Source organism: Chinchilla lanigera, unplaced genomic scaffold (assembly GCF_000276665.1).
Source record: "Chinchilla lanigera isolate Chin_1 unplaced genomic scaffold, ChiLan1.0 scaffold00009, whole genome shotgun sequence".
NCBI classification, from domain to species: Eukaryota; Metazoa; Chordata; class Mammalia; order Rodentia; family Chinchillidae; genus Chinchilla; species Chinchilla lanigera.
The window spans coordinates 16,874,828-16,946,916 of NW_004955410.1; the positions used below are offsets into that span (position 1 = coordinate 16,874,828).

General features: G+C 35.4%; 1 long non-coding RNA gene across 2 annotated transcripts; it reads right to left on the minus strand.

The window, feature by feature from the left end:
- Nucleotides 1-2,701: 2,701 nt before the first annotated feature.
- On the minus strand, nt 2,702-29,020 carry LOC102017639. Of its 2 annotated transcripts, XR_259842.1 has the most exons (4): nt 28,795-29,020; nt 9,415-9,556; nt 7,593-7,864; nt 2,702-2,952 (listed from the first exon to the last, which is right to left on the minus strand). It is a non-coding gene; the product is annotated as an uncharacterized LOC102017639 (long non-coding RNA). The 2 variants fall into 2 exon arrangements; XR_001232696.1 differs by lacking the exon at nt 7,593-7,864.
- Nucleotides 29,021-72,089: the final 43,069 nt, after the last annotated feature.

Consider the following 72,089-nt stretch of genomic DNA (forward strand, 5'->3'; position numbering starts at 1 on the left):
ATTTCCAGGTGAGACAAGTGTAGAAAGAAATAGGTTGGGTTTGAGTGACTGGATACCAAGGGTCAGAATGCTGGGTGAACTTGTTTAAATTCCTTTGTTTGAGGATGGGATAGTTCATTGTCCAGGGCTGTTTCAGCTGGCAAGAAGCAATCCAGTATTTTTCAAATTGAGCTATAATCAGGACCTTCTAATGAAAGTTTGTACACGAGAATAAGAAAGGAGATTGATGAGTTAGAAAATCCCCTAACATTATCATTAGAAAATGTTACTTTTTGAGAAGGAATGACTATATTCTTAGGAAAGTCCAGTATTGGCAACATGTATCTTAGCTAGCTTTTAGTCTTATAACATTCAATCACTTAAATACATACATCTTTAAATAAATCCAATGATTCATTTACCAGTGCTATTAAATGACAAAAGCACAAGACCAAACTTTAAATACGGAACAATACATTACATGATAATGAAAAAAGAACACTTGGTACATAGTGGGCACAGCTGGCTTTCAGTTCTGAGCTTTGATTCCAGCTCTGAGTCGCAGCATTCATCCCTAGAGCAGTGCAATTATGCCTACCTAGCCATTTGGCCTCCCTAGTATTCAGGGGAAAGGGTAATCACAATGCTTTTAAAACAGTGACCCAGGATATCAATTACTACTAAAGACATTAGCTATGTGAGGCTTACATAGACTGTATCACAAGCTTGGTTGGAAGACAGTGCTTTGAGAAAAACAATGGTGGTCACTATAGTACTATCCCAGTTACACAAAGCAATTTTAATCCCATGACACCAAAAAAAAAAAAAAATGCTCTTAGGAATGATTATTACATCCTATGTCAGTGAGGTCTGTCAGCTAAATGAACAGTACAGTTAAAAGTAACTGTGACAAAGAAGCTGTGGGTTTTGGAATTATTCTCCATGATTGTCTGCCAGTTCTTCTGACAGGGCCTTTACTTCACAATGTCTGTTGCCTAGAACAACACAGGAGGAAGTGAAATGCTGATTGATTTTCCGCTTACAGCTCAAGTCTGATTTGATTATAATGGGCCCCGTCTGTTGTTGCAGAATTTTATTTAATCTGGAATGGTTTGGAACAAGTGGGTTAAACACCGTGAACTTTGTTTATGTATGAGTTTTCATTTCAGGTATCCTAGTACAAATGAGACCTGTCTTTTATCATTTTTATTTGCCCTTTTATTTGCTCAAAATATTTGGCTGTGTCTATAGTAACCAGCTAACTTGTGTTAGGAAAAATAGTTGAAAATGTATAAAAACAGCTATATCCACATTTCAGACTAAAGCGCCTTGTAATGAGGCTAAACTAAATTAATGGTGGGCTTCATATGGGAAAGTAGTGAAAAAACAAATTCTAAAAATTTATTGTAAACATATTTGAAATTCTCATATCAAAATATTTTCAAGCTTATTTAAAAGAGCTCACACTGTTGTGAAATAATATCTATTAGTATATTTTGTATAATTTCTTAAAATATTAATTCATATTACTGACAATAATACTGAACTAAGATAATAATGTTTGTTAAAACAATAGCAGCCTTTAAGTAATATGAACTCTATTATTCAGCTTTCCTTTTCCTGGTGCATGATTCCCAAAAACCACAATTTAAAGAAGGAGAGGTTTAATGAGGTTCATAGTTTCAGGAAATTTAGTCCTTGGTTGGCTGGCTCCAAGGCAGAAACATCATGGCAGATGTACGTAGGAGAGCACTGATGCTTAGTTAACAGTACCTGGACAGTAGTGGAGGGAAAGAGCATCAGAGAAGATGTTGGAACTTAACTATAGTTCCCAAAGTCGCATCTCTAAGACCCTCCCAGACTCACCCAAGAGTGCCTTACTAATCCCATATGCAGCTCCCAAACCAACTAAGTTGACAAATAAGTTTAGACCATCACATGAACCAAGACATTGAACCTGAACTATGGCAGAGAGCAATCCCACTGCAATTGCTCAATTTACAGAAACCTCCAGGTAATCCAAGATAGTGTTTAGATTAACAGTATTCAGACAGAAAATTCAGATTAAACTAAAGCAAATGCCAGATACATGTAGAATGGTAGGATTATGAGCTAGCAATCATTTTCAATTTGAGATTCACTTATATTTGCCTGAAAAACTTTACAAAGACATGGATTAGTTAGGTTCCACCAAACAAGATAAGTGAGCATCTTTTCCATAGAGTCTTAGCTTGTTTTGTTTCTTTGTTTTAACTTTTTATTTTGAGACAATGGTAGATTAATATGCAAGTATTAGATATAATACCAAAGGGATCACATATGCTTTTCACCCAATATCTACCAATTGTAACATCTTCTCGATCTATGGCTGATAGCTGAATGCCTTCACCAAGAAACTGACTTTGATATAATTCATGTGTCTCAACATTTACACTTCACCAATTTTTCATACACTTATTTGCACTTGTGTGTATTCATGCTGTAAATTATTTCTTCTGTAGATTTCTGTGGCAGTCACCAGAGCCCACCTACTGAACTGTTCCATCACAAGGATCCCTAATGCTACCATTTTATAATCATATTCTCCTCTTTTCCTTTCCCAGTAAGATCTGTCAAGTATTCCCAAACTCTATAATTATGCCATTGAGAATGTTATATAATTAGAATTAAAGAGTATGTAATTAGGGTTACCTAGAGGAACAGAATAAATATAAAATATATGTAGAATTTCACAAAGGGATTTATTAGATAGGCTTATAGAATCTGACACAGAAAAGTCATGATGGCAGCCTGCAGAATCAGGAGCAGAGGAATCCAAAATGGCCGTCTATGTACTGGAGAGCTAGAGGATCCAGTGCTGGTCAAAGGTTGAAGGCCTCGAAAGTCACTGTAGAATCACTGGTGTGAGTGTGTTGGATGGCTGAAGAGACTGGAGATCAGTGTTCAAATGTAGTGGTGAAGATTGCAGCTCTTCTGAAAAGGAAACACTTTCTTCTTTCCCTTTTGATTTCACCCGGGCTACAAGCTTGTTGGCTGGTGCCACCCCCATTTGAGGTGAGTTTCCCCACTTGGTTTTTAGGACCGCGGTCAATCATCCACAGATATGCTCAGAAGTTTACTAATTTGCTAGGCAGTGCTTACTGAAGTCAACTTGACATAGCAGAATGAGTGATCACAGTCATGTCTTGGGCTTTATGCCAATTGTGGTGTGAACTGATAGTTTATTCATAGTGCATTATGTTTAACAGCATGTTTAATTATTCACCCATTGAAGAACATTGGATTGTTTTCAGTGTTTTAATCCCACAAGTAAAATTGCTATAACCATTTTGCTACAATTACACAAAAACTGCTTTTTGTGTGCTTAGGTTTTCATTTTAAGGGATAAACAATTGTGTAATCGCTGGATTACATTGTCTTTGATTCTTAGGTGTGTAAGAAACTTTTGAATTGTTTTCAAAGCATTGTACCATATTATATCACCATCAGCAACGTATGAGTGATCGAATATTTTCATGTGCTTATTTATAACTCCCCATGGAACTATATTTGTTCACATTTTTTAATTAGACTTTGTCCTATGTGTACTGGTAAGCACACAGAATTCTTTGTTTTTTTCTAGAATAATTTCTTTTTCATGTGTAGTTCACAAATATTTTCTCCACATTGATGCATTCTCTTTTCTACCTTTACAGAATTTTATACATAGTGAAAGCTTTTAATTTGGTGAAATTTGGCTTGTCATAGTTTCCTTTTGTGGATCATGCTTTTGATATCAAATCCACATACTGTTTTCTCATTCCTAAACTCTAGAATATCTCTGACTTCCTCCTAACAGTTTTATTTTCTCATGATTCCTTTGATGATAAGGTTAGTATAAAATGTGAGGTTTAGGCCAGCTTTCATGGTTTTGCCTCTTTATATCCAGTTGCTCCATCATCAGTTGCTGAAATGTCTATCCTTCAGGAATTTTAGTGCCTTTGTTGAAAATGTACAAAACTTGTTGGGCTGTTTGTGTGATTCTATTTCTGGACTACACTGTCTTCATAAAATGAGTTTGGAAGTGTTCCTTCTTGTACTTCATGAAAGAGTTTAAGAAAGACTATACTTTTCTAAATATTTGGTAAAATTTGTCTGTGAGCCCACCTGGTCCTGGGTTTTGTTAAAAAGACCTTGATTACTAATTCAATTTCATTTCTTATTGATCTGTACATACTTTTTATTTCCTCTTGAGTCAGTTTTAGTAGGTTGCGTGTTTCTAATAATTTATTCATTTTTTGTTTTCCAATTTGTCAATGTATTATGGGTCATAATAATACCATATGATCTTTTTATTTTTCAGGCATCTATTTTAATGTCTTCTCTTTCATCTTTGGCTTTGTTTATTTCAATCTTCTCTCTTTTGCTTAGTCTGTATATGTAGGGTTTGTAATTTTTTATCTTAATAAAAAGAACTCTAACCAGTAAGGTGCTACACACTTATAATTCCAGCTACTTGGGAGGCTGAGGCAGAAGCATAAATTCGAGGCCGGCATGGGCAACTTAGCAATGCCCAGTCTCAAAGTTTAAAGAAGAAAGGAAAGGCTGGACCTGAAGTTCAGGGCAGAGTGCCCTGTGTTCAGGACCCAGGACTGCAAAAATAAAAACAAATAAACCTCCCCAAACAAAAACCAAACAGAAGGAAAAACAAAAATCCTAGCTCGTAGGTTGGTTGAGTTTTTTAATGATTTATTCCTGTTGAAATTTTTAACAATTTCTTTCTTCTTTTGTGCTTACTCTCACTAAGTTTCTTGAAGTATACAGGTAGTTTGTTCATTGAAATTATTTCTTTTTAAAATACAGGTGATTATTGCTGTAAGCCTCCCACTTACTATTATTGCCTTGTTTTATCCATATATCTTGTTAAATTATGTTTTCAGTTTAGTTTCAACATTTAAAAAAAATTCCATTTTGATATCTGTTCATTCCAGTAGTTTATCAGTAGTGTTTTTAATATGAATATGTTTTCAAATTGCCCCATTCATTTACTCTTATTGATTTTTGACTTCCTATGATTGTGTTTGAAAAGTTACTTGAAATGATTTCAGTTTCATTAAATATGGTAAGATTTGTTTTGTGACCTAAAATGTTATCTTTTCTGGAGAATGTTCCGTGTTTGCTTGACAATGATGTGACTGCTGCTGTCAAGCGGAAAGTTTTGTGCATGTCTGTTGGGTGCATTGTATCTCTACCATTGTTCAGCTCTGTTACTTATTGACTCTAGCATTAGATGATGTACATTTCTACTATCAAGGTATTGATATGTGCTTCTACTTTTAGACCTGTCTATATTTGCTTTATTCTTGCACAAGTTTTAACATTTGATGTGTGTATAATTGTTGTATCTTTGTTGAACCAGCACTTTTACCCTTATACAATGAGCTCCATCTTTTGTGGCTGTTTTTCACTAAGATCTATCATATCTGATACGTACAAAGTCACTAATGATGTCATTTGGTTACCATTTACATGCAATTTCTCCCTCCACCTTTTCATTTACAGCTTATGTGTATCCTTAAATGTATAACAGGTCTCTTGCACACACCATAGATAGTTGGGTCTTGTTATAAATCCGTTTAACCTATCTATGTCCTCTGATCAAAGAGTTTATGCCATTTATCTCTAAAGTTGTTATTAATAATTAAGTGTCTATAATTGCCAATTTGTTAATATTTTTCATCTCTAGTTTTCTTATTCTTTTCTCCTCTTGTTATCTTTATGACTGGATGATTTTTTTGGTAGTGGTCTGCTTTGGTTCTTCTTTATCTTTTGTTTATACAACATACTTTTTCTGTTTTTGATTATTAAGGGACTCACGTTGAACACATCTGAGTTACAGAAGTGTGTTTTAAACTGATAGCTCTTTTAGTTCAATCAAATATGCAAAGACTGTACCTTACCCTCTCTATATTTTATGTAATTGGTGTCAGATTGTGTTTCTTTCTGTATTATTTTCCACTAACAAATTTCCGTAGTTATAGCTATTTCTCACCTTTTATATTTTAATTTATATATGATGAAAAATATGTATTTAAAAATACAGTAAATGACACATTGCTACTAATCTTCTTCAAAATATTCCCCCTCCCTTCGAACACGTAGAGCTCATCAATCTTGCCACTTTCTGGAGTGGCACTAGAAGTCTTTTCTTGTGTCTATAGTTGTACAGTCATGGCTGCCTTTCTATTCTGAGTCCATTTGAAATATTTACCTTTCATGCACATTTTGATTTTGGGGAAGAGTCAGAAGTTGTATGGTAATAGATTCTATAAATGAGAATGGAGAGACCTTAGAATGTCTTTATGAGCCTGTCTTTCCATCGGCTGGGATTTAGCAGCAATATTTATCATATTTTTGCTCATACTTCATAATGATGTCAGCTCACAAAAAAGGACTTCTAGAACTACTTCAGAAAGAATGGTGGGATAAGTGTGCATGAACCGAGGAAGAGTATTATGATTTGTCTTTTAATATAACAAAACACTTTTAAACATTTACTGTAGTTTTCAGTCATGCCTTACACATTATTGTTAAATGTGATTTATGTGCTAACATTATAATAGTATGCTATTCTGTGTTTATCTTTAGCAGTGAGATTTATACTTTGATACACTTTCATACTGTTTAATGTATTTTTATTTACACTTGAACTCGAACTGCTTACAAGGTAGGTCTGCTGGTAATGAACTCTTTCAGGTTTTGTTTGTTTGAAAAGTTTTTATCTGTTTCTTGATTCTTTTTTATGGAAAAAAGTAAAGCAAAATTTCATAACAAAATAATGGTAGAATAACAGTAGTTAATGCACTTGTATTGTTATTTTTAAAGTAGTTACTCAGAGTACAAGAGATGGGCATAAAATTGTTTCATCCGATATTAGCAAAATTCATCCTTTTCTAAGAGACACTAGTAGTATAACAAATTTGCATTGTTTTCTTCATTCTTAAGTGACAGTTTTTCTGTTTAAGCATTCTTGGCTGTCAGTTTTGCTTTTGATACTTTGTATATATCATTTCACTCTGTCCTGGCTGGTAAGTTTTCTGATGAAAAAATCAATTGCTAGTCTTATATAGCTTCCCTTGTAAATGACAAGTTGTTTTAGTTTTTGCAAACTTATCTCTCCAGCTTTTGATATTTTAATTCTATCTCACTATAGATGCTTCTGGGTACAATCTGTTTGGAGACTTGTGACTTTCACAAATCAAAGCATTCATTACTCCCCATGGAGTGGGAGAGTTCTAAGCTATTATTCTTTTTTTTTTACTCTTTTCTCTTTTTCATAGTGCATGTATCATTTTATTAGGTGATGCTTTATAAGTCTTTTGTTCTCTTTTCACTTATTATTTCTCTAATGGAATATTTCAAATACATTGTTTTAGGGCTCACTGATACTTCTGCATAATTAAGTCTACATTTAGTGATCTGTACTGAAAATTTCACTGTAGTCTCCAGCTCCAGGATTTCTCTAGTTCTTTTTTTCCATGTTCCTTTTTTTTTTTTTTTTGTTCTATTTCTTAAATTAACTGTCTAATTTTGATCATGGAGGTTTTGCTGACTGCAGATTATAGGTTTCTTACCTGGGTCTAGGACGAGCACTGGTTTCTTTTGTGTTCTTGAGGGTGTGATGCTGGTGGTAGAACCACAGACAGCAAGGCTAGAGCTGAGTACACAGTAGAAGGGACTGTATCTGAGTCTGCACCTGGGACTGTGATTGGTGAGCCTGCCACATGGGCATGGGCTTGCCTTCCCAAAGAAGCTTTCCTTGGTTTTAGCCTCCACTGGGATTTCTCAGCCTCCTACCTAAAACCCAAAGGCACTTTTGTCCACTGATGGTTGCAAAATCATGTCCCTGTGGGGGAAACAAAAGGGCTGAGTACCTCCTGTTCTATGTTCTTGCTGACATCACTTGCAACACTGATATTCTGTAAATCTTTTATGATTATTTTAGTGTACAACCAGTCTAAACTGGAGATTCCTTTTGTGAGTTAAAGTATCATCAGATCAGTAGTTTCTCAAAGATTATGTTAGCTAAGACATTCATAAGAATGATGTAAAAATATTCAGTTTTCTGAAATAGTGGCAGAAGTGCCAGATCTACTTCCCTGAAAGACTGGAATTGTTAAGTAGTTGATGTTATAGGGGATTAGTCAATCAGGTGTGTGCATATGTAGAGTAACCTAAGTCTTAGAGGAGACTGAAACACATACATGTATAGAAGAATGAACACATATTATTTTCCACCACGTTCTTTATACTGGAGAATTGTTCATGGGCATTTTTACATTTAAGTGACACAAATCTATTTCATTCTATTAGAATATACAAAATAGTACATAGTGTATTCAAGTTTCATTCTTGCTATTTCTGGATGCACATAAGGGTTTCATATTCTAAACATGTTACTATACATGTATGAATGTTATTGTTTAGGGTTAAGAAATTCAGATGACTTGTGCAAGTTTTCAATGGCTATCAGAGATCTTAACAGATTATTTATGTGTTCAAGATTATAAGATTAGTACAGGTCACACCAAATATCATATTCCATTAGAGTAAGGAATATAGAATATAGAAAAGGAAGCCCAGTTTTCTAGGAAGAAATTTAGGTATTTTCCTTCACTGAGAGTTACAACACCCAAGGACACCCAGATTATGGTTTTTCACTATCTATTTACTACCAATCTAGAGGGGTGTACTCACAATTTAGCCTTGTAACACTGCTGGCATTTTATCTTTATCACATTTCCTGTGAAAGACAGCTATTTTGTTAATTTAAAGTTTACCCTCATGTAGAAGGGGATAGGTTTTGCTAATTTTATACTAAAATGCTATACTGTCATAAATCACACCAAACTTTACTACAAAAAAGTTTGAATCAATTTACTTTCAATTAAGATTAATAATAGTGTTATTTTCCTAATATCACTAATATATAGTATGGTCAAATATGCCAAGCTTTCCTTTATGATTTTGGGAATTTGTATAAAGATGATGATTTTTCTCATCCAAGTTTCTAAACATATTTAAATAGCTTCTACTGTCATTTTTATCTTTTATGTAAAGACTAATGTTTCAATAATCTCTCTGAGGGAACTTTGTGTCTACTTTGTATCTGCAAGTTGACTGGGGCATTGCCCTACTTCTCTCCCTGGCACCAAGCTCACCCTGGGAGTTCCCCAAGGCAGGCTTCCCGTTTAATTTAGAGCTCCTCAGCTTGCTCCTGAGAATTGTATCCCTGCACAGTAGGCTTAGAGCTCTTTAATTAATTACCTTGCCAATTGCCCCAGGGGCTACCCTGGTTCCCAAGCTAGACTTTCTCTGATCCTGGGAGGTTTGGGGTGTTCTATTTGGAAAACTTTCCTTTTTTCAGACGTTCCTATTGAGTTGTCAATTGCTTACCTCTGTGGGGTTTCCTTTCCAATTAAATCCCATCTGCTTTATGTGTTTAAGAAATTCTCCTTGTCCTCGGGATGGAATCCTTCTAGTTTTTCTAGGTAGCATTGGTTCAGAGGTAGCATTGGTTCTTTTGTAATATCAAAAACTTTTTGGCAAGAAAATAAATGAAAACTTATGTAAGTCATCTTGACCTAGAAATGAATGGTAGATTTTTTTAAAAATATTCAATTTTCGAGCTCAGTATCAGTGCTGAAGTCCTAATGGGATTAGCATTCAAAAGATATATTTAATATATACAATGTAGATTAGATGTGCAAGAGTAATTCCTGTCACACATTTAAAATAACATTTTACATGTTCAAACATGCAGTTGAGTCAAAAGAATTAATTCTTTTAATACTGGATTTGAAGAAAAAGTTCAGTCCCTAATATGATTACCCAATAAAGGTAAAAGAGTTTAAATTATTAATAGTAATATTTTAAAAGATTGCCAGAGGCATGACTAGATAAAATTATTATTTAAAACTACAGATTTTGAATGAAAGCATAATTTAATGTGTCTTGGAATAACAATTTGAGACCTATCTTGAGAAAAACTCAATTACGAACTATTAATCTGTGTCTCATAACTGCAGTGATGGCGCTGATGCCATCATGGCACAGATAACGAGCACCAAGCAATGGAAGCTCATATATAGAAGGTATGTGGAGTCTTGGAGTAAATTTTCTGGGAACGGTTATGGTTTGGATCTAAAGTATACCCCCAGTCTCAAGTTCAGAGGTAGCGATGGGTCCCTGGAGGCTGATTTGGAGGAGTGTATACTCAATCCTAGCTCCTCGCTTCTTTTGCTGCCTGGCAGCCATACAGTGAATAGCTTTCCTCCACCTTCTTGTTCTGCCATTCCCCATGGTACCTGGAACCAACCAAGCATAGACGGAACCCACTGAAACTGTGAACTCAAATTAACCTCTTCTCTCTTAAGTTGTGTGTATTGGGTATTTTATTCCAGTGACAGGAAAGTGACTAATATGTAAACCAATGTCACAGCACCAAGGAGATTGTCATGAGTCCATTGGGAAGTACTGGAAGATGTGGCCCTCTGCTCAATAATAGTAACTGCATCGTATGAAATTTAATTCCATCAAAGCTAGAAATATTCACTGGTGTGTAAGTAATTACATCATGAAACTGAAGATAGGAAAAGCCAGAGACCAGGGACACTACACTTATAACAATGCCTATTATGTTTGAAATTACAAATTTTATATTTATAATATACAAACATTAATTGCTATGCCAGAGAAATGTAAGAACTCCTTAAAAATACCATATCGATTTTTAGTCTATAAGTTTTGGATGTAATATTTTGGCACATATCTCAAATTACACGGACTCAGATACACCTGTAACAAATCTTGCTTTCTTTCATTCTCTTGGGATAGATATTCCCAGAGCCATGTACAGATACTGAATTGAATCAATTTAAGCTAATAAATATGTACCATGCTCCCAGGAGGAATAAATTGTGTGCTTGGTTTGAGTTTTAGGGATTACAACTTTCAATCACAAAATCTCCATTGAAAGATTTACAACATAAGTGGAGAGGAAAAACATATACTGGATAAACCACAAAAACAAAAGAAACGTGGTGAGCACAAGTAAACAGTAGGGAGAAACGAAGGCTACTTTGAGCATTTGTACGAAAGAGCTGATATTTTCCTCAGTTCTTCAAAGAGGAAAATGCTTTCAACAGGTCAGTCCAGTGAGATAAGAGAGAAGGGAAAGTAAAGAGACCACGACTCAGAGAGACTTTCCCATGAGAAAGGACTCCAGGCAGTGCGGCCCAGTAAGTGTGAGCTGAATGTGCTTGGGAGTGGGTGATGTAAAGGAGCTAGTTTATGCAAATGTTGCCCAGTGGTGTGTAAGTTTCAAACTGGTCATGACTGCCCTTTAAGGAATTAAGATAAAACATTTTCAAAAATAAATTCCAAAACATTATTTGTTATGTAAATATCAAGCATTTTCTTGCAAATGAGGCTAAAGTGGAACATTTACATCTTCAACTTATAAGCAACGCTGTACTGTGTAATTTTCCTGTATCTAACCTGAATTAATAACTCAAAGATGTTTGTAAGGAGGTTTTACTGGGATAACATTGTTCCGCTTTTCTATATTAATATTTATATTTAAATGCGAATTATAATGCAGTATTTTCCTATTATGAAACACAGCAAATATTTTCATGTATGCATCTTTATTTCACTTAATTATATGATATTCCTTTGAAGTTAATAAATGAATTTAAAAGTATAAATATTTCATCAACAAATATATGCTTTAAGTTTTTCTAAGGAAAAGGTACCAATTTTCATTAAATAGCAATTTTTTTACCATTTTACTACCAACATGTTCCGGATTGACATTTTATTTTATTTATTTATTTATTTTTTTTGGTTTCTTTGGTTTTTCTCGGGTACCGGGAACCGAACTCACGACCTTGCGCTTGCCAGGCAGGCACTTTTTGCCGCTGAGCTAAATCCCCAGCCCGTGGATTGACATTTTAAATGTGTGTATGTGTGTGTGCTGTATGCCTGTGTAGAAAAAGTATTTGTAAATATGCCGGGTATGAAATGATATCAGGAATCTAATTTATTGGGTTCACTGAGGAATCTGCTCCGTTACTGGTACTACTGTAGCTACACAATAAACATGTGTTGAACAAATACAGTAAGAATGCTTGTCTTTTGTAGAACATTAAAATAACATAATATGTTTTAAAGGAAACTGAGGAGCTATGTCTCAGCGACAGAGCTATCACTTTGTAGTAACAAGGCCCTGGGTTCCATCCCTGGTGCCACAAGAAAAAAAAAAGGAAAGTGAAATCCCTTATAATTCTGTTATATGTGAACACACAAAACACTTTTTTGAGTATCATTCATGTTATATTTCCACCTAAACTTACAAAATGCTATTCATAACTTGATTTAAGCCTAAGACTCTAATAGGTGAAATGCTGTTTTGTGACTTTTGATGGCTTCATAAGTATTCCAATGTAAGAAAACTTTGTGTTGATTTTATTATGGTAAATGTTATGATTTTAAAAACTATTTTGTATAATGGAAATTTGGCCTCGGAAGTGTACATTGTGATTGTTTATTTTCTGATGAAGAATTTCAACTGACTATAAATGTGTGTATTTTTATTAATGTGTTGGATAAGGGTGTATTTATTCATAAATATTATTGAAGGATTATTGTAGGTGCCAAACATTCTAAGATGAATACTTAATAGGAAGCAGAAGTTATATTACACTGACATACTGGAAGAATTTTATTTTTCCTTTTTCTCTGTTGGGACAATCTATAGCCAAAATACAAAGGGTAAATAAAGTTCAAATATTTTCCTTAAAATTTATTATTTGTGAAGGAAACTATTTGTACTCACTGAGGGACTTGGTGTGGAATATTTTCCTTTCTTTCTATATGCCTCAGTGTAACAGTAAAAGTAGAATAGCAAAACTCATAAAATACTTTCAAAAGACAATTGTTTTAGTTCCATCTGTAACTTCATTACTTCTCTCCTCCCTGGGAATACCCAATACCCTGACTTAAAGTGTTGTAGAGTTTCAGTCCATGGTCCTCTGGCTCCAGGCAGGATGGCATGGCAGAGGACTATGGCAGAGAAGGAGTGCTCATGGCATGTGAGAAACAGGGAAAGGAAGAGAGAGAAAGCAGAGTCTGAAGAAAGGATCTGGGAAGAGAGATAAACCCTTCCAGGTCACACTCCCAGTGACCTGACACTTCTGACCAGGCTTCAGTCCCCAGTATCACATTTAAAGCTAAACTTATCAGTGGACTAATCCATAATGATCCATGATCCAGCCCTGATGATCCAATCACCTCTCGAAAGCCCCACCTATGGGTGCATGATGGGATATCCAGATGTAAACCATAGCAGATTGTATTATGGTCTGATTGCTTTTGGATTATTAATAGAAAACTTTAAAAAAGTTTATAAAATATGCATTAAATTACTTAGTAAAGAAGAGTTCTAAAGTGCATCTTCCAAAAGTATTTTTCCAATAAATAGGATTGCCCCAATTAAGAAAAAATGCATTTAAAATAATGCATACTGTGTTCTCAATAATTTGATTGGAAATTTGATTAGAAATTATAATTTAAAATGTTGTAAAAGGATAGAAGATTTCTAATGAAATAGTGATTTATTCATCTTTTTTCTCCTGCAAGTAAAAACAGAGACTAAAAAGTACTATTTTTTAAAAAACTAAAACCAACTTCCATGTATCATCTGTGTCCTACATCATAGGTAGCCTTGTGAGCTAATTAGTATAAAGTACATAGGCCTAGGTCTGCAGAAATTCTCTTTTCCTCTATGCATCTGCAATACATGGTGAGTCAGTCACATACATTGCCTACTTTATTCCTCCCAAATTTCCTGGAAGGTGAATGTGGAAGGAAAATTGGAAGCGTAGGTGCCTTATTGAATGTCACATGGCTAGCAAATAGCAGGAGCTGAGATAGGACCCCGCCCTTATTGGATTTTAAAACCTGGAATTATTCTTCCATTCACAGCAGCTGTATCTTAGTAAAGCATGATTTTCATCATTAATAGTAACATTTGCGGAAGATTTTGACTGCCAGATGATTTTAACTCTGCAGAGTGATGGTGTAAGACGCTGAGGAAACACAGTAAGGAGAGGCGCAGAGGCAGGGCTCAGGTTTCAGGAGGCCATCTGTACCCCTTGTCTGTCTCACGTCTTTAGCAAGTAGCTAAGCAATAATGAATGGCTTGGAAATGTTCAAATTCCTGTCAGCCCGGCATGGCTGAGGGTACCTCTCATTCTCATTTTCTGACTTTGCAGTCTTCTAATAGAAATTTTAAAATAATTACCTTTGATTTCACTCCTCCACTCCCTTTTCTCCTTAGCTATAAACCTTATTTTTAAAAGTATCTTTTCATTCTGTCCCCTTTTCATCATTACTGCTGGTGCTTAGAGCCAAAATCTTTTTATATCTTAGACTCACTCTCCTGTCTTCTCTTGACTTTGCTAAGCTTATTTTCCCATTTTAGACCATGACTTTGCTAAGTCACAGTTCTGACTCTACTCATCTCTTTAAAAATCACTACTGAAACTGAATATAACACGAAGGTAGTGGGTAATGCCATTTAGGCACAAACACAATACACAATTCTTCCTCTGGGGCCACTGATACAAATTCTCCCCCACTATTTATGCAATTATTTGTTGTTCTTTCATTTCCCTGCAGAGCCATTTCTCTGAGTTCCGTTCATTCTCTGCTTTCCCTTGGAATGCTCAGTTCATTTTGTGCACCTGGAAAAGGCTTTTGAATCTCTCAATTGCAAGCCTAAGTATCTATGTGTCTTTACTGGGCCCTGTCCGCTCCTTACAGCCTGTTAAAGTAATCATTTCCTACTTGCTGTTAATGGACTATTGAATATTTATCACCCCTAGAACATCCAGTGCATATCATCTCATTCTGTCTCATTCCCACTTGCCTGAGTTCCTTGTGAGCAGTGACTGAATTTAAATAATTAATACTACTGTAAAAATTTTAGTTCATGACACAATACCTTGTACATCATATATTCTCAAGAAATAGCTGCTGTTTAAGAATATTTTCTATTTTATGGAGAGAAAAGAATAAAATTTATTATACGGAAATGAAAAGGAACAATTTTAAGTCCTGACCTCTAGTATAATGAAATAAATCAAACAAAGTTTAATTTTAAGATCCTTTCCCTGGGAGTTACTTTGCTTTCCCAAAATAACTTTCTTTGCAGAAGTTTGAAGGCAAGGTGTGTAAGTTCCAAAATCTGAATGTTTCTGTCTTCTAACACCTCACTGCTATCTGTGAGACAGTGCTTTGCCCTGAGTGCTTTTTTATTAAAGTTTTAATGTGTACAGAATATTTTTTTACTTATGTATCTAGTACCTCTCACCTTCTGTTTATACTATTTTTTGAACTACACTAGTTTAAGTAAACACTATTTAAAGTCAATCTGGGTGGACTGGATTCAACGAAACATAAAAACTTAATCCAGGAGCAAAAGCAAAGCTTTATTATTCCAACAGTTGCCATAACAGAATACTGCTTTTTATAGAGGAGTATGATAACTGAAACTTTACAAGTTAAGGGATAACCACCACCAAAAATGAAATAGCAGCAAAAACCAAAGCACTGGATATAGATAACTACATATAAGCAAACATTTTAAAAACCATATTTTAACATAAACTCCCAATGGTCACCTTTAAAATCGCAAAACTAATTTGTTATAAAATATTTTTCACCTTTGTCAACCAATGACATTGAGTCTTGCTTGAAATCACAGTTACACTTTAGAGTTTGATTTTCAGAAGAAAAAAGAAAAGAATTCTGAGAACCTTCCTGTCTTACAGTCAAATCATAGATGTTAATAAATATTAAACATATTATCAGGCGCTGTGCAAAACACAAGTATAAAGTAGTACATAACAGACGTCATTCAGTGGGAAGAAATGTAAATAAATGACCTCAGTGCTACACAATAAAAGCTCCATAAAGTTAGATCCAATGCCACTGAGCAGGTATCGTCAAATCACACAACTTCTGAAGGCAGTGCAAGCCATGGAGAATATCATGCAAAGAGTGAAGTCATATTGTTTGAGGACATACCCCAGGCTTATCTTTAGTTTACTTCCTACATTACGTTTGAAGATTATTTGAAAGTGTTGGTACCAAACTCTGAGCTTTACACACACACACACACACACACACACACAGGCACACACACACTCTTTCAGAATCTTTAGAATTGCATAAATGAGTATATTAATTACATGGATGTTAGACTATTGAACAAAGTAGTAAAATATATTGTAAGAAGCATTAACATTTTTTCTAGGGTGTGAATTCAATTCAGATCCAACCTAAGAGGCCAAGGAACTTCCCAGAGTGTAGGGTAAAGTGGATCCATATATCACTCTTGCAAAGGTTTTTGGAGGCAGCACATACTGGGTCTGAGAGCTGGGTCTGCAGCATTTTTCAAAATACCATATTTGAGGACCACATGTCAGTAACCCTGAACTGGCCACAGTGGCAGTCAACAAATGCTACAAATCTCTCTCTCTCTCCCTCTATCCTCCTCCTCTCTTTCTTTGTCATTCTGTTCCTCCCAAGAGCTGGTCTGCTGCACAGCACTGCGTAGGTATGATGCCGGGCTATCAGTATGATAGTTGAATAGCTTATCTCAATAAACTTTTCCACTGCTATCTGATTAGAAATGTCCCTTTGTCTGTTCAATTGGGTGTCTTGGTCCTTTATGACAATGTTTCATTCCTCCCACACAAAGGTTGATTTCACTGAATCGAGTTTCACCCTTGAGACACGTGTGAGTGAAGCGTCATCATCCACCTCCTATTTACCACTATCCCATTAGTGCTCGAAGTTGGAATGTAACACTGCTGAACCTAATATTGAGCTTTCTTTCTTGTAAAGCTTTATAAAAAGTCATCAATTATTCTGGTAAGGGAGCCTTGCCGGTGTGGCTGTTGTCACATTGTACTATTTTTACTTTTATTAGCTTAAAAAAAAAAATCCTAAACCAGATTGTCCCATGAACTCTGGGCTAGTTCCAATAATCCTTCTCACTATGAGTGTCTAATTACATGGAGTCAGTGATTGCTAAGTAAACCATTGATAACTCATGTCAAACAGAATAATTGGGCTTTATTTTTGTAGATTCCCAAATTTTAAACAATCTAACCAAACATAGACACTAAATAAACACACTTGACACTTTCTTCAGTTGGTCCATTCACCAACTGATGGATACCAAAGTGTCTGTATAATTTCCCCATAGTACTGAACACATAAAGACAGGACTCCAGCAAACCTTTAAGTTTGCTATGGATACAGAGAATATTCTTGGCAAAAGAGTTTCTGAACAAGGAAATGATTAGAGGTCTTTTGAGAATGGCACACTGGTCTACATTTCAGTTTTTATGAAAATTCAAACACAAAATGATGCAAATATCTTTTTGAGTAACTACTGTGCTGTTGTCTAGGAATCACATTTTTCATTCTGCTTGGTGAAATGATACCTTGCCAAAAGCAAAAGTAATTTGTAAAGTAGGATTCTGTTCCATCCCCTGTGGTTTCCTAAAAATCATCTCTACTATACTGAGAAATTTAAACAGTAAAGTAGTGGCATATATATATATATATATATATATATATATACACACACATATATATATACATATATCTGTGAAATGTTCAGAGACATTGTATTTGTACTATTATCAGAAAAAAAAAAATCTGAAAATCTGCCAGACAGGGAAGCTCATTTAAATATCCCCAAGTTGATATTTAAGCAATGATATGAGTTCTTTGAGAACAGTTCTCTAGTCTACTGAAAATCTGAGAGTAATATAACGTAAAACTGTGTTCCCCTAGGTTTAAGAAAGCCTGTGCTGTATATAGGCCATATGTTTCCATGTCAAGAATGATTACCATAGCCCTTATCATGTCTATAATGGAAACTTGTACAAATGCTTGAAATGGGTTATTTTTCTTACTATACTGATTTAACGCTGAGCTTCCAAATTATACTTTATTCATACCCTTCCATTGTTAGAAATCACTAAGCATTATTACTTAGCTCTTACATATCCATTTGTAATGTAAGTTACCCAGTTCCATGATTCCCAAATCATCGCAGATCATAGGGAACATATCGGACACCTTTCAAAAAAAATCACAGGCTGTCAATCCCCTGTAAGTAGATTCTGATTCAAGATTCCTCTAAGCAGACTATGAGCCATATGGGAAAGGGGAGTGGAGAAGGGATTGTTATGTCAGGGGTGTGGTTAGATGTCTTTGGGTTTATGTGTGTGTCTGCATGTTACACAATACTTCTCAGATGGTTTGGGAAAATAGGAATCTAAGTTGCTTTTAGTAACTAGACATGCATAAATTTGAAAATAGAATGTTCTTATGAAGTTTTGCTGGCAAAAAATTAGGAAAAAGACAAGAATAGAGTTTCTTTTTTTTCTCAGTTGGGAATGATGTCTGTATCTTATAAAATAAGAAGATAAAAATCAAGTACTAAAATAATAAAAACAGCATTACCTAGCTTTCTAAGGGCCTTCTGGGAAGACATAAAGAAGGAAAAATTAGAAGTTTCTGGGACTACGTTCTGCACAATACTCTATGACTTATTCTTGGGAGAGATCTATGCTTAAGGCATGCTCTTTCTGCATTATTTACTGTACCACCACTCACTGTGATATGTCACACTGACTGCATAAGAAATACCCAGCAGATTAGCAAACCATGCTTTGAAATGAAACACTAATAATTTCAAAATTCCAAAGTTAATATAAAAAAAAGACTTCAAGACAAAAAACCCCATTTAAAACCAACGTCCACTTTTATTCATGCTCTCTCATGGAGATCTAACCCACCTACCCACAATTCCAACACAAAATTTGTTAGCCCTGTACACAGAATATTAAAACACATCCAAAGCCTACCAACCTTTCAGGAAACCCAGGTTTACTGTACGAATGTAGATTCCCTAAGCCTTCCCCTTGCCTGCTGACTTCCCTGGGGCAGACGGCAAGGGCAGGGAGGAGGAGCTCCGCAGTCATCTACCATCACCCGCGTCCATCCTCAGGCGGTTTGCAGTTTTCAGCTTGACCCCGCCTTCATTCCTTCAGTTCAGTTCACATCCATCCCCAAACCTTCTATGTTCTGCTGTGTGCTCGCTGAGCTAGTTCTCTTCCTAAACTTTGTATCCACTTTCTCATTTCTTTTTTTGTAACTTCCTCCAATCAGACTTACTGCTAGCTAAGCTGTAGGACCTGTGGCTTGGGTACTGTTTCTTTAGTGAGGTTTCCTGTTTTTTTTTTTTTTTTTTTTTTGCTGTAGTAAAGAGCCTTAAGGCATCTTTCCGTCCCCTACACTCTCGGTTCTAATGAATGTTTCATCAGAAGGGCTGGCACTGGTGCATCGGTTGTGATCATATCGAGTTATTGCATAGTTATGCTGCTACTGCTGCTATGTAGTTCTTAAGGGCAGCTGCTTAAATTCACCTTCAGGTAACCACTTTCCTGCAGGTCAGAGGGCTCGTTAGGAGGAATTGTGTCATTAGCTATAGCTAAATTGAACTTCTCTGTGAAGGGCTAGACCCTGAGTGTTGAGATAGTGCTCCAGCTCAGTTATTCCCTTCCTTTTGTCGGGTAAGGGCGCTCCCACTCCCACTGCTTGCCATTATAATCTGTTTTGGATGGTAACCACCTACTCATCAGAAGTATAGTTACTGCTCATCCCCATCGTGTTTGTGGCTTTGAACTTCAAAGTCTGATGTCCCAAACTCCCCCAGCCCAGTCCCTCTACCCTGAAGTAAATTTAAAGGTTCAGGTAAATACCTCAACTCTCTCCAGTCCCTTCCACTTACACCTTGACAATCCAGATGTATTGTTTTACACACCAGCTTAAAAAAGTAGGGGATCCATTCAATTAGTTCTATGTAGAACAAATTATAATGTGGATTAAATTCTGTTTTTCATCCTAAAAGGAAAGAAAGGGTGCTTGTACCTTGTAAAAATGGCAATTTTTGAAACTTCAAAATTTTAATGTGGGTTTTAATTAGTGATCTAGTACTGTATTTGGATGAAAAGTATTCATGCATAAAAATCAAACTAAGGCTCGACATGTAATCCAGTACTCTGGGAGGATGAAGCAGGAGGACTGCAAACTTGAGCTCAAACTGGGCAAATTAGTGAAACCCTGTCTCAAAATAAGAAATGAAAAGGGGTTAGGGATATAGCTCAGTGACAAGGCACTGGGTGCAAACCTCAGTATGGAGAAAAAAAAAACTAAAACTAATGTGTTTATAATTTGAAGTTCATTTCAAGATTTATATGTTTGCAAGAATAGTGTTAGATGAGCTAAATCTGATTCACTTTTAAGTTCAAGTCTAGATTTCTTAGCAACTCTTTCAGGAATGTATTATATTCCCTCAAGGGAATGAATAAAGGTTATGTGGGCCATTCAGGGGTGTTAGACCTTCCACTGTATTGGACTGTGTTCCTTTGTGGCATCTTTTCATATATATCCATTCTTTCCTATCTTCTTTCTCTCATTTCCTTCCTTCTCTGTTTTCTTCTACTGGTTCCCCAATCCCCTTTCTCTCTTCCACCTCTCTTCTCTGCCCCTTCCCTCCTCCAGTCTCCCGTGTTTCCTCTTTCCTTCTGCATTATCCTCTTTACTGACATTCTTTCTACTTCTCTGTCTCCTCCTATTTCACTCTCTCTTATTTCTTACTTTTTAACCTCTTTATTTGACTCTTTCTCCTGTATTCTACACCCCTTTCTGATGTCTTTTCAGTGTCAGCTTTTCAATCTTTTAAATACTAGAATTTATCTTTTGCATGCCTATTTTTGAAAAGTAGCCAAAACACAGTACACTTAAGAGTAAAACTAAATGAATTTGCATCATATTGAACTATGTAAAAAGAGCCTCAATATTAGTCATGTTTCCACAAAAATATTTCTTATTTTTATCTGTGTATTCTTAAAAATTCATTGCCTGCATCTTTTAGTTATATAAGTGATTTTCTGCTTGGAGGGAATATTTTCTTTTTTTGAAGATTCTGCTTAAAATACCATAGAAATATAAAGCATAAAATGAACAAAATAGTAGCTATAGTCCTTTAATGAAGACATTTATCATCTAGTGAAGAAATATTTTCATAGGGGCTGGGGATTTAGCTCAGCGGCAAAAGCGCCTGCCTGGCAAGCGCAAGGTTGTGAGTTCGGTTCCCAGTACCGGAGAAAAACCAAAAAAAAAAAAAAAAAAAAGAAATATTTTCATAAATATGTGCAGAGGATTCTAAAAACATTATGTCCAGACTCTCAATGTATTTTACTTTTGTATATACATATTCTCTACTTTGATCCAGGAATTATGGTTTATGTACATACTCATCCTCATGGTCACCTTCATCATCACCACTCTATTATAATAATTTTACATGGTACAACAACAATTTCTTGCATGTCTGTGTAGTTCCTCTAGTCTTCGTCCATTGTGTATACATTGCTAAATGGCTTCTTACTAAACAGTACGATATACCAAGCCTGTAAAAGGATTTGAATTGCATAATCGCAGGACAAAATCTTTCAACAAAGTCTTTTCGCTTTGTGTAGGTAAATGATAAAATGTAAGGCTTCTGCCTACAGGTTTGATTCTTTGTTGGAAGCACCAAAGCAGTATACAATATTCACATGCACACACACGTAGACACACAGGCTCACAAGTGAATGCATATGTGCTCATTACAAGCCCTTTCCACTTTTGTTCACCTTTGAGGCCCAGGATTTGAGTTAAGCCTCTAAACAAAGAGAGGCCTCTTTAAATTGGTCTCCTAAGGCACAGTGGCAAGGTTTGCTGGTAAGCAGCTCCACTCTCCCTGCAGATGGAAGCACTTTCAGTGTCAAACAGGTCACTCCTTTGGAGACCAGCAGAAGCTACAGCAGAGCTTGCAGATGGTACTGTATCAAAGAGCTCAGCATTTAATTACAGCAGTCTCCAAAATGATATCACCCTGATTCTCCAGTGTCTCCACTGGTCATCAACTTACAATTTAAAATGTTTCTTACATTTTAGATAAGGTTTGCTTAAACTATCTCAAAGGTCTATTCCATTTCTAAATTATTGTTAAAATTAATGAGGGGACAAATGAAAGAAATTAGCAGAAAAAAGTAATTAGCTGAGGAAAATTTTACCTTGTATTCTCTTTTTATATTATTCTACCACACAGTTAAATGTCAGGATTGAACAGAGCTACCCAGATGGCTTTTATCAGCTCCTCATTAGTATGCGCAGTCACTGTTGAATGGGAGACTAGGAAAGTCCACTCATAATGCATTAATCCTTTTGTTTGTATTTAAAGGGATATCTCTTGACTGAGGAAGGGTATGAGGATATCGTTTGTAAGGAGTGAGCAGATTTAGTCCTATCAACCAACACCATTGAAATACATGAATGCAGATTACTTTTTTCTGTTTGTGAGAGACTAACAAGCATGTGATTAGGGTAATTATTCTTAGTTGACCTAAGGAAGAAGTAGTGATTAAAATATTACTTTTCTTCTGTGTAGATACATTGTTCAAGTGTTTTAGTGCATGTTTGCATCCGTATTCCTACCGGCATCCACTTACCAGACCTGTTTGGGTATTTTATTTTATGATGCTTCTTATCTCTTTCTTCTCTTCTCATATTTCTAGCTCCTGTGCTCATTATTCCTACTTTTCCTTAGACCAGAATTTTTATTTCTTCACACACAAAATTCAAGTGCCATTATTCCTGCCTGTGAAAGGCTGCATCTGATCCGAGAAATCAATTTTAGTAATAACAGAGCTGAAGATGGTGAAAGAAAAGGAAAAAGCCACTAGATTCATCTTAATGACCCCACTTTCCTTTAAAAACTGAGGGACAGAGTAGAAGGAGCATGAGAACCAATAGATTATTAACTCTTAAGGAAATGATCAAGGAAAAATATTTAAGGCATTATAATTTCCTTGCCTTGGAAAATAGTAAAGATAATGCTTACTACGTAGAATTGTGATTGACTGATGCAGCACACACAAAGTTCCTATCACAAAGTTATAACATTTCCTGGCTGTTTACACTGAATTTCTTCCCTTGCTCCTAGTAGTTTTTCAGGGTTTCTCCTAGCTTAAATTGTGTTTTCCTAAAACCTGGATCTTGTCATGTGTTTTATAAATGCCATAATAAATATGGAGTCATCTATGTGATAGAAACAATATGTTACTCTGTACAACGTGATGGGTGTGGTTAGTGTTCAGTAAACATTTCTCAAGCTGAATTGGGTATTTGTGTTGTTTATCAATTAAAGAAAATGAAGAGTATATAAATATATGTAGTAGAAACTAGTATGTTTTAATAAATACTTTTATTTCAACAAAAAATATTCATTCTTTTTCATTTAATGTGTAGTCAACAAGTATCCAGCTGGTACAATTGTTTGGGTTTAACTATGTCATGTAACTATCAGGTGAAAAGGAACTGAGCCACCTTAGTGTACATTAACTACTCGTGTGTCCAGTGAATGTCTGTGTAGTTACTTCCTGACTTGTCTCTTGTCTTGTCACATGTCCTTCACGTGTCTGCACTTGTTTGGATATACCAGTGGTTACATATCCCATGTTCTGCGCTACCCATTGCATGAAGTGTCTACATTTTACTGCGTAGTACCTTTTACTGTGTGTTGTCTCTGGGACTTTGATTAATATACTAATTCCAGGATTCTACAAAAGCTTGAATTGTGTTTTCACCATCTTGATCATAATATTGTTGTCTGTGCAATGTTTTAGTACTAATAAATTAAATATTTATACAATTTTATTAGAAAGTAAAGATGCAAATTTTCTCTTATATTGAATAATCCTTAATTCAGCAATTTTCCAGTTGAGCTGATTAACATATTTTATCAAAAAACAAAAGGTCATAAATGAAAATGTAAGAATGAAAATGAGCTCTTCATTAATATTCATGAAGGTATTCTGTTTATGTCGATCAATAAAGATTACTAATGTTAAACTGGACATAGTGGCACTTGCCTGTAATCCCAGCTACAGCTACTTGGGGAGTTGAGGCAGGAGGTTCACAAGTTCAGAGCCAGTTTGAACAGATTAAGGAGAACTTGTCTCAAAATGAATTTAAAAGGCTCAGTGTGATACCTTGGTTTCCATCACCCATATCAGAAGCAAAATAAAGATCAGTAACTTTTGAATTTTTCTATATTAATGTTTAATTGGCTTAGTTTTAATATAGAAAAGCCACACTCTTACAACTAAAATGGTTTTAATTGAAAAATACATAAATTTTTAGAAATCTTCCAATATCCAACCAGTGAGGATATAGTTCCTATTAACACTTTGGTGAATTCTGATCCTCCATTGACACTTGTCATTTGATTCTAATGCTTATTTTCTGTGAGCAGGGAGAGGAAAGATGATATTTGAAATAAATCTATGGTTTAAGCAGCCTACCAAGCAGTCCCTTGCTGGTGTGGGCACTTCTGCTTTTTGCATTTGACTTTCTTGGGGCTCCATCATGCCCTTCTAATGTATCTGTGAAAGAGTTTCTCACATGATACTGCGTTCCTTTTAAGTTGGGTTCCTTCGACTTCTACCCTGATTCCTATCTTCTCCTTCTTGACTACCTTTCCTGAAAATGTAGAAGAGGCCAAGAAGGCTCTAAGTGGTACAGTCATTTTTGAATAGTTCACTCCCGATTATCGGCTGCTCAATTTGGTACACTGGATTTTCAGTTCTTTGTTGTAAGTTTTTTGGTCATAGGTAAAATTGTAAGGGATCAAAGAAAAACCTCAACGTCCTATGACAATATAATTCCAGTGTTAAGAGATGAAAGTGTGATTTATTTATTCATTTTCTCTTTCGCTATGAAACTTAGTTATGATTTCTTTATAGGCTTTAATCATTTAAGAGGTTTCAATTATTATTACCACAGCACTATGTTCTCATTGAACTTCATTTTTAATAATTATAATGATGACAAGCATTTCCCTCTTAATTATAATCAGATCAATTTCAGGCTTAGCTTTTTTCAAAAACTTGCCATTATATGACTCTTTATTCATAGAAGTCTTTTATGTCTATTTTCATTCATTGTCTCTCTCTCTTCCTTGCCAAAGAGCTGAAAATTGCCTTTGTAAATAAATTCTTCATTCTTGTTACAGAAAACAGCTGTCTTAATTTTGATTGTTCTTCCCAAAAATTTTTAGCAAAGTTGTTACTGTATATTTCTCTCTCACCTCCTTAGAGACGTATTGAATTCCTATTTCAATATCTGATACATGGGAATAAAGAAGGTGCCCAAGAATTTTCACGAGTAATGTATAAATTAACTCAATCATTATTTTCAACAAATTTTAAATGTCTTTCCTGAATGTTGCTTATTTACCAGACAGAGTGCTATCTTTGCTGACAAGGAACATATAGAAGCGCAGCAATAAAAGAAATCCAATCTCAAAATCACTGATAATATTTAAGATTTCAAATATCACTCTTCTCAACTGACATGCTGTGTAATTACATCAGAAGTGCAGACAGAAGTTTTTCTAGAGTGATCCTCCTTCCACAGAACTGAATAATTTATTCCTTCTTTGCTCTTTTCAAAAAAATATTTGAGAGAGAAAAAACAAAATGTGCATTTTATTTCATTACTTAACTCTATATTATTATTTCTTTATAAAATATTATTACTTTTTAGCAAGTGTTTGTTGAGAAAAACTTAAAATATATTGTGAAAAAACCCGCAAAAAACAACTGCAAAGAAACTATGCATGCAGGTGCTAGTCCATGTCAAATTCAGTTTTAATACCATCTGGGAAAATGAGATCCGGAACAACAACAAAAAAATGACTTTTCCTGTTTTTTTTCTGAGCAGCGTATGAGAAGATTTAGGTCAATATGTAAATGCTTGTGCACATGAAGGGGAAGCATGCAGAGGTGGTTCTGAATGGCAAGCCACCAGGGAGACAGTGAAGAAATTATTAGATAGTGGTAAGACTGCCATACAGAAAAGAGAAAAGGTGATGCTATAAGAGATGACGTCTCCCTTCCACACAGTTTGGTAGCATCCTAACAGTTATTTTGTCATGAATGTAGGTCATTTTTCCACTTAGAAATTTGCTGCAGGAGTTTCCTTTCATTCAGTCAACAGATGCTGAATAGGACCACAGATTGATTCTGTCTCTAAATTCTCTCAGTCTGCTGCAGTAGTCTATATTTGGTTAGAAGTGACCTATTCTAAGTAGCACATGTTCAAAGTATCAAAAACAGAATCTATGCCTGTGACTCTTAATTTTTCTCCTATTGTATTGAAATGTACTTTGTAGAACAAAATAATGTTTGTCATTTTTGGAACACATTGCTAAAAAAAAACCAGTATTTCTCTGCTTGAGTATTCCCCTTGATTACAGGGTCAGGAACATTTAGCATCATTGGAAGCATATATGTGGGAATTCTTGCTTGCACCTGAGATGGTCTTAAAGTTGACTTACCTAAATAGAACGTTAATGGCTATGTACAAAAGCCTCTGTAGAACTGTGTTTTGTGCTCAGTGTTCAGTGAACAGTACTGGAAGGTGCTGTCAATCTTTGTTGGCAGATAAAGTAATTATCTTGCTATTCCAGTAGTTTCTAAAAGCTGTATCTGTGCCTTTGTCTTCTCTTTTTCTCAGTACTATCTGTATGTTAGTGGATCCTAAAATAACAATTAAAATATCTCCATTCTCCAGCCCTCCTTAATTCTTCTAGCCTTATGTCCTATTCTGATGTTTGGTGCATGACACTGAAACTGCCTTCACAGTATCAACATTTCAACATTTCTCTCCTGTCTGAAATAAAATCTACTTGGTAAAGGGAAAGTGTAGTGTATATTAGTCATCAGCTGTAGAGTCTGAAAGGCATTCCAAAAGTATCTGACAAATAAAAAAAAGAACACTGCTTTCACATCTACCATCACATTGCAATAATTCAGTGATCGTGATCCCAAAATGTGAGACATGATGAAAGCTAGAGATGATTAGACTAAAATAGAATTATCTTTTCCAAATGATTTGCTCTAGTTACTTTAAGACAGAATCTGCACACAGAACCATACCTACTGGATAATAGCTTTCAGACTTTCATAGCTGGGCACAGGCTGAGCCCATGAGCAACTCATACAAGGTGCTGTGGGACCCGCCGGAACCCCTTTCAGAGCTACCAGGAGCTCTCCCGTGACTGCAGTCATCCCGAAAAACTGATTCAAAGAAATAGTGAGCAAGGTATCCACGTGTGAGCTGTGATAGTCTTAAAACATAATTTAGAGTGATTTAAGCTAACAATGTATGTTTAGAAAGACAAAGCTAATTTCTAATAAGACATTCACTAAAATTTTGTTTCTTCTTTCTGAACCTGCAATACATTTCACTTTCTAATTTGTGAAACTGTGTGGGAAAATAGTGTGATCATATTCCTACATTAATTCTGCTGAGCCAAAGAAGAAATCAGAGGTGAGATTAATTTAATATTCTAAAGTCTTTAAGAGTTTATTTATGAACTCTGCTTAGTGTTCAGTGTGACAAATAGGAAGTCTTTTAGTTTGTTTCTTTAGCCCTTTCTCCATGAGGACAGGCCTTTTGAGGGTATGATCTACTACTGTCTCCTCAGCAACTGGAATAGTCCTTGGGACACATCGCAGGTTCTCAAAAGCATCTGTTGAATAAGTTCTTTCCTTTTATAAAACATATTACTGTACAGGGACTCTTTTCCAAAAAAGTAACCTTAGAACCTTAGGTAACATTAGAAAGCATTGTTTTTAAAATCTGAACACCCATGTCTAGTTAGTTATATCATAATTTTGATAGAACCCCATGTATGTGGATATTTAGTTCATTCTGTGTTTCCCTAATATAAACTTCATGATGTTGAACACTATTTCAATTATATGGATCTCCTTAAAACAAATCTGAAGAAGTAGTATTGCTAACTCAAAATGCATAGCAAATTTAATATATTGCCTCTTGCATCCAGAAGTGTGTTACCACCTTAAACATTCACTGAAGCATGCAACTGTTTCATTTCCCACGTCCTCTCTACCACTTAATATTAACATTTTTAAAAAGTGTTTTAAAACTTCATAACAAAAAAATTTGAGCAGAAACATTTAAGCACCTCAAGATTGTTTTTTGATGAAAATGTTTTATTTTTCTCAAAATAAGTACCAGTAGGAATTGCTGAGGAGAGCAAATTAATTCTTTGGGCTCACATTCTTATCTTACCAAAATGTCTCAAATCCTGTTTTATACATTATGTTGCTAACGGGCCAATTACCCTGAGCATAAGGCCTATGTTGTAGAGAACTGGCCATCAGAATTGGTCATTATATTGGTCACCATCTGTTCGTATATATATATGTGAATATCTTGTCACTTACGAGGCGAGATCTAGGGATACAAATAACCATTATCATTTTCCTGATTAAGAATATTTTCTTTATCCAAAAAAGAAGATTATTATATATTTTAGATAATCATTTTGATACGCAAGTCCTTCAAATGTTACCAAATTCTTTAAATCAAACATAAAACATTTAAATGTAAGAACTTGGATACCAAGATTTTTGGAGGCTGGCAGAGATTTTACGACATATTTAAAAGTATTTCATGTGGAAGACTGTCATGCCTGAAAACAAGTAAAATGTAATATTGTTATCAATAATATTTCTGTAAATAACATGAATTGATTAGTGCACTTACCTTGTATTTTGCTCCTTTTTTTGGCGGCCTCTTCACTATGTTGGAGTAATTTCCTCAGCAAGTCTTGCTAGCGGGTAGTATTGGGCTTCCATTACAGAAACCCGAGTCCATGAGCTTATTTTGTCAGACCTTGATGACTGCAGGGAACAGGCACGAACCCTGCTCCTCAGACCCTGGTTCTCAGTTGTTCCAGGAGTCACAGCAAAGGGTGCAGCAGGGTGGTGGCTCACCCCTATTGGTGGCAGCGTTGATGACCTCACCCTGCTGACTGTGACATAATAATGGCTTGGTTCTGACTGCCTCCCTCTACAAGCCACAGACCTGCAAAGCCAAGCCTGTTTTCCCTGAAAACTTCTAGGTTGTTCTTTGAGTTGTCCTAGAGCTTTCCAGTCATACCCTTTCCAATTTAAATTTTTTAAATTTTTTTAATTTTAAATATTAAAAAACCTAACAAAACAACAATGAAGACAAAAATCAAAACAACACAAAAACAACAAAAAGATGCATGATCTCAAAACAAAGTGATAGGAATTAACAATGGTTGCTACATTACATACTGTTATTTTCAATGAAATTGCTCATTCCACCAGACATAAGAATGTAGGATTGATCAAACAATCAAAGACAGTAACAAGTAATAAAAGAAACTGGAAATGATGCAGCAGTTCATCATACAAGACAGTAGAAGTTCAGCAATGGTTCTTATTATTGTTTTCAGACCATATACTGCATATTATTGTTTTCAGACCAGTCATTCTGATTAACAAGTTCAAGTGTGCAAAATTGGTCAAGAAAAAAAAGAAAATTTTAAGCATGGACTGTTCCTTTCAATAAACCACAGACATCAGCAATGCACCTATCCCAGCTGTCCTTGTATATACATATGAATTTTGTCTTTCATTTTGAAGGGAAAAGAAAAAACCCAAAATAACCAGAACAAATACATAAACAAAACAGCATAGGGAACAATAAAAATGATACATAATTTCAAAACATGGGGATAGGATATTAACAATAGTTGTTATACTGCACAAAGTCATCTTCAAAATGGTTGGACATATAACCAGATATAGGCAAGCAAGATTTGTCAAACAATCACCCATTAACAGTCCCTTTCAATAAACCAACAGATATTAGTAGTACAGTTATCCTAGCTATCCTATGTATACATATACATATTTTTTTCTTCTATTTCTTCTCCCCTCCTTCATCCCAGTTGCTCCTCCCTATTTGAGCAGTTTCTTTTCCCTTTCACAATATTGATTTTACCTTTCAGATTTTATTTGCTCTTTCAGGTTCTTATAGTAGGATGGAAATACAATGCTTACACATGTGAATCTGATTTATTTATTTATTTATGAGTATGGTTCCTAGTTGCATCTATTTACCTATAAAAGCCTCTAGTTTATCTTTCCTTATAGCTCAGTAATACTCCATTTTATAAAAATGCCACATCTTTTTTATCCATTCCTCAGTTGATGGACATTTGGGTGGCTTCCAAGATTTAACTATTAAAAATTGTGCTACTATAAACATGGGTGCACATATGTTGTTTTTTCTTTTCCCTTTAAAATGAACTGCAATTTTCACTGTATCACTCTTCTACTTCTTTTGTTAGATTAATTCCTAAGTATTTCAATTTTTTAGATGCTATTGTGAAAGGTATGGTTTCCCTTATTTCTCTCTCAGTATGTTTGCTGTTTGTGGATAGGAATGCTATTTATTTTTGAATGTTGACTTAGTATCCTGCTATGCTCCTGAATTTGTTGATTAATTCTAGGAATCTTTTGGAGTAGTTTTGGGGGTCTTCTATGTAGAATATCATGTCATCTGTGAATAAAGATAATTTCACTTCTTCCTTTCCTATCTTTATTCCTTTTATTTCTCTCTCTTGTCTAATTGCTTTGGCTAGTGTCTCCAGAACTATGCTGAATAGGAGTGGTGACAGTAGACATCCTTGTTTTGTTCCTGACCTTTTCCAACTTTGAATAGCCTTACTCAGTTTCTGTAGCAGCTGCTAATTTCCTGACTGAAACAGAATTTCTAACCTAAAATAAAATACCTGAGCACTGCGCATCTACTGGATGAGGGTAGATGTGTGTCTCTGGGGGCACCTTAATTTACTACAAAGTTAAATGCCCAGAAAGAACTCTGGAAGAGGAGTGACAATGGAGTATCATGCTAAAAAGATTATTTATAATGATAGTTAGAGGTCATAGCTAAAACCACTAAGGACTGGTAGTATGAGTAACAGAAGTCACTCTGAAGCTTTGACAGGAGTTCACTCACATTTATGTGTTTATGTATGGGAGGCTGAAGATGAGGGTCATCACATTCCTACAAAACACTTTTACCGTGTTACAAAGATCACCAAGAATTTACCACTGCATTAGCAGAGTCACAGTGTTGTATGCAATATTTCTACTGACACTGTGTTCCTGTTAGTATCCTCAAGCTCTTTGCCTCTGTGCTTAATATTTTTTCTTTATCTATAAGTGTGGAAGTTAGTAATTTATCTATTGTACTTTTGCTTTTACTTCATATAGCAATGTTTCACTGCAGTCTTGAAATTCTTGCCCTCACCCCCAGAAGAGATGCCACTACTCTTAGTATCTATCGTTTGGTGAAATGGCATTGATCTCTAAATATTTTTTCTCTGTAGAGGATAAATTAATATGAAATCACTTTGGAAAAATCCCTGTATCAGAGCTTCAGAAACAAGGCTGCACAAGGGAAAGATTTTCTAAGAGATTTGTTCACATACTGTGAGAGAACTTGCATTGCAATAGAAATGTTATTTGTAGCAGCCCTTCAAAAGATAAGGGAAGGTTTTCTCACTTTTTAACTGATAAAGTCCTCAATTTATCATGGCATTCATCACCATAGGAAAGAAATTCTTAGTGATAGGAAACAAATTCTTATTAGATCAGATTTTTTTTTTGTTTTTATTTTAAAAATAAAAGGAGGAAAACATTAACAGACAATCTTTTACAAAACAGCAAAAGAACAGTACAGACAGTACAGAGTTACAAACAAAGTGGTAGGAAATTAACAATGCTTGTCGTATTACATATTGATATCTTCAAAGTGGTTTCTTATGAAAACAGATAGAGACATGCAATATTGTTCAATCAAGGACTCATTGACAGTTTCTTTCAGCAAAGAAATAGAAGACAGTAGAACAACTATGTTAACTATCCTGTATATACATACATACAAAATTTCTCCTTCTTTCCCTTTAGATCAGATTTTATAATTTTGTTATAAACTACATATTTTTTCCATTTTTATTTACTATTTTTAAATAGTAAGTTTAATTTTAATAGTAAGTTTATTTTTAAATAGAAAGTTTCTGGCAGTTTATTTATTTTAAATCTTTGTCTTTTTGCTTCTCTATTTCTAATGCAATGATAAAAGTTAATTTTTTTTACTTCCTTAATCTTTATCAGACATTGTCAACTGTTTCATTTATATAAACTTACTTAATTCTTAAAAATATGTGATAAACAATATTATGATCAGTGAGCAAAAGAAGAAAGTTGAAATTAGGAAAATTGTCCACTGGTTCTAATCTCTGGTTAGGCAATATATTGTGCAGCTTTCTGGCCCTATGTGGGCCTTAAGCTGAGGCCTGTTTTCTCTTCTTCAAGAAACAAAGGTATTTGTAGTGTTTTATTTCAGGCTCACATACAGAATCTTTTGCAATATTTCAAATAGATAAAATAATCATTTCTTAAAACAAACATTATTAGAGTTATGCATATTTATAGATGTGATTACACAAAATTATTAGTCTTATTGTCATTATTATTTGCTTTATAATCAATAATACAAGTATTTATTAGAATTTTGTATAGTTTCTAGGTAATCATTCATCTGGAGCCACAAGTAAGAAATAATGTTCCTGCATTTTGTAAATATCGCTCTACTCATCATATTTGTTCTACTTCCTTTACTTTTGCAGTAATTTCTTGTCCCTCACTTACCATCTATATTTATAATATCAAGTTACTTTTATGGGGGCTGGGGATTTAGCTCAGTGGCAAAGCGCCTGCCTGGCAAGCGCAAGGTCATGAGTTCAGTTCCTGGTACCGGAGAAAAACCAAAAAAATAAAAAAATAAACGGTTGTTTAAAGTTACTTTTATGACTATAATTAAACCTATTCCTTCTTGGTGTACAAGCATTAAGAGAATTAAATGTTGTTTTCTGTAATCATTCAAACTAAGACTGCTTAGAACAAGAATGCTATGTAAAATTCAGGTGATAATCTAAGTTACATTAAAACTCCAGTTCACTTAGAAGAGTCATGATAGAATATATACCCACTCATAAAAATCTTGACTTCTAGAAATAATCCCTGAAATATTAAAAGTGACTATCGTTGTGTCAAAGCATGTCATTCTTTCTAATCACAACAAACATTGTTTAACATTATGCTTTTGTTCAGATATTAAAAAGAGCCATCCACTAACTCCCTAATATAAAAGTAGTCTTAGAACTTGAAGTTCAATACAGTAAGTCCTATACAGATCTTTTCCCTAGCTCAGAGAACCCCTTTGGTCTCTAGAGAATTTCACTCACTGTTCCATTATGAAAACTATTTGTAAGCTACTTCCACCTTCTTAAAAAATGCTGTCACCCTTTCAAAAAATGCTGTCAGTTCTCTCCAGAAGAGACTGAGAGTTCATTACTATTTGGTTAAAATGACACACACCATCATAGGTCCACACTGCTCAATCATGCTGAGCTTTGTATTCAGTTCCAAACCCTTCTTCTAATCAAGCCTATGTAAGGTATTGCTTTCCTACAGGCTGCCCTAGATGCTACTTATGAGTAATCACAGCTTTCCCTGTGTCAGTAAAGGGTAGGCAATTTACATGAAAGGAAAAAAATTCTATTCCTAAAACAATTGTTTCCATATACTATTGTTTTCATTTTAAGTAGCAAGTATTCTATTATTTCAAATTTTTAAAAAGACTTTATTAGTTCACCACATAAAACACACAGAGGCATAAATCATAAAGCAATAGAAAAGCTGAGCAGACCAATAAAAAATAATGAGATCAAATCAGCAATAAAAATTCTTTCATCAAAGAAAAGCCCAGGACCAGATGACTTCACTGCTGATTTATGCCATACAAATAAAAGAGACTTATTTTAAATTATTCCAAAAAGTTGGAAAGAAGGGAATAAATTTTTTCCAAACTTAATGTTCTGATGTCAGCATGATTTGAATACCAAAATCAGATAAGAACACAACAAAAAAACAAGGTACAGGCCAATATACCTTATAAATATAAGCAGATAGCCTCAAAAACTACCAGCAAACCAAAACTAAGAGCACATGGAAAAGATCATTACCATGATCAAATAGAATATTCCCTGAGATGGGAGGATAATCAAACACTTGTAAATCAGTAAACACAATGCACCATGACAACAGAATAAAGGTCAAAACTATATGATTATCTCAATAAATGCAAAAAATGTATCTGTTAGTCTAATTTCTCCTTATGAGAATACCTCTGAACAAATTAGGTATAGAAGGAATGTATATCAATACAATAAAACCATATATGACAAGCACAGATGATGTTAAGTGAAATATTCCTTTAAAAATAACTCATCTTTCTCCAAAATATCTGAAATGGTTTGTAGTTTTAAAAATTGGAAAGATTTACATATATTTTTAGTGATTTAAATATCTTTATAAACCAATTTTGACAGCTCCAAAGAGACTTATGTCATATAAAATAAAGTATATCTTTCTACTATAGAAAAAATAAGTAAAATTTTTAATCAACATGGTAGTTGGCAGAAACTCTAAAGAGTTTTCTCACCCTAAATAGGTTTGATTTCATATGGCCTGTATGAGCATATGACAATTGTTTAATTTCTCAAAACAGTAAAATTAAAATCTTCAGGTGCCAAAAAGGAAGGCAAAATGCAAAGCCCTAGTGCCGAGGGGAAGCTCAGGAGCTCCCAGGTGCTAAGACAGGTGTGAGCAGACAGCAGTCAAGGACCCAGGCTGCTTGGTTAGTGTGCAAGCTATCATTCTTTAAATCTGGAGCCATGAAGTTTTCTTACTTGCCATGTGGAAAACTGTGCCCAGGAGCCTGGCCATACAGCATAAAAACAGTGTGGGCTGCCCAGGCGATGGGGAAAGAAAGAATCACCTTAAGTTTATAATGTGAAACCCAAGGAAGCAGAGTTACAAGTAAATATATTTTTACCTGAGGAATTACAGAAAACTGGAAAGAATCCAAGGAGCTCATACCCCACATCAGTAGATCAGAGGAACATTTATGTTGGGGTTTATTTCCTTGCCTTTAGATCAAATAAAAAGATTAAGAATGAATTAAAGGTTTTATAAGAGAGACAGTATCTTTTCTATACCATTCCCTATGGTAAAGTAACACACTTTGATGGGATTTACACACACATACACACACAGTTAGTGTATACTATATATTTCATATATATTTAACTACTATAGATTTAAAAAATAGTATCTAGTTTAAAAAGAATTGTATATTAGATTTTAGACAACATTTTTAGTATATTTATTTTCATTTTTTATGTTTGTGCATAGCTTTTACTTCATATTTACTAGTAATGCTGCAAAATCTATACAGCTTTTGCCTCCATTTTTACCAGGACTTTACAATTATGTATCCTTAAGGATAATATACGTACTGTTTAACACAAAAAGAGCTCTCAGTCCAAATTAAGGTAACTATTTTAATGAATAAAGTTTATACTATACATCTCAATTCAAATATCAATGCATTATACACTATTCATTTATTCTTTGGAATATTAACTGCTTTTATGAATGCTCTTTCACAAATATGGACACAAAACGGATTGTTTTGTATGTAAAGCAAATGAATATATGTTTAAAATATTCATTTATCCTATATGTTAACCTCTTTTATGGCCACACTTTTAGAAATATTCATACAGCTATCCTCCTCCTGGGAGATTTTTCAGAATCAGTCAAGATAGGATTAACATTTTTTATTATAGTTATATGGTAGAGACATCTAATTGCATCCTTCTAGTTAATTGCATTCATTATCTAAAATTTTTCCTAAGAAGCTTCTCTATACTTAATAGCCACCTCACATCTTAGAAAAATTAATATTAATTTTGCTTCTTATATCAATTAAGATCCTAGAAGAAAACAATCCTCACCTTTTCTTTGGGGCTTAGAGAGTGATTTCAGTGTTCCTTTCTGCATACAAACCACATCCGTGTCCCTTAAAGTGGGTCCCATTGTCTGTTCTCCAATTGGGTTGTCTTCAGTCAAGCCATGTGGTTTTCAGGAAGGTTATTAAGTTCCTCCTTTGGAAGAGGTATGAGGCAGTTTACCTACAACCTAAAGCAGTGATTGGAGCCCTATGAGAAACACTTGTGTTTATCTGCGGCTGTCTTCTGTGGAACTACTTTCATCTCCTTATCTCCATGGCCAAACCCTACATTCATGTAGTACTTGCACCTTAGCAAGCATGATCCTATGCACATGTCAAGGCTAAAATCAATCTGAAGAAAAAATTAGTGTTGTCACTGTTTTTATAATTAAATTGAATTGTGGGGAGGGTGTTCGACTTGTCTGAGACAAGGAGGACAGGTTGTGACTAGCCAAGTAGATGCTGGGGGCTATGCCCTCATTCAGTGCACTATGGTTATTGGAAGATGTGTTTGAGAGACTACACTTTGCATTCTGTGACCATATTTATCTGATGTTTTCCAAAAAATGAAGTTGCATAAAGGAGGGTAAATGAAAAGATAATCTGCTGGACAAAAATGCAATGTTTAGAGTATGGGTGGGGGAGATGGTCTACTCCTGGATTATGGTACCTCACTCTCATCCTAGACCCAATGTGTGCCATCTTGGGAAAGGTTGGACTGAGGGAGGAAGCAAGCCAGCCCTTTAGTGACAGCCTGATGGATTGAAAAGGCACTCAAAGTGGCAATGTGAGACATTGCCAACCTGGGACTTGAAGATGCTGTAGAAAACTCAGTAGAATTGAATTGTCACACACCCACTCAGTCACCTCTGGTATGGGAGGCAGGATACCAGGAGAGAGGAGCTTTCTCCAACACAGGCAATAATAGTTATAGTAGTAATAATAATCTTATTCCTTCCACATACAACTGGAGGGCTTTACATGAAGCATTAAGTGCCAAAGCCACAACTGTCGGTGGGCTCCCACAGGGGGGCACCCAGCAACTTCTAGCTTAGAACTACAGAAGAAAAAGAAAACCAGGCTCACAATTACGCAGACCAGAGCACAACTTGGTGAAGCCAGGAGAGACAGCACCCTCCTCCTGTTTCTGTGGCCAGGGCTGAAAGAGGCAGACATCTGCAGAAAGCAGAGAACAGCTCCTGGACCAGCAGCTTTTCAGCCATTTACTAGGCAAGGGAAACCTGTGAAGAGAGGACATGAGATGTCTGCAATATTTTTCTCCAATTTGACTAAGGTAATCCAGTCCACAGAGGTCTGTAGGGGTCCATTCTGACGCCCAAAAACAGGGCTTGCCATGTGTTAGGAAGGAACTCCAGTTCTCAAAGCTTCGGACAGGCAATTGTCAGATCATGGTGGAAAGTGCATGGCTACTTGAAACCAGACAGTAATACCAATATAGGGAGCTGAGTGGAAGCTTTGGGTTCATGTTATAACAACTGTGTGAAGATTTTTATATTTGTTTCTATTACTAGCTTGGTAATTGTATTCTTAACATTGTGGCTTTATTGAATTTCGGTCATCCTGTTTGGTTTGTTTATTTTTTTATTTCTATTTTGTTCTCATTTTTTGTCTTCTTTCTTTTGATTTTCTGTTATTGGTATTCAGTAATTTTTAGCCTTTAAGATTCAAGGGTTTCCTCCTTGACCTGCTTTCTCTTTTAATGTCACTTCCCTTTTATCTTTTGTTTCCCTGTCTTCCTTATTCTTTGTGCTTCTCTATTCCTTACAATTTCACCTGCTTGCGTTCCATATCTACTCAATCTAACAGCATAACAAGGGACTCTATAAGTGCATTAGAGAATAAGAACTAACCAGTGCTATTATTTAAACAGTACCATTGAACAGCATGTCAGGGTAATCTTCAACAAAATTGAGATTAGAGGATCCAAGCAAAACTACCTATAAACATATTAACAGGTACAGACAACCTCACTGCCTCCCTCAATCTCTAAATACATTATCACCCATATATGTATATCCTCCTAACTACAAAAACACTCTCTCAGACACCCTCATCATCAGCCCTTAACCCTAGCTATAAAATAACTTCAATAGATTCTGACTTCTTATCTATTTAGCCTACTGACATTTTTCTTAACTTCCTCTCTTCCCATTACTGTGTCCCTTCCTTTTACCCTTCCTCTCTACATCCCCTGACTGCCTATATCACAGATGAATCACAAATAGTAGTACAATATCATCTTTTATAGACATTGGTAAAAGGTTGAAATTATTAAAACAAATTTTAATGTTTGTGATTAACATATTCTTGGCTCTAGGTATGCTGTTATAGTCAGTAGAAGTTCTCTCTTTACAACAGACTGACAGTGGCCAGTCCAACTAAATTAAATAAGCTGAAAGGGTAGACAAGATCCCTGGACAAATAAAGCCAAGAGAGTATCATCTGAAAAGAGAACTTAACTAAAGAGATCCTTGTGTCAACAACAAAATCTCTTCAGTATATTTGAACTCAAGTCTCAGGCTCACACACACACACAGAGAACATGAAAAAACACTAAAATACCCACAGAGACTCCCAGTTCTACAAAAGCAGGCCCATGGAGCCCTGATGGGGAGGAAAGGAGACACCAGACAGCTCTGCTGTGTGAAATGATTCAAGAGGAAGGAAGGACAATCAGCAGGTCCAAAGGGGACATAACCACAGAAATAATGGAACTAACAGAAAAATTGAACAATGTAGATATGGGAGAAACAAAAAAATTTAAAGAGCGGGCTATGATGCGTTAAAATATGAATGACAAAGTTACCAAAGACATATATTCCATGAAAAGGTGTCACATGGAGGTCCCAAAGATAAAGAATTCTGTAGAATTCATAAACAGCAGCAATGAACAATGTGAAGACAGTGTTTCAGACATTGAGGACAAATGGAGACCCATGGCAATTTACTCAGAGAAGCCTTGAAGATGGTAAAAGAAAATTTCCACCAAGAGCTACTCGGTGATGCTAAGAAGAGTATCCTAACACCAATTTGATTTAGAGAGAAACTGGAATACAGCACACATGGAATGAAATATCTGCTTACAGAAATCATAGTGGAAAAATTTCTATGTATGAGGAAAGAACTAACTAATAGGTAAATAAATATTAAAGAACACCATATAACTACATTGAGAAAAGAAGCTCCCTAAATCACACCATCGTCAAAATCCCAGGTTACCAAAATAAGGCCTGAATCTTAAAAGCTGTCAGAGAAAAGGAAAAAATCCCATGTAAAGGTGAACATGTTAGGATTGCAGCAGACTTCTCAACACAAATCTGAAAGACTGGGAGATCTTGGAATGAAGGGGCACAAATCCTGACAACAACCTCCAATCCAGACTAATATGTCTGTAAAAATTAATGGAGAAACAAGGACACTCCATGACGAAGAACATCTTTAGAGCTACACAAACATGCAATCAGCACTCAAAAAATAGTCAAGAAAATCCTGGACAGAGAAGATAAAGGCAACAAAGCCAAAATGTCAGATGGAACCACTACATCAAGTAAGGCAAGTAGTTAAACAAAAAAGGACAAAGTAAGGCATCAACAGCAGAAAAAGAACACAATGACAGGAATTAAGTCAATACCTTTCAGCAATAACTCTCAATGTAAATAACCTCAACTTCCCAATTAAAAGATATAGTTTGGCATACCAGTCAAGGAATAGAATATAAACATCTTTTGCAGTCAAGAAACTCATCTAATCCTTTCAAATTCGTAGATTAAAAAAATCAAAGGATGGAAATCAATATCCCATGTATCAGAATGTGAAAGCAAGTAACATTGCATTTTTATTCTCAGAGTATTTCAAGCTAATGCTGATCAGAATAGGCAAAAAAGTTCACTGCATATTATTTAAGGAAACATTTCAATAAAAGAGATAACAATTGTAAATACACATGCACCAAATACTGAGATACCTAACTTTATAAAACAAACACTGATAGATATAAAAGATCAAAGAAACACCAACGCAACCTGCTGAGTGATCTCAATATCCCACTTTCACAGAGACACATATCAACTAAACAAACATTAAAAAACGTCAGAGTGAACCACATCTTTGAACAAATGGCCTTAATAGAGAAAAACAGAGGGTTCTAGCACTACTGCAATAGACTATACATTCTTCTCTAAAGCACTAAAACTTTCTCCAAAATAGACTTCATATTAGTCTGTAAAGCTTGCTTAAATAAACACAAAAGAATCATACCCACCCCATGTGTTCTATCATATGATTGTACATTGAAACTAAAAATCAGTTACAAAAGAAACCTCAGAAATTTCACTAACAATTGGACATTAAATAACATACTCCTGAATACTCAGTGGCTCATAGAAGAAATCAAGAAAGAAAGTAAAAAATGCTAGAATCAAATGATAATGATGATACAACATACCAGAACCTATGGGACACAACAAAAGTGATCCCAAGAAGGACATTTACTGCTATGAATGCTTATATTAGAAAAATAGAATAAACTCACGTGAACCTAATGATGCACTTCAAGAAATTAGAATAACAAGAATTGCCTATACCCAAACCTAGTTCAAGAAGGGAAAGATAAAGATCAAAAGAAAAATTAGTGAAATTGAAACTAAAAAAATCAATATAATCAACAAATCAAAAGTAGGCTTAATGCAATCAAAATCAAAGTACCAACAACCTTCCTCACAGAACTAGAGAAAATAATTCTAAAATTCCTAAAGAACCAGAAGAGACCAGAATAGCAAAAGCAATCCTAGGTAACAAGAGCAAAGCAGGGGGCATTACAAACCTGGATTTCAAATTATATTACCAAGCAGCAGTGACAGAAACAGCATGGTTTTGGGCTGTGTAATAGAAGAGAAGGAGCAGTGTAATAGAACAGAAGATGTGAAAAGAACTGCAAGATACTGTCAGCCACCTGACCATTGATAAAGGGGCCAAAAGCATATGCTGGAAGAAAGATGGCTTCGTTAGTCAATGCTCAGGGAAATTGGCTATTCACATATGGAAGAGTGAAGGTAGATCAATATCATTCAACTTAAACTAAAAGTGCGGATCCAAGATCTAAATATTAAAGCAGAAACAATAAATCTTCTGTAACATAAAATAAATACATCTCTGGAATTCATAGCCATAAACAAGGACTTTCTGGACAGAACCCCAATTGCATAATAAATAACATCAAGAATCAACAAATGGGATGATAGCTATTAAAAAGCTTCTGCACAGCACAGGAAGCAAACAATGCAGTGAAGAGACAGCATGGAGAGCAGAATCATTTGTGCTAGCTGCACCTCACAGGATTAAAATCTAGAATATAGAGAGAACTGAAAAAAATTAGACTGTCCCAGAATAAAGGATCCAATAGAATAAACATTTCTCAGAAGTACAAGTAGCTAATAAATACTTGAAACTATTTTCAACATCAAATCATAAGAGAAATGCAAATTAAAACAACATTGAAATACCACTGTATTCCACAAAGGATCATCTAGAGAACAAATAGTTAAAAAAAAAAATGAAACTCCATTCTACCCAGGTATCCTTCTCCTAGGTATCTTCTTGAAAGTATTAAAGACATCACATTAGAGTGATACATACATACTCATGTTTATTACAGTATAGCTCATAACAGCTAAGTTGTAGAAGCAGCTAGATATTCATTAATAGATGAATGGATAAGGAAAATGTGATATTTATACACAATGGGTTACTACTATGCTATAAAAATGGACAAATTTTAGTCATTTGTAGTGATATGGGAAAAAACTAACCTAACACCATTTTGCGTTCTAGTGCCATTCTAAAGCTTAAGTTTCTGTTTCCTTAAGTTTATTTCTTATAAATGTTGTCATAGTTACCTAACCCGATACCACCCCATGCTGTCATAAGACTGCTTGTCCCCTATGTAAAATGGCAAACACCTTTGTTCTTTTGTCACAAGCAAAGCCCATGTTTTGTAGTATTTTTGTAGCTGTACTAAATCATATCAGCAGCACCCCCATATAGACCTGGAACTAGACCCCAAACTAGAACTGTATAACTATTCTCCCCTCCTGCACTTTGGGGTCAATGCTTAGTCATGTACTGGGTGCCCACCGCCGGCCCCTAATAAACTTGCTTGTCTCTGCATCCGGCCTCCATAGGTAACTCAATGAAATAAGTATTTTTGCTGCAACAGTAGGAAAATGGATGCACCTGGAATCCATAATGTTAAGTGAAATAAATCATAGGCACATGCTTAAAAATTATAAGGTTTATCTTATCCAAGAAATCAAAGTATAAATAAAGAGCAAAGTAAAATATACACAATAGAAAATAAGGAATAGATCTTTGGCAAGTGGGAAAGGGACTAAGGGATGTTCACGGGGGAAGACCAAGGGTGCAAGAAGGGGATATAAAAAATAACTAAGACGTATTACGCGCATGTTCCAACTCCCCGCAATATGTGTTCACTATGTGCTGCAGACGTGTGCTAATAAATATATAAAATACAAAGGTGTGGAAGAGCTAGGAAGCAGGTGGTGACTTCCACTTCACCAGCTGTGTTAGGAGCTGAGGTGCCACCTTCTCAGGAATGCAGGTGGCTCCCTGTCTCCTCTTCATTTTCAAGGAACCTAAGGCACCAGAAGGCTGGCATTCACTGGCATGACTGGGCAGATTCATAAGCAGTAACTAAGTTATTAGCAGGTAATGTAACAATTACCATTTTAATACAGACTAAAGTCCACCTAGCACAAAGATGATACTAGAAAGCAGACAATGTATATTATAATGAAGACAGTCAGCACTATCATTCCCTGATGAGACTTTGTTCCATATTGTTATAGGCAGCTGAGTTAGATAAAAATATTATAGGCAATGAGACAGGGCTCGGCCCTTCAAGGACCCAGTGCAAAAGATGAGATACCTTACAACTGTGGGGGAGACAGACAGTTCAAGAGAAAAGATAAAACATATGCACGCACAACCTTCTCTAGGGCTGGATGTCAGGGATTGATATTCTAAATAGATAGCAATAACCTTTTACAAAGCCAGGAAGATTAACTAAGCCAGCCCCCTACAGGAAAGGTCCCTGTTTTTTATTCATGCCCACTTGCTACATGACTTGCTTCTTCATTTGATCCCGATTTAATCAATTTTACCTAAACATTTGTATTTGTAATCTTATTGGCTGATCATAATTTTGTCCCAACTCATGCCCACTTAGTGAGTTGTGTTTTCCACGTTGGGCCCGCCTCCCCTTGTGGTTTTGCTCTATAAAAATCCCTAAAAGAGACAAATTCCTGGGCAACCCCCTCGGGCCCCCCTTCTGTCCCTCTCTTGGACAGAAGCTTTCTTTCCCTCAATAAATATATTCTGCTCTTAACCTCCGTTGTTCCTAAAATTCATTCTTTGATTTTAGAGAACACAAACCCCTCCCAGATATCTTTCAGGTGGGGGGTTTCTTTCCCCTGTATCAATATCGTCTGGTTATATCTGTGTGGCGTGATAACCACAGTGGATGCTGTTGGTGCCGCACCCTGTTCAGCTTTCCCAGGCTTGTGAAGATTTGGGATTCCTCTTGCATCTGTAAGCCTCATCTGCTAATGGCTCGCAGCTGCAGTCTTCTGCATGGATTCCCTCAGCTGACCTGAGCCACGGGGCTTGGAGTCTTCTGTGCAATTCTAAGCATCCCCTGCCGATAGCCCACAGCTAAAGGTGACAAGAGGAGAAAATTTGTGGTTATTTCCCTCCCAATACCCTGTGGGCTCAGACTGAAAGCAGACCTGGCTTAGTGGTTTCCCTATACCATTCTGCTTCATTTGCTCCCTTACCAATGACTCCTGAGTATATCAGACCCCTCTTGCCTAAGAATCTCTATCTCAGGCTTTGCTTCTAGTGAACTTACCCTATTTCACAGATCTACGGTAGCCTTTGTCACATGTCGTAAAGTTAGATTACTTTTTGTGGCAGGTATATTTTAACCAGAATAAATAGAGTGTACACAAATTCTGCCTCTGCAATGTGTTCTGGCGATTTGTTGTACAGCATGGTGAGTCTACTGAATAATTATAGAAATTATTCAAAAATGGTTAAGAGATGAGATCTGAAATGTTCTTGCCCCCAAAGAATGTGTTTATGAAATGAATGCTAAGTTTATTAGCTTGATTTATTCACTTTGCAGTACATATGCAGTCATGGGCCACACAGCAATATTTCCACCAGCAACAAACTGCCTCTGCTATTATGCCTACCATACAGCCTATGTACATAGTAGGCCGTACCATCTGGGCTTGTATGAGTATACACTCTGTAACTGCACAAGAACGAAACAGCCTAAGGATGTATTTCTCAGCCTGTGTCCCTGTTGAGCTATACATGACATTATGCATCTGAAAATGAACTGTTGTGCATCATAAATATATACCATTTTGTGAATTGGAAGATAAATTCAATAAAAGAGTTTATATAGATTTCAAATGTACTTCTGCCAATTGTGTTTAGATCCTAGAAATGCCCTCTGCTGTTCAGTGCCAGGAAGTGCTCGCCGGGCACTCACCTTGCACTTTTCAAGTTCAAATTACAGCTTCTACTTTGATGGTTTCTATACCAGTGCTGCTGAAATGTGGCTGAGAAGCATTTTCCAAATGAAAGCACTGCACGTACACTTGCTACGGTCATTCTTCCCCTGTCATTTGTGCGGAACGTTCCCCATTACTGTGTCTGTGATATATTTTTCAGACTCTGAGATGTTTAAATATCAAATTCTTGTATCATGTTGAAGGTGATCATGTCTCTAATCAAATATTTGAACCCTTTACTCTGCTGGCTCTGAAAATTTTTATTTTTAGCCAGAAAATCATAGTGATGTGGTTATGCATAGTTATTACAAGAAATACTGTAAATTTCCCCATACACTCCTTTCTTTTTTTTTTTTTTTGACAGGGAATGGAGATCTTAAAACTGCTGAAGTTCCTCCTGTGTGGATTTTGACAGGTGACTCAGGCAGAATACTAGTTGGATTTGTCATAATAAATATTCACTGAGTGCTTAGCCCGTGCCTGGCATTATTCTGTACTAATGAAGCAGTAGTGCACATAACACACATGATAATGTTTTAGGCTGATTACTGCAATTTTACTCTTGCCCCAATTTTATACAATAGAGTAGTAATACAAGTGGCACCCAAAGTTAAAAGATTAAACAACTTGACCAGAGTCACATAGTTTCTAAGGCATGGAACAGTATTCCAATATTAGATCATCTGTTTAGCGAAGCTACTTAGTACTCAGGTGTCACTTGGTTTTGCCCTTGCTAAAGCATTATGGGGAGAAGAGAATCACACCAGATGTTTTCTGTGTTTTTCCTTCACTTTCTGGCACACTATAGTTAATGGCATATGGCTGACTAGGATCCCATTCATGACAAGGAGCTCTCGGACTAAAGTCACACTTGCTGGCTGACTTCGTCCTCTCCTTAGAATGCCTGCCGTGAAGCTTCCTGCATGCATGATTCATCTTAAAATGAGGCATAGATAGGCAGCTTCTAACTGAGGATCTGGGTTTAGATTCAATTAGGCATGGAGATAGATGGTTGCTCTAGACCGTGCAGCATTTGGAAGAGCTGAGAAATGGCATTCACAGAGTGAGCTCCCTTAGTTATGGGGCCACATGGAAGCTACCCTAAGAAAGGGAGGGAAGGACATATTCTGTCTTGTAGATTAGGTTCAGAGACATTCAGCAAAAGCTCTACCCTGGGGCTTGTGAATAATAAAGGAGACCTTTTCCTCAGAAACATCTAATTGCACCAGTGTTTTACTGAAATAATACGGTAGGGTTAGGTGATTGTATGTTCTGCTGCCTTCCTGGGACATAGATGTAGCTAGGGGAGAAGGAATATAAATCCCATGTGTTTCCCAATAAGTCAAGAATTTGAGATAATTAATAGGAAACCACACTGAATTAAATTCCTGTGTTTCATTACCTTTTTAAGTCAAGGAATCACTAGCACTGGTATTAGTTCTTTCTCTGTAATACTCATCTCTTGGATCATTTCCCATGGATAGCTCCCACAGTTTGTAGAATATGAAGCTTCCTGTGTGTGTGCATGCATTTATTAGTGTGCATCTGGGACTACATGGGAGGCAGAATAGATGGAGAAGAAAACAGTTTTGTTTTATTTATTCATTCAGTCAATTATATTTAGTTTCTAGTAACAAGTGCCATATCGGATTTTTGAACCATTAGCAGCAAGAGGCACAAGTCCTGTGGTGCTATGCTTCCACCTAATGGCTGAATGAAAACATACAGCTGAAAGATAGAAAGCACATCTGCTATTTAAAAATTTAATTAGTGTAGTATTTTATGCTTTGAAAGGAAGTAGTGTTCTGTCTCAAATAAAAAATAGACTAGAGCAACACAAGTCTGGTATCCAGTGCACTCAGTTCCTTCCAAGTAGCATTTTTTTTTTTTGTACATAAGTTTTTAAGTGCAGGCTGATTTTGTCTTCTGATCCATATAATTAATGTGTCCTGACCCAGATATAATAGTGTGAATATTCAAATCAACATTTGAAAGACACATGGTTTCACATGGTTTCAAACAAAACTACCTCCTCTTTCTGCCTGCCAGCTTGAAAAGTACCTCTTTCTTTATTTTAGTCACACATCACAGAATGAATCCCATTCTTTGCTTCATGATTTGCACATTCGTCTTTATCTTCTTTTTCCTGCATCATCAGCCTTTTTGCCTTCTGTATTTTCTTTATAAGGATTTAAAGGCACCAACCTCTCTTCCAACTTGAAACTTTTGAGAAAGAAATGAGTATTAGAGTAACAGTAATATAAAAAATATCACCAATTAGTCATGACCACCAATAGGCAGGCCCAAATTCTTTTCCCTTTCCCTGTTCTTTATTATTCAGCAAAGAGCACACAAACACCTACTGTACCTAGAGATGCTCTCTTTTTCATTTTAAAGGGAAAAATACCAATAAAAATGATGATACAAACAATGATATATCTTTCAAAACAAGATGATAGGAAATAAACAATGGTGATTATATTGCATATTGCTATCTTCAAAGTAGTTGCTCAGAATACAAGATATAATGCATAAGGCCCTGGGTTCAATCCCCAGCATCACAAAAAAAAAAAAAAAAGAGTACAAGATATAGGCATGCAAAACTGATTAAATAATATAAACAAAAACCATTTCTTTCAATGACCTATTAGAAATTAGTAGTAAAATTATCGTAGCTATCTTGATAATTATATGTGTTTTTCTTCCCTCATCCAAGTTGTTCTTTCCTTTTGAGCAATTACTTTCCTTTTCACAATATGTTTTGTGTATTTTGGTTCTTATTTACTCTTTCATTTTCATACACTAAGGAGACAATATGATGTTTCTACATGCAAGTCTAATTTATTTCACTTATGAGATGGTCTCTAGTTGCATCCATTTACCTATACAAGCCTCAAGTTTATCCTTCTTTATAGCTGGGTAATACTCTATTGTTTAAAAATACCACATGCTTTTTATCCATTCCTCAGTTGATGAGCATTTGAGTTGTTTCCAAGATTCAGCTATTACAAATTGAGCTGCTATAAACATGGGTTTACATATATTATTGTGGTGTGATGTTTTTAATTCTTCTGGGAAAATACCCAGAAAAGGAACAGCTGGGTCAAATAGGACCTCCAATCCTAGTTATTTGGAAAATCTCCACACTGATTTCCACAGTGGTTGCATGAGTCTACACTCCCACCAACAGTGGAGAAAGGTTCATTTTCCCCACAGCCCCCAACATTTGCTATTGGTTGAATTCTTGATGATAGCCATTCTTTCTGGGGTGAGATGGAATCTCAGAGGTGTTTTAATGTGCATTTCTCTAATGACTGATGTTGTTGAACATTTTTCATACATTTACTGGCATTTGTATTTCTTCATCTGAGAAGTATGTATTCATCTCAGATGCCCATTTTTGGAGTGGGTCTTTGAAGTTGGTGGGTCTAAATTTTTTCAATTCTTTGTATGTTTTAGATGGAAGTCCCTTGTCTGAGGGACAGTTGTTAAAAATCTTTTCCCATTCTATGCATTTTCTTTTGACTCTGTTGGAACCAAACTGCATGGGAAGTACTTCAAAGAATCAACAACTGAGATCTCATCTTATTAAAAAGTTTTTGCACATCAAAGATGCTCTCTCACATACCAAGAAGGTACAGCCAACAAGGAATGATAAACCAAAGGATACTGGTGCTTCTCCATTTCCACGATTCAGATAAAGGTGGTAACCCACGTCAGTGCAGATTTTTACTAACCTCTGCAAAAACTTCTTACCCCTCCCTGTGATTCTCCATTGGGTTTTTTGTTAATCAGTGGGTATGTTTTAGTACTTACCTTACTTACCATTGAGCCACCCTTGAAATTCTTAAGTCATTCTCTCTGTGCTGGTTAATCCTGATTGTCAGCCTGAGTGGATCAAGAAACCTCTGGAGAGGTGACTGGATTTCAAACAAATTGGGTTAACCCATTGGAATGGACTAACAGAAGGTGGGACCACATTGGAAAACTGGGTCACAGGGGTGTGATCTTGACTATACCTGGTCTCCATCCCTTTCCTGTCTGTGTTCCTCTCCTGGTATCTGCTTCCTGGCCACCATTAACTGGGCAATACTACTCCATTATGCCCTTCAGCCATGTTTCTGCCTTGGAGCCAGCTGACAGAGTGTGAGTCAAATAAAGTTTCCTCCTTTAACTTGCATATGTGAGTATTTTGTCCCAGCAATCGGAAAGTTGACCAGCACATCCTTCTTCAGACACTATTCCAGTCTATTCTTACATGTGTAAAAGAAAACTCACTATGTAATATGAGAAGTAGACATTTAATTTCTTATCCACTGAGAATGCTTTCAACTATTCACTTGAAGCAATGAAAATGATTGGTGAATTTATGCACAAATCGGTTAGATTATATGAATTGCCCTAAAATAGGAAATAGCTGTATGTTCTTTTGATCTTTTAAAATGTATGCCTAGTCTCTACCAAAAAGGGTCAACTTTGAAAAATATGTACATTTGATTTTGAGAAATTGCCATTTCACCTGCAGTTGTAAGAAACCACACAGAAAGATCTTGTACATTTTTTATGCAGCTTCCTCCAATGGTAACATCTTGCAAAACTACATACAGTACCACAGCCGGGACGCCGACGTTGATGCAGTCTACTGATCTTACTCAGATTTTTCCAGTTCCACTCATATTCATCGTGTGTGTGCAGAACTTCGTGAAATCTCATCACATGTGTAAATTCGTGCATCAGCCACCAGGAAATGCGAGGTAGTTTCAACGTCACAAGACCTTTGGTTTCGCCTCCCCTAGTTTGCTGTTCAGCACCTCCGCCTTCACAGCCCCTGACCATTAATCTTGCCCTAGTCCACAGTCTCTTCACTTCAAAATGCTGTATAATTCAAGTCATAGACTACATAACCTTTGAAAACAGCTTTTCACCTAGCACAGTTTCCTGGGAATTTAACTCTATTATTCGATACAGAAATAGCTCATGTGTGTTTATTTCTAAGTTGTGTTCTGCTGTATAGAAGTATCTCATTTTGTGTAATCATCCCCCATTGAGATGTCCCAGTTTGGGGCTATCACAAGAATGCTGTGATGAACATTTGCACAGGGGTTTTATGTGCACAAATGTTTACATTATTATACGATAAACATCCAAGGGTGCAGTTGCTGGGTTGTACATGGTGATTTCATACTTCGGTTTATGAGACACTGACAAACTTTTATTCCAGAATGACTGCACTGTACATTCCCACTGGCAATGTCTGAGTGTGATCTGCTTCCTCTACATCATTGCTAGCACCTATGTTGTCCTTTAGTCATTCTGAGGAGTGTGTATGTGATTCTCTCCCGGTGTTTGGCAGTACTAGAGATTAAACCCAGAGCTTTGGCATCCTTCCTCTCATCTCTTTTTATTTTTATTTTTGAGACAGGGTCTCACTAAATCCCCAAATTCCCCTGACTGGGCTGACTTTGTGATTCACCTGCATCAGCTTTCCAGAGTACTGGGATTACAGGCTTTACCTCTCTTCTCACTTCTCCTGTGATTTTGACTTGCATTTCCCTGGAGGCTGATGTTGACAGCTTCCCGTGTGCTTATTGGCCATCTCTCTGTCCCTATTGGCCAAATGTCTGTTCCTATCTTTTACCCATCTCCCACTGAATTGTTTGCTTTTTTCCTGTTGAGGTTTTAGAGTTCATATGTATTGTAAATCATGGTGTTGTAGCAGATATGTAGTTTGACCCCCTCCACTTGTGAATATTTTTTCATATTGCAGGATGAAACAACCTCTGTCTTTCATTGAGCAAAATTTTAAATTATGATAAGGTATAGTTTTTCCATTTTCCAATTATGGATCATCCTTTAATGTCAAAACTAGGGTACCCCTGAATTCTAAAGATTATTACCCATTACAATAAAACATTTTGTAGTTTAAATTTTACATTTAAATTTATAAGTATGAGGTTTAGGCTGATATTCATGTACCTATGGCTGTCCAATTGTTCCAGCAATATTTGTTAAGATTATCCTTCATCTCTGAATTTTTTTTTCAATTTTGTCCAAAATATTCACAACTAAATAATTTTAGATTATTGGAATTGTTTTAAAAATTATTTTATTTTATTTTAAAGATAAAAAACTAACAAACCAATGAAGACAAAATCAAAACAACACAAAAACAACAAAAACAATACATGACCTCAGAACAAAATGATACGAATTAACAATGGTTGCTACATGACATATTCTTATCTTCAACGAAGTTGCTCAGTCCACCAGATGTAAGAATGTAAGACTGATCAAACAATCAAAGACAGTAACAAGTAATAAAAAAAATTAAAGTGTTTTAAAATAGGAAAAGAAACTTTTAATCTTTTGTACCATAACTTGCATCTCCAACACTAGGTGGCAAGATTGGCTTTTTAAAGTACACAAATTACTAGCAACAGGTCTCTGAAGTTTTCCTGTTTTCTGTAAAGTTTATTTTATATCCAGAATCTCTAATTTATTACAGTCCTTGAAAATACATAAGCTTACTTAGGAGCTCAAAATACTTAAGTAGTATAAGTAACATAGGAGCGTGTTTGGAATGTTAGAAATTCCATTCACTTTTAGATGCGAACTTAAAATATGAAGCAACATTAGACATCACTAAACATTAGGGTAAAGTATATGAAAGCCCTAATTATGTCATTTTCAAAAATTGCATATTAATCATTGAAGAAGATATAATAACTTTATGAATCTTTTTTCTACAATAAAACTTAAAGAATTTATTCTTGTTGCCTCTCTATATTTACATATTAAAGTTCTTAATGTCTCTAGCTAGAGAAGTGTTTATTGATTTTGACAATTAAGAGAAGGACAATGATTTTTCATATAAATAAAGTGAAAAGAAATCTATTGGGGTAAACATATTTTGACCCAACTCTAGGCAAAGTCCAAGTCTTACTAAAATATTTTCACTCAATTTATACGTGTTGAGTGTTGTTAGCTGCTATTATGTCATTAGTATGCATATATATGACATATTGAATAGATATGTACATTTATACACATAAAAACGTACTTCTAGTTTGTCATTTATCAGAAAGGAGTGTGAGACTGCTAGCTACCTAATAACATTGAGTGAAATAAAGAGAAAAACCTAGTTAGTGGAGAGGGAAAAAATTCCACGTGTTTCTTTAATAGTCCATCAAACTGTCATATGTCTGCTATTTTTCAACTACCACTTTTTTTTTATCTTAAAGCAACTGCTTATTTATCACAGAAACTTATCTCGTGTTAAAAAGAGAGATAGGTTGGCACATTTTTCACATATACTAGAGAAATGTGGAATATACCACATATACAGAACTATAGTTTTGTTGTTTATACATAATAGTTATGGTTTTTCAGATTGTCAGACTTCAATCTCCCAGCAAAGGATAAGTATTTGTTCAACTGCCTAAGTTATTTTTTTTCTTCTCATTGTTTCACTTGTAGAGAAATCAAGTTATTACTTTAGCAACTATTGTAACATCCTTTGCTGAGCTCATGATTCTAGCATTTGATCATTAAGGCTTTAGAACATCGGTAAACCCTATTATGCAATAGGAAATTCTGATTTATTATTTGGTTCAAGACCTAGATCTTTCATTTTGCCTTATTAGACAATGATTTTTTTGCATTCTCCTATGTACTGGCACTATTATATGCTTTGTATGCATATCTCGCTTCATTTTAATAAAAGTTCACCTTTCCTTTAATTCTTTCCTTAATTCTCACCTATAAAAGATTAAGAAATATGCATCCTCCCATCATTCTGGTTCTGAAACTCCTTCCTGTTGGAACATGACAAGAGATATCCAAGTATTGTTGGAGCTCTGGTTTACTGAGGCTTTACAAAGTAATATGAGAGGAGCATGGAATGCCCTTCAGAAATTTCCATATAAAAACCATAAGTATGCATATTTTTGTGAAAATAGAAACATGCTTATAATCTTCGATAGTGTTTTATTTTCCTATGGATAAAGATGTAGATTTTTTTCTGCTATGATAGCTACTCTAAAGACATGCTAATTAGTAGAGAATAAAGAGAAATGAACTAGTAGAATGAAATTGAAGAGAACATCTGGTATAATCCAAGAAAAACATGCTCTCATGTGATGCTTTCTGGAATAAAGCACACTTACAATTACTCATTACCTTTGTATACCATGCTCATTACACTTTGCAGGTCATGTTATATGTAACAATCTCACTCTTTTTTTGTTTCACCAAGTAATCAAAACATTGCTCCTCTCAACAAGTTGAAGGACCTACACAAGTGTGTGTGATATGTATGTGTGTAATTTTATTTTTAATTTTTTAAAGATACTGAATATAAATATAAATTTACAGTGAAATCAGTAATGAGAAAGCAATGTACTGTGTACTATGGAACTTTGCAACCACTAGATGGAGAACTTGGTTTGTAAAATATAACACTTGAAGATGGGAAATCGAGCCAACTGAAGTTTGCTGTCTGGGCAGAATTTGCTAATTTGGGTCATATATTAGACTGTTCTCTCTTAGTGGTCAATGTGGTTCAATTTCAAGCGAGGACATAATTTGCACAATAACTAAAGTTGAAATTAATACTCAGAAACAAACCATATTCTATTTAGAACTAAAATCCATTAAGTTGTCTCCATTAGAGTAAGAAGCTGACCAATGGAGATAAAGCCACTTTGTTATATTAGAACAGCTGAACTGGTGAAAAATATTAATATAGCACCCAGCAATAGAAGGATAGGAGCAAAATGAAGTGAAGTCACTTTGTTTTTATTTTAACTCTTAAGGAGAGAATAGTTCAAGCTGTTTCAAATGGCATCGGGGTTGACTCTATTATGTATTTTTTTGTTGACAAACATTAAAAACGGTTTTAAATTCTTTCATTTCAATCTTTTAAACAAACTCACCTGCACTTTAAAATCAGTGATCTATCTGCATTGTAATATTTTACATAAGCTATTTTACATAAGTTTCCTCACCCTTCAACTAGTCAATTTTAAGCAGAAAAATATTAATATTACTATGGCATTTTAATCGTAGATGTTTTAGAAATTATATGAAATTATGTCAGGCGAAGTTGATAACTTGGTACTTTCAAATACAGAATATGCTTTCAGTATCTGATTCTGGCCCTTGTAGTTGAGTGTTTATTTTGAGAGCCCATGTTGGCAACTCATTTCTATAGGGAAAAAAAGAAGAAGCTCTAAGAATAAATGGGCAGCATGATAGTGTTTTTGATGCCAGAGGAAATGCTGCATGTTTTGGGAAGTTTTTCCAGTGTTATTGCCCAAGAATGGAAAAGTAACTCTTGCCAAGATAATTCAACATTCTACAAGCATAACACCATGTGTATATGGCAGAGTCAAAGTAGCTAAGAGTCTCAACTGTATTTTATAGTTTGGTATTGATTACCGTGGTGAACTTTTTAGTAAGTGGCTCCAGTAGCTTTCATATTATAAAATAATTGGGATGTTCAAAAACACACTTTTAGAATGCTTTAAACATTTAAATTACTTTAAAATAATATGTAATTACATGTATTTGTAGGATTCCACATAATACGTAATTTCCATTGTAATATACTATGTTCAGAATTATATTTGGTGTTTTATAGTATCAAGACAATGACCATGCCACACATAACAGAAGTAATAAAACGTACAAAGGCCCAAGTGCTCTAGGACACATGCTTCTCGAATGCCCAAGTTTAGTAGAAGTTTGCCCCTTTAGTGTTTGCTTTTGTTGGGATAGGGAAAGAGTCCATGTCCAGCACTTAGCTGAATCATCTAGAAAGGTACTTTTCATTTTCTTTTACCAGAAATATTTTGTGTAGAAACCTAATGATTACAGTGTAATTTATCCGAGAAGTTTCTCAGGATATTTAGTCTTGGAAACTCTACATTAGTCCATGTACTTCAGAGTAGGGACCAGACTGTCTCTCATAGCCTCTGTGCATAACGCGGTAGCCCAGAGTAGGAAATTCATGAATAATTTAAATTATTGGAGAAATGTAAATACTCTGCATGTAATAGCAAGCGATAGTGCATTAATTCTGTGAAGACTTACTGTCCCGATTCTGCACATTGTTGTATCTAAATGCCTCATACATAGATAAAATAGGGAGGATACTAATGACTACTTGTTGAATGAATTAAGTAAACATTCAAATGCCTTTAAAATGCAAATGCATCTCTCAAGACACAGACTTTGTAAAATCAGAGCTCAGATTCTTCAAGTTTTCATGTTTGTCCCCTTATGGAGATGGCTTCAGCGACTTGAGCCCTCTCCCTAGAGCAGATGTATTTTCACCAAACATCTCCAAAATATTAAATTTTTTTGACTGCAGAAATTAGACAGATAGTATAAAATATCTCATACTGAAAGCACTGTTAGTAATTTGAGAAACAGTTGTAACATTGGACAGAGCTTTTGGTTTTTATTGACACGCATTCTTACTTCACTTTATGATGTGCTAAAATAGAGTAATATAATAACATATTACTTAAAAAAAGGATATGACAGGTTAGAGTTTTTTCTCCTATACAATGTTTTCTATAATTTGTTAAGATGATTGACAGCTCAAGTATAGAGAAACAGGATTCAAATGGAGATCATTTTGTGATTCTATGAACGAAACACTTCATGACTCCAAATATCTTTAGTCCGTGTATTATTTAATTTTGTATTTAATTATTAAAAGGTAAACAGGGCCGGGATATAGCTCAGCAGCATAGAGCCTGCCTGGCAAGTGTGAGGTAATGAGTTCAAATCCCAGTACCAAACAAAACAAAACAAAACAAAAAAAGACAGTTGTAAAGAAACTTTCCTTCCCAATCAAGAAATTAATCTTCATTCCTTTTGAAGTGGTATCCATTAGCTATATGCATGAAGTTTCCTTTCTTCATCTGTCTAGTTCTATCTAAATGTTATTTTATGTCAAAGAAATAAAGAAGCATCCTGAATATAGGAAACTTGAAAATAAGGGGTGTCTCAGTCATATTGATATGCTTTCTTAGGGAAGGAGTTGTTAGTGCGGAAGAGGTTTGCAGAGTCTGATGTTGGGAGTGACTTGAAAATACTGTGGCTCAGATTTCATGGGATGGTAGGATATCACAAAGCAGCACGTGGAAGGTCAGTGAGAAAATATCAAGGAAGACTAGTGTTACCAGGGTTCCTGGGCCGCTATGGGCTCCTTGTAGAGATTCTTTCCAGGTTCTTGGTGTCCTGAACAAAGAATTGGGCAAAACCTGTGCAAAAGGTAGTGAGGTTAAAGGTAGGTAAAGGAGGTTCTTCAGAGTGAGAGTGGGCCACTGAAGAAAGACAGCACAGTGGACGCAAGTCAATGGTGATGTCTGTTGTATCCCCCATTCCTCAGGCTTGGGTCAGTGGTAGACTGTGCTATCAAAAACCTGCCTCATCTCACACCAGGAGAATTGAAGATAGCACCTTCTGATTGGCCCCCAGTGCAGGGCTTGGTAACCGTTCTGCACATATGTCCTGGATCACAGTGATTGACAGGTTAAGCCCACTTGCCCAGTTAACTGGCCATGCCCTAATCTCCTGCCTCACTGAGAGAGCTCTTCCTGCTTTTAGTGAATATACTGAAGACTTTGTTGAATCATCACTATAGAGCATGGGGAGGTAGGATTGTAATTGAGTGCTCCATCTCACCATTCCTCTTCATAAAAGTTTCTGTCATTTCCTCCAATTATGTATTCCTCCATGTATCTGACTGATACATTTCTATTTCCCAAAAAGCACATGGCTGCGATATGCTAATATATAGCTGCCAAAGCTTTTATTCCAAAGGACCTTTACTCAAAGCTTTAATTGACCAATTCATTCTCCAAGGTTCTGTGGAGACAATTTTTTCTGGCATTTCTCCAACTCACTGTGGTTGAGTTCCAGTATCTTTATGTGTTCCTTTAAGTGGTTCTCAACTGTGCTTAAGCATTGGAAGCAGACGAGGGTCTTTGGTTCCCATACTGAAAACTTCTACGTTATTTGGGCTGGGCTGTAACCTGTGCATTGGGATTTTTCAAAGCTTCCAAGGTGATACTAATGTACAGTCAATGTGGAGAACCGTGGCTCCATGATTTTATCTTACTGAAATTTTCTGTTTTCATACACAAAGTTTCCTTGTGGTCAAGAATTATGCCATGATAATTTGATTTTCCTTATGGTCCAGTACAGAATTACTTCCAGACAGTATATCCATGCTCAAAAGCAGTTGATGACATAAACTGAGTTAATGGGAGTGAACCTAGAAAGAATCAGATTTGAGGAAATCATAAGAATTATTTTAAAAGATCGATTGTGAATTATAAGAGGAAGAGTGGCTATAATCCCAGCACTCTGGGAAGGTGAGGCAGGGGGATCACCAAGTCTGAGCCCAGCCTGGGCAACTTAACAAGACCCTGTCTCAAAATAATGATTAAAAACTTAAAAAGGACTGGCGATGTAGATAAATGTGAAGACCCTTCTATGTCCAGTACTGAGAAGAAGGGAGGGAGGAAGGGAGGTATAAAGAGATAAATATAGAGATAGATAGATAGAGAGAGAGAAAGAAAGAGGCAGAGACAGAGACAGAGATAGATTGTACTTTGAATTATAGCATGAAGTTTATACTTATGTGCGCAAGGCAAGTGTCTTGGTTACTTTTTTCTCACTGCTGGGACAAAATACCTGACACTCAAAATTAAGGAAGGGAAGGTTTATTTCGCTTACAGTTTGTGGAAGTTTCAGCCCGTACTTGGCAGATTGTAAGGCAGAGTGGCACATGGCAACAGCTTAGGCGGTAGAACACAGCTAAGCTTCAACCACACACCGGGGCGGAATCGGGGAGGAATGGCCTCAAGCACTCTTTTCCTCTCCCTTACATATGCAAACTATCCACCCCAGGGCGGGTGCAGCTCTCACACCCACAATCATTCAATTCTAATAGCCTGCCCCATGTCCGCATGAGGCTTTGGAGGGGACCCACAGACATAAACCATAACAGCAAGTGAGGGAGAAAGCAAGGGAAATTGAAAGCCACCTGGAAGAGTATATTTTATAGATAGAAGGAAAACAAGGATTTACAAGCTCTTGAACTTTTAGAAGAGGCTGAAGTATGGCCCTGTTAAAGATTCTTTCAAATAGAGCACAAAGTTGTCAGTCACATCTCTAACACAGCTCAGAGCAGCATTTCCAAGGGAAGGGCTATTTTTACCATTAACTTGCCCCAGTAAAAGCAAATCTCACAATAAGAATAGACAATATGTATCAAGCTGAAACTTAAAGAAGAGTGAATTTAAAATGTAGTCATGAAGTGACTAAAAAGCAGTGTGCACCATGGCTTTATTTGGTAAAGGTTTTATTCTCCATTGTCTCCACTACATTTTGCCATTTCCCCTACCCTTGACTCTGTCTTTATTTTTTGGTTTTGTAAAGAGTCCTCTGAGATTTTTCAATTTGAAGAACTCTAGAGGAAAGATTTAACTGAAAATTGAGGAAGTAAACTGAAATTTAAGCAGTGACCTTCCCTTCCCTCAGACATGCACACATGTAACAGATTTATATGCCTTATTGTAAACATTCTGCTACATCTTTCCTCCACCTGTTAGAGGGAGTTAGAGAATCTGCTTTTAACAAGAAAGATAAATGCACCAAATGTCACTGAGCCTCAGGGGGATCCGAGATGGTAAAACAAGTGGTTTAATGTTCTGATTCCCTTTTTCTAATGCACGCACTGAGTGATACTCTCAACCAATCTCTGAAACATTTGTACCAATGAATTAAGCCAGTAAGTAATCTTTCTCATATTTGTAGGTATGTGAATGATTCGGAAAGAATGATGTCAGTATATTATGCAGTTGAAGTATATTAGGTAAGAACTATGTATGCACAGTGCAGCAATGATATTTACACAGAACTTGTATCATTTCTAGGTTGCTTTCTTTTAATCTCTAGTTTTCTCTGGCGTTACTGTTTTTCCTAGCTGACCTTCAGCATAATAGAACAGAGCATTATTAAGCACGAATGAGCTTCAAGTTGCTGGTTAATGTGCTTTCTGGGATCTCACAACTTACTGCCATAGACGTGAAATTTGCTTGAAAAAGAGACTGATTTATAATAGTGAAAGACTTTGACTTTGACAAAAGGAAAGAATGAAAGGCTGAAAATAAGAATTAAAACCCAAAAGAAGCAAGCCAACAAAAACATATGAAAGGAAATAGGAAAGAAACAAGGCAAAAAAGGAAGGACAGAGAGTGAAGACAGTGCATAGGGCTGAGGACTTAACTCAATCGGAGGAAGAACATTGGAGGTGAAATTTACACTAAATAAATCTTGGCAGAATTTTGACTGGTGAAGAAAAGTAATCATCCATGGTACAGAGGTGTTTACATTTCTGAAGATTATTTTTCATTGCGGGGAGCGTGTATTGTGCCATTATGACACCTGTGTGAGCAGCCTACAGAGTGCCTGGCATTCATGCTTTGAGATTAGCAGGGAAGGGGTGCTTCTGGAGATGAGCCTGGTGCATGTGCTTTAAAGGCAACACAGCAGTCATCTCTTTTTGGTTACTGTGTCTAAAATTCCTAGACTAGGTGATCCATACTACTCAATTTTATTCTCTATGTAGTGAAGGGTTTTAGAACTATATTTAAAGAAAGTGTTTCTAACACTACTTGATAAATGGATTTGAGAAGGAAAATACTATAATAATCCATGAAAGTAAGAGTAAGGACAGAATTTGTTTTCTTTATCTACAATTTGGACTTCGTCAAAAAGGAATATTTAAATAAAATACTTATAGCTAAGATCTATAATTAGGTCTTTTGTATTATAGTACAGTGAATAAGTAGATTTAATGCATTTCAGTATGGAAAATTATTCTCAGTGATGTACATATGTACACATATATGCATAGACACATATTCCTATATCTACATATGTATTCATATATTTACTTACATATGCCTAAATATATGTGTGTTTGTATTTTGTCAATATATAAAATATTTTCTGGGCTGGATATGAAAATACCAGATAGATATAATAGCATCTTCATAGTACCTTACTCTCACTAGTGATTCAACATTTTAATGTCTATCTCTCCAAAAATTAAAGTGAGTCAACATAGCCTGACTGTGAATTGTGGAGCTCTTTTGCCTGAATTATCCTGCTAGCCCTTGGTTCGGTTATCTTTTAATGCCTTTCCACTTATAATCCAATAAAGCCACACTTTTGTTTTCGTCTTTTTGAGACAAGGTCTCGCTATGCAGTTCAGGCTGGCCTTGAGCTCACTTTGTAGCCCAGGCCGGTCTCGATCTCACAACAATCCTCCTGCCTCAGCCTCCCGAGTGCTGGGATTACAGGCGTGTGCCACCAAGCCTGGCTAATCCACATTTTATAATTCAAGATTCTAGATCATTTTTAACTTCATATTTGCCTACTCCTGCCATTCCACAAATGAAATCACAGGTGAACTTGTCAGACTGTATCCACATTTGCAGAACAAGGCTTACTTTCTTGCTTTGCTCAGATTGTTCTCCCTACCAGGAGTTATTTCAGCATATTAATGGTACCATGCCTTCCAGAATTTTATTCATTGGCCCCAAATAAAGTGTTTGATTTATTTATCTTAAGTAATAGTAGTAGCAGTAGTGGTAGTGGCAGTAGTAGTAGTAGTAGTAGTAGTAATAGTAGTAGTAGTTTGCTGTGTTGGGAATGGAACCCAGTGCCTTCACACCACATGACATCTCCAGCCCTTTATAATTTTTTATTTGGAGATAGGGCCTTGCCAAATTACTAAACTGCCCAGGCGGGGCTCAAACTGTGATTCTCCTGCCTTAGACTCCCTAAGATTTTGGATTAAAAGTATGCACCTTTATACTTGGTTCTTCTAGTTATTAGCTGCATAATCACAGTAATAATGCTTTATAGGTTCTGTACTCTTTATTCAAAAATTCACAAATAAACAGTAAGCTTCTTAATTTAAGCCAGCAGATCTGTGGGGAACCAAAATAGCTTTTTACAGAATAGCAACTTAAAAGTTTAAAACAGGAAAAATTTGAAGTTTAGCTATTCCCCAAAATCTTACAGTCTTTAAACTTATTTGTGAGTGTATTTCAGCAGCTCCTTTTATGGAGGACATGAATGATGAGTGTGTGTGTGTGTGTGTGTGTGTGTGTGTGTGTGTGTGTCCACTTGCACATATGTGCACACTTTGCTACATATGCTGAATGAATATCTTCCAATGTTAAATTTTGGAACTTAACTCAGTGAAAAGCATCATTATCTGAAAAAACATATATTGAGATTGTTTACCCTGCAATTTAAAAATATGTTGTCACTGGTACCAATTTGCTTACAATCCGCAATCTACATAAAGCGTAGTTATTCTAAATAGTCGTGTCCTTACCTCAGACCTTAGGATTGTCATGTTCTAAAACTGCAAGAGTTGAGTGTGTGGCTGTTGGGTTAGTGCCCTTCTTGTCTAGCTTTATTCTTTCATTATGCAAATATTAATTATCTACTTTGAACTCATTAATGTATTCTGCACCAAATACTCAGGGACAGGAATTATCTCTTAGTCATATTTTTGTCTCCTTACACGTTGAGTAGATTGAATATCTGTTTAAAAAGAGAATTGAAATTTTGCAGTAAAGAAATACAATAGTATCTACGGAACTCTATTTCTATTACTCTGAGTCTGTTTGCTACATGGTTGTTAGTACATTGGGACATAGTGTATATGGCAGCATTTAATTTCAATTTTCATCTACATATTCAAACTGAAACTCAGTCTCTGTAATTGTTTTTCATTGGTGCTGATATATGTGTTTATTATTCTTATGGATATCAGCTTCTAATATTTGCTCAACCTTTTAATCTGGTTTATTGGAACTCACTCTATCCTGTGTGTGTGTTTTCATAAAGCAATCACCACTATGACACATTTCCTAGTTGAGTACTTCAGAAATGCTCAGGGTGCATGTACATGTAATTAAAGTGTTTCTTAGGATATAAAAATTACATTTCAAATCAATTTCTAGCAGTTTTATTGTTTTTTTCAGTCCATGGTCACATAAGGGAAAGTGAATAATAGTGAACCAATTATAAAATCATATGTCACTCCCATGGTGATGAAAAATGGGCTAGACACACAATGTCATCAACTTCACTAAGTACAGACATTCCATCAACTTAGGAACTGAGCAAGTATTTCTAGGCAGCCCGACTTGCTTAATGGCTGTCAGGTGTGCAGTGAAAATTTGGTACTCCCTTAGGGGGTTGGCAATAATCCATCAAGATTTACACTAGAGTACCTTTCAACATGCATAGATCATCTGGCAACGTCTTTAGCTTGGTACACTGACAGCTGGGTATTCCGTGGATTGCAATGATTAAGCAAGGCTTTCCTTCTGCACAAGAAGCCACAGAGGAACTCACACTCATCAAACCTTTCCATTCTTTTATTTTAAAAGAATAAGCAAATAGATACAGCAGGAGTAAAATTATATCATAGTCTTATGGGAGAAAGTCTACAGATATTTAAAATAAACAGAAGGAAAAACTTCCTTCCCCAGAGTGTAGGAGCTAGGGATGTCTTTGGAAATATGTGTCTCTCCTACCTAACCTTTAAGCTATGTTTTAATGTTCATGTACTGCTCTGGAAGGGAGGACGCCTCCATATTTTTCATGTACTTGTTGTTGGGAAAAGAAAGATCAGAGGATTTCAGTTAAAATAGTGACAATAGGAAGAGATTTGAGATTCCATAGGAGATATGCACAGTTGTCTTTATTTACTAAAGAAAGGAAACAATGTTTGCAAAAATGTTTTTTCTCACCACATGTATGTATACACATACTATTTGTAGAATTCCATATTGGTTTTCAAGTCATTCTATTCCATAATTCTTGCACAGTTTAGATGTAATCTAAAACTATACATTTAAGTGGAAAAAAGAAATGTTGACAGTGCTTTTTCTTTTGGTCCTAGAGACTGAACCAAGGCCTTCACACTGAGATACATCCCTAACTAGCCCTTTTTTGGTTTTAAATTTTGAGGGAGGGTTTCTCTAATTGTCTAGGCTGGCCTGCAATTTAAACTCCTTCTGTGTCAGGCTGTGGAGTATCTGGGAGTATACATATAGCATCATCATGCTCAGCAGAATGACAAATCTTTGAAAAAGTGGTTATCGAATCAGCAATATAAATAACATGTATTGTTACTTTTCCTGACTCTATAATCCATACCCTTAATTATAGTTTATATTGCTAATCCTTCTAATACTTTATGAAATGGGTGCTATTTTATCCCCATATTTTACAGGTAAGGAAACCTGTGTAGAGGCTGTAATTAATTTGTGAACCTATACAACTACATGAGTAGAGAGGAAATTTGAACTCTGGCCATGTAACTCCAGAAGCTGGTCTGCATGCTGAAAATACAGACTCTTTCTTGCATTAATTGCCAAGATGATTCCGCTCTACTATTCATGTAGAGACACAGAGTTTACTCAGAAACCTCTCAAGTGTATAGGAATTGCCTATTTCTTTTCATTGGGATTAGTACCTGCTCTAAAATTGTGATATTTAGCAGCTGTGACTCAAATATCACTATTTTATTGTTTTATTTTATTTTATTTTATTCATCTAAAAAGTACTGAATGGAAAATAATTTATCAGTGCTGGAGAAACATTGCTAAAATAAACATCTCTTACCTTTCATGACATCTCACGCAAAAGCATGCACACCACAAAGGAATCACATAGGAAAAGCTCTTTGAAAGAGCACATTTGACTAAATTCAAATCAAGGCTCTGCAGAAAATTCCTCTCTTAAAATTGAAACAGTTCCATCAATTCATACCATAAAGCTGAAATTTGTCTAATATAAAAGTTTTATTTCCAAAAGTAGAATCTGTAGCAGTGGTGGAAAACCTATGGTACATGTGATGCAGCAGAGTGCTTATATCATTGAAAGTTCTAACTGGTTCTCTATCACTGGTCTATAAACTGCAGACCAAATTAGTCAGAGTGTCTTTCTTTGTTATTACATTTTAAATCATTGTATTTTAAGTAGTTATATATTTATCTATATAATATCCTTAATTTTTCTTTAATTCTCAAAACCTATAATATATTCTCTCTCAACCCCTCAAGTACTTGCTAAGTGGTCCTTCAAGAAAAAGCATGGTAATGCTTAGAGCAGTTCATATTTAGGTGATATGTGATTGAGAATTACAATTCCATAGTCCTTTAGAAATCCTTTAGAAAGCTGGACACAATGACCAGTAAAGTCTCTATTGTCTTTCATTTCATTGATTTTTTATTTGACCTATTTTGTATGGAGAATCTTATAAAGCAAGAATTTATATGTATCTATATGAAAAGTAATTATGGCCTAAGCAGTGACTTTTAAACTTTCTGCCTCGTGGGTCTTGTTTTGAAATCTAGAATTCCTCTGCAGATAAATTCATCAATACCCTGAAATTTTCGTGGACTTTTAGCAGAATCTGACTTCTCCATTTCCTATAGATAGAGGCTCTAGGATGACAGATTTAGAACTTCTACTGTGTCTTTTGACAAAAGGTTAGTTGTTTATTTAGATTAAGAATAAAGGCAAAATCCATAGAGACAGGATTTTCCTATTTGAATTATCTGTCTGCTTTCCTTTTAGATAGAGGAAATGAGCTGGCCTTGAATAAGAAATTGGTGGATAGATAATAGTCTTTTTTTCCCCTAAGTTTGATTCTGAAGTTATTTAGTGGCTCTTCTTCCTTCAATGGCTAGAAGATCTTTTAAAAAGTAAATTATAAATATGGAGAATATAAGAAGCTACATTAAGTTTCCCCAATTGGATTGCCATCCTTCATCTTTTGTTTGGATAGTAAAGAAGCAAAATATTTATGTCAAACTAAAACTCTTGCTAGGGCTTTTAGGACTTTACTTAATGCACTCCAACCTCCCAGGTTTGGCTCCGTCCTCTGAAGCTGAAAATAGCTAACAAATGGCTTTCCAGTGCCGCCTCAATTTTATTGTATTTCTGTTCTGCTTGTTGGCATGCATGATATAGGAAGATGACATCATATCTATTAAATCCTTCTCTTATTAAGAAACTTATTTTAAGTTTCTTTTAGTCTTTTGTTTCATCTTATCTACAAATAGGCTATTCCTGGATAAAATCATAGATAAAATTCTCTTCAAAAATTAAAGTAGTAAAAAGGCAAAATATCTGGGATAAATGATCAAAGTCTAATCCACTTAGACATATTGGAAGCACAGGACAACATCTTCCTGTATTGGCACACATGTATGTGTCCCAACATGAAGGAAAGTGTAAGAATGCCAGGATTCTTCCAAAACAAAATTTACATGGAATCTATTTTCACCTTGGGGGAGAATACAGGAAGATTGATTTTTTTGATGAAATAAATTTTCTCAAAATATGAAGATATCATCATTTTGCCTCATGTTAAATGGGGAGAAATTTGAAGACACAGAATTTCTCTGAGCCCTAGGAGAACTAATGTACCTCGTCCTTGATTGTACCACAGATCGAAAGCCTTAAGAAGATGTGTGACCACACTCAGCAGGAGTAGGTAGTTACCTGCTTCCTGTCCTAAAGCCACTTCATAACTTGATGCAGACTCTGATGTTCAGCATACATTCATTTGCTGAATTTTGAGTGACGTTATTACAGCAGGCCCATGTGAGATATAAAGATAAAATAATAAGCCTTTGTCCTTAAAGAGCTTACAGTGTAAGGGGTGAAAGAGAGGTTGTACATGAATAATTCTAACAGAATGCATGAGAGAATTTCTGAAATTAAAAGCAGAACTCGTACTCAAATTGTAGTAGCAGATGTGTCCCAGAATGAAGGAACTCTTCCAAGAATTTTTATTGCATTCTGATCGTTTACTCCTTCAGTGACTTTTTTAAGGCCCACATGGTTATTCTAACATATTTTAGGTTTGTATTTTTGGTTTTGCCTCAGGAGGTACCCGTCTTATAACAAGCCAATGTTTAAAAATTTTAATTCTCCAATATATTAATGACAATTCAAAAACCCTAAAGTAAAAGTAAGCTCCTTCCTTCTTAGGTTTGTAGTCAGAGATGCACTAAATATCAGGGCTCATGGAGTGAGTTTCAATGACCATGAGGGAATGGATGATTATCAGTAATATTTACCCCACTAAATCCAGTGGATGCTCTTACATTGCTTAACCTAGGTCTCTTTTTATCCTTCTCTGTATGATTTTTTAATACCTAAGTCTTCACTAGACTGATATCAGAGCTTATCGTCTTTATTATTACTTACTTTTGAAAAAGTAGCTACTCCAGTTGCCTAAGCCTAAAGTTAACTCTCCAGAAACTTTCTAAGTATAATTCTCTAGCTTAGAGAAACTCATTACTCCAGTGACATACATGCCACAATTTACTGCAATTGCCACTTGCAATAGCAAGTGTATCTCATGATTATCATGTTCAAAATTGAACTCAAGTTCTTTTCCATAAAACTTATTTGCACCCAGCATTCTCCATTTAAAGAATCCTGCATCCATGTATTTGGTTTTATATGCCTGAAATGTAGAAGCAAATTCCTCCATTTATTAACTATAATATCCCAAATACTCTCGTCTTGCAGATTTTATATGCTAAACATTAGTTGAATACAATTGCTCTTGCTTTTTCTGAAATTTTGTACACTATCTCAGCTATAGTCTCTCATTCTAGTGGCAAGTCCTTCTAATTGGTCTTTACACTTTAAATATTAGTATCTATAATATATTAACAAGTATTACATTATATGTATTTTAATATGGCATGAAATTTATAAGTATTCTTACCTCTGAATTACTTCACATAGATCTTAAGATCAGCTGGATTTTTGTATTGCATAATTGTAGTGTTATTATACTATACTATAATGTTATATGGTATATAATTACATATTATCATTCTTTAATATATCAAATATTTTAACACATTTATTAATGATATATCATTTACTATATGAAATAATATACTGATATATTTATCCATATACTAATACATATCAAGAGACCAAGTCACAAATTCATGGACATCTTCCAAATCAATCCAACAAATGGCTGACGGTTGATGCTTGCTCTTTAGAACACCCTGAGGTGCTTGAGACACCAAAACCTCCCAGGTGAGGCTACTGCCCTCAAGGCTGTTGGTCCTAAATTGCTTTAGGTTGCAGGACTGCCTTGTAGAAAAAATTGTTAACCACTTTCCTTCATTCTGGATGACTCTGACCATCTTTGCCATGGGCTGAGGGAGTTGTGTCACCTCTCTTAAGTTCACATGTTAAAGTCCTGACCTCTCCACCTCAGAAGGTGACAGTAAATGGAGATAAGGTGTTTTGAAATATAGTTAAGCTGAAAGAAAGTTGTGTCAGTGGATCCTCTTCCTGGGTGACTAGTGCCCGAGGAGACTGGGACACAGACAAGTACATCTAAGGAAGAAGGCAGCAAGTCAAGGAGAGAGGCCTCTTCAACGCTGCTGCATCTTACTCTTGGATTTCTAGACTCCAGGATGGCAAGGAAATTAATTGCTGCTGTTTAAGCTATAGATATTTTCACTGCTCTAGCAAATGATGCTTGGCCTCTTCTATGAAATCTACATTCTTGATATCCCAGCATGTTCTGTAACAATGCTAAATTTAGAATTCTTAATAACTGAAGCTCATATGCACTTTAACATTGAAATAACTGTGTGTATATTACCTTACTTTATTGCCCTGTCATCCAGCAGATACCAGTGCCATCTCCTTTTCCTACAGGTTACTATTCCCTCAGCTCTCACAGTTCTTAAGTGATAGGACCTGGTTTAAGACCCAGCATTTTGATTCTCAAACTTATGATTGTTTAAACAACTGCCTGACTTTTCCACCAACTGTACAATGAGCAATGCAGAATTAACTGTAATCTGCTTTCTTCATAAAGAGTGGTTAACACAGGAGGCTTCTTTTATTTGTTCGCATCAGTAGTTTAGACGTGCATGTGTGGAGCTGTGTGTGAGTCTGTAGCCTCTGGTGCCTTGCTGAAACATTTACAATCAATTGGAATCAAACACCTTGCGAGAGTATTTTCCAAATGATGTTCATTAAATGAAGCTTTCTTCTCTCACAACCTAAAATAATCTTGTTTTGCAGAAATAAACAGGCACAGTGGCCTGGGGATATTCAGAGAAGATTCCACCACAGAAAACAGAATGTGGAACTTGTTAGTCTTTTTGCCTCTATGAGCTGTTATTATACCTTGTGTGTAAAATCACAGCATGGAAAACTCGGTTTATCAATTGTCTGAATTCTGAACTCTAGATCTCGATAGTCTTCTTACTGACCTACTGTTAAAAGCTGTACAAGGATGACTGGAGATCTGCCAATATCCTACGTGTTATGAATGCATTTTTACATAATCAAAGCAGGACCTCTGCGTGGGATTTACTGAAGCAGAACCTCACTTCTGAGATATTTCTATAGAAGGTATAGTTTCACGTTTATTATTAGAAGGCATTTTTTACAAAAGGGTATTTTCTATTAATTTGTTCACATTAGCCTGTTTATGAAGAAATACTATTTCAAAGTTGTCTCAAAATTTAAGAAATAGAGATCACCTTAAAGATCAATAAAGCCACCTAAGGCCTTTATCATGCAGATCAAGTGTCTAGTATTTACTTTTCATCTGTATTTGGAACTACTCTGTGCACTAGTCAGCAACTTCAATTTATTATTCACTGATATTTGCACAACCAGCTTGCTGGTACCTTAACATATATGTTGAGGTTTGTTATAAAATGTCGGAAAGAACTACTTGAATTAATCCTTCAAGGTCTTACATTCAAAATGCAAAAATATTACATGCATAAAATAGTTGTCAACACTGGCTGTTTTAATATATATAAGTAGGTCTACAGAAAATTTCTTAGTATATTTTTGTGATTTGACCCTTCAAGAAATCATAAACGCAGGTAAAAGAACAGGTGTTTTATGGATTCTTATTTCCATGGATACTATGACTATTAATCAATAGAAAGATCTTTAGTTTGTAGCCTTAACATGTGGATATCTTAAATCATATAATATATAACAAATAATGTATAATACATATCAATAACATTTCAACTCTCAGCATACATGTGCACTCATAGACATGCAGGAAACCCCTAGTGCTCAAGTTCAGACAGTGGGGCAGAATGGTGCTTGTCAGAGCAGTAGAGAAAATAATGACTTTTGTTATTTTTTCAGGTAATGGATGCAAGTATTTTTATAATTTGTTATGTTTATTTTACTTCCATTAGAAAAATATAATTTATATATTAACCAATATTGTTTTGGTAACTATTGCTTACAACAAAAAGTTAAATGACAAACTTATTTAAGCATTAAGGGTGATATGAAAATTTGACAAAGCCATGGGCATAGTTTTACAATTTGTGAACTTTGGGGATCTGGAATAAAACAAGTACCACAGCAGGGTGTTGGATTTAAGTATATGAAGGGTAAAGTAAGCTGATCTGAAGGCTTTTTTTATTAACTTTACTCTCCCGAACACTGACTGAAGGGAACAACTTAAATCTGTGGCCAAACAGATGTGTCAGTTCACTCTTTCATGGGGGAATTTTCAGTAGATGGGTCATAAGGCAGGAATTGATTTTCAGTGTCCCATTACACCAGCTTTTGGGGGATCAAAAATTTCAAGTTTCACTATGGAATGACGTGATTTTTACATCAAGCTGATCATAAAGGTAGTACCCAGGGAAACCGTCAAAGTCTTCTACTTTGCTTCAGATATGAAGTAAAATATAAAAATATTCTGTTTTAGTCACTCTGCTTTTGCCAGAACACAATGCCAGACACGTGCAACTGAAGGGAGGAGGGATTGATTTGGGTTCACAATTCCAGAAGGTTCAGTCCACGATGTTGGCAGCCTACAAGGCAGAAGCAGAATTGTGGAAGAGTCTGGCAAAGGGAATCTGCTCATGTTCAGGAAGCAGAGAGAGGACGGAAGAGTGGGGAAGGAGATGCACCATTCTAGGTCACACTGCAGTGGCCTGCCTCGTCAGAGGGGTCTCCAACTCCGGACAGTACATTAACTATGGCTTCATCATTAGACCGATCCACTGACGAATTTGAAACCTCCATGATTGGCTCACCTTCCCAATGCCCCAGTTCTGAACAAATGCTCCTCTAGGAGACGCTGCGGATTTAAACCACAAGAGATTTGATGTAAAAAGTGCCAGTGACTTTTGTTTAAGAGAAAAGAAAACAAAATAACAATAACAAAGATAAAAACAAAACAAGACAAAAACAATACAGAATTTCAAAACGAGATGATAGGAAATTAATAATGGTTGTTATATATTGTCATCTTCAATGAAGTTGCTCAGATTACGAGATATGAGAATGCAAGATTGATCAAATAATTAAAGAGAATAAAAAATAAATTAGAAACAATACAGAGTTTCACTAATCAAGATGGTAGGAATTCATTTTTTAAAACTTTCACGAGGTAATGCTTCTTATTTAGAAGACCACTAAGTTTCTAAAGAGCATTGAAAGAAAAATCAAAGGCAAAAGTTTACTGGCATTATGACAGTTGCAGACTACATGTTCCATAGGGAAAATATTTGTAGGGAGATTTTCATTTTTACATTATGTTTCCCATCCAAGTAAACAGAAGATCAGTGCATGAGCTATGTTTGGTCTTTATTACAGTAGTTTCTCATGAATTAGTAACAGAAAAAAGAAAGCAGAAATACTTTATGTCTTTATTCTTAAAACATTTTCACTTAAAATGTTTTTGTATCCTTACATTACATTTTGCAGAAACAATTATATATACATATATAATGTATTCACTTCACTTTTTAAATACTCATCAGGTCAAATTCATTTCTCAAATTTCCTGTTGATGCTTGAATATACTTACCATGCTCTCTATTGGAATTTCTGCTGATAAACACTATTCAGAATAATCACTTAGTCTACTGTTACCTATAAGTGATTTCTGCATTTCCAAATTTGTGACACACTAATCTCTGTAGTAAAAATGTAATCTATAATATAGCTTTGTTTTCCTTTTGAGAGAAGACTATGGGAAGAAAACAGATGCAGCTGAAGCAGGTAGGAGTACAAACAATTTTAAATTACTAAATTTAACACTCTCGAGGTAGAAGAAATAAGTATTTCTACGTATTCTTCCTCAATGTAGGCTTTCATGTTCATTTATTACCTAATTTTAATGACCAGTACCTGTCAGACAAGATTAACTTATAGTCACAACACTGGCATATGGATATGTGTATTCTTTCTTATTTTAGTGGAGATATCTTTTTTGTTTCTGTGCTAAGGAGAATGCTACTGGACTGAAGGATCTTTATGTTAGGATGTAAAGACTTATCTATCAATTCCTATCTTACGTAGAGTCTTATGACACAAATGGATGCTGGATGCTGTTAAAGAAAATGTCTACTTTTATTCTTAGCTTTATCAATATGAAAGATGATAGTAAACGATTTCCTAATAGGAGATAAATGCTATTACTGTGTTCTTGGATTCTAGTTTTTAAATGTCTGTGTGGATACTCATAAAGGAGATTGGGCTATCATCTCTATATTGAAATTTTGCATTCATATTTTAGACAAATGTTTTATCATAAAGTGATTTTGAGAGATTTCCTTCTATATGTACCTATGATCTGTGAAGTCTAACATCTTATCTATAATTCCTACGTAATTCTCTATCTTATCTAAAATGTTTGGATAGAATCACTGTCAAACCTTTTGAGTCTAATGAACTTTTTTTCAGAAGGCACTATAACAATTTATTTTTTCTGTGGTAATATATTTAGATTTTGTTTCTCTACAGGGCTCAATTTTGTTAAATGTGCTTTTCTAAAATATTCATTTCATTTAGAATTTTAAATATATTTTGCATTCAGTGATCAAAAATATTTACTTCCTCTGTTTTGTTTATTTTCTTCTTCCTTTCTAAATTTTCACACTTACCCTTTCTGTTCACTCATTTGTATTTTATCACTCGTATCTGTTTTGTTAACTGGTAAAATTTGTTAATTTTATTGAAGGTCTGTATATGAGGTCTATTTATTGATATCATGTTTAACTGCTTATTTTCTATTTTAATAATTTTGTACTCTCTTCTCTCTTAATTTACTTAATTTTATATATTTAAACTCTTCAGAGCTGTTTTGTCAATTAATGTTTTTCTATTTAGAAATTATTTTCGATATAGATATTTAAAGTCACCAATTTTACTCTACAGTTGCATTCAGAGTAACCCATTATCCTAAAATATAAAAAAAGTAAAATGTAATATCTTGTTTTCATTACCATTCGAGGAAATTAATTCTATTATTTTATTTTTTATTACCCATTTGTCCTGAGATTTATTTAGGTAATATTTTCTTGCTTAAGGTCT